The sequence below is a fragment of the Zeugodacus cucurbitae genome, chromosome 3 (genome assembly GCF_028554725.1).
Source record: "Zeugodacus cucurbitae isolate PBARC_wt_2022May chromosome 3, idZeuCucr1.2, whole genome shotgun sequence".
In the NCBI taxonomy this organism is placed as follows: Eukaryota; Metazoa; Arthropoda; class Insecta; order Diptera; family Tephritidae; genus Zeugodacus; species Zeugodacus cucurbitae.
The window spans coordinates 15,682,445-15,736,461 of NC_071668.1; the positions used below are offsets into that span (position 1 = coordinate 15,682,445).

Here is a 54,017-nt window from a genome sequence, read left to right on the forward strand (position 1 = left end):
CCATATACCTAATATTAGGGTTTCCAACTTTCAATGGACTTTATACCATATATATGACGAAGATATGGGTCAAATTGAGTCCTATATAATATTATTAAAATTAAATGAATAAATTGCGAGAGTTCGGTTACACTCGAACTTAGCCTTTCCTTACTTGTTTATATTTTTTTTTAACTCTATTTATTCCAACTCTGAAAGTGAGTACACGATCAACTCCTGATAGATAGGATGTCTGCTCTTTTTTCACTTACTGAGCTTTCAATACAATCAATTTGGTTTCCAAGTTATTTAAAATTAATTAAATCAATCAAGCAATTTCCAAAATTTTCCTACATTTTATTCATCTATATTAGCAAGTACATATCTCTTTACACCTTCAAACAGGTGACGTTCGTATGTATGTTGTGTGTGTATATATATAACATATTCACGCAGTTGTTTTTGGCAGTTTTAGGTCAAATTTATGCCCAAATCTACACTAAATGGGAAATTAGTGTGAAATTCATCAAACTACCAATTACTTTGGCATTTATTAATTGAGTTACACGCCAACTATGCATGTACGTATGTATTTGTATTTGTAGTTGAATGTGTAGTAAAAAGGATTAATTAACAGCGTGTCACTTTATTTACATATTAAACAACAAAATTTAGTTATGTCATACAAAAGTAAACAATATAGATACTACATAATGTAATAGAGGAGAGGGTCACCTGTAACTCAACCATTTTAAGGGAGTAATGTCAAGTAGCAAGTTCGATAAAGAATTATTTGATTGAATATGAAAAGGGTGCATAATCGAGTAGATAAAATATGTTTTACAATATTTACATATACTTAACATTTGTTGTATGAAAAAAATAACTTTGATTTCGTAAGACTTTTATATTTCGCTTTTTTAGGAACTCATTACTGCATTTAGTAATCTATTTGTCCAAATCGCGTTTCATTAAATATTCAATACTGTCCTACTAACGCTGCTGCATGTCCTTTTTTAACTCGGCCAATGACATTCCCTACGAAATGTATCGCAGTGAAAATTCGCTACGTTGCCTGCGAAAAGTCAAACGACTCCCACTCACTTACATGCATGGCATACAAATCGATCAATTTGCCATCCGCTGGGATTTACAATTTAATTATTTACAGTCAAACAATGTGGTGGGCGCGCGCCTTTATATCAACATTGTTGTTGTTGCCTTTTCACTAGCGCTATTTTTTTCATTTGCGCCGCCTTTTACTTGCTTTTTGTTTTGCTCAACCGTTTCGAGTCCAGTCCAGTCCATCGTTCAGCTCAGCTGTGTATCGTGAATCCGGTGAAATGATGCAATGTTGACAAACAACATTAAACGCGCTCCTTGCTAACTTTTTGTCCTTTTTCTGTTTTTTGTTTTCTTTTTTCGAGGGCGTTGTACTTTACATAGTAACGGGTGATTTTTTTGAGGTTAGGATTTTCATGCATTAGTATTTGACAGATCACGTGGGATTTCAGACATGGTGTCAAAGAGAAAGATGCTCAGTATGCTTTGACATTTCATCATGAATAGACTTACTAACGAGCAACGCTTGCAAATCATTGAATTTTATTACCAAAATCAGTGTTCGGTTCGAAATGTGAAATCCGCTTTTTTATCGACAAATTTTGTTCAGCGATGAGGCTCATTTCTGGTTGAATGGCTACGTAAATAAGCAAAATTGCCGCATTTGGGGTGAAGAGCAACCAGAAGCCGTTCAAGAACTGCCCATGCATCCCGAAAAATGCACTGTTTGGTGTGGTTTGTACGCTGGTGGAATCATTGGACCGTATTTTTTCAAAGATGCTGTTGGACGCAACGTTACGGTGAATGGCGATCGCTATCGTTCGATGCTAACAAACTTTTTGTTGCCAAAAATGGAAGAACTGAACTTGGTTGACATGTGGTTTCAACAAGATGGCGCTACATGCCACACAGCTCGCGATTCTATGGCCATTTTGAGGGAAAACTTCGGAGAACAATTCATCTCAAGAAATGGACCCGTAAGTTGGCCACCAAGATCATGCGATTTAACGCCTTTAGACTATTTTTTGTGGGGCTACGTCAAGTCTAAAGTCTACAGAAATAAGCCAGCAACTATTCCAGCTTTGGAAGACAACATTTCCGAAGAAATTCGGGCTATTCCGGCCGAAATGCTCGAAAAAGTTGCCCAAAATTGGACTTTCCGAATGGACCACCTAAGACGCAGCCGCGGTCAACATTTAAATGAAATTATCTTCAAAAAGTAAATGTCATGAACCAATCTAACGTTTCAAATAAAGAACCGATGAGATTTTGCAAATTTTATGCGTTTTTTTTTTTTTTAAAGTTATCAAGCTCTTAAAAAATCACCCTTTAGTTCGTCACAGGAACTAGGCAACATTAACAGCTGAAAACGTATTGAATTACTAGGAGCTAGCATTAAATGATTTGTTGGTATAAAACCGGAAAAGTTTATACTAAATATAGTAAACTAGACTTGAATATGCTGTAGAGGATAGAGGAGGTTGCCACTAATTGAGAGAACATTTATAAGAAGTCCTATCCCACACTGTGGATACTATATTTTCCTTGTTATTCATTATATATTTTGGCGTTCCAATATAAGTGCGATGTCAGAGTCCTAAAATAATAACACTTAATTTTTATCTCGTAACCACTTATTTGACTTATAAAACATCATAGGCCAGAAACCAACGAAATACTCGACTCGAGGTCCTCATGTACGATATATAGCGGCCTTGAAAACCTATTGTCCGATTTCGGCGATTTTTAGAAGGGCGATGCCACACTATAAATGCAGTATTTATGCAAAGTTCTGTTCCGATATCTTCACTAGTGCTTACTTTATATATTGTAAAGTAAACGATTCAGATTGTCTTCAAAGTTCTGGTATGTAGGAAGTAGGCGTGGTTGTGAAGCGATTTGGCCTATTTTCACAACATATCATTGGGAAGGTAGAAAGATATTATGAACCAAATTTCATTGAAATTGGTCGAGTAGTTTCGGAGATATGGTTTTTGACCCATAAGTGGGCGAAGCCACGCCCATTTAAAATTTTGTATACCATTTTGAGTGCACCTCTTCTGCGCCTTCTTTATAATAAAATTTAAGGTTTCTGTAGGTTTTGCTTACTGAATTAAAGCATTTGTAGTAGTTTTCAACATAACCTTTGTATGGGAGGTAGTCGTGGTTATAATCCGATTTCTTCCATTTTTGGAGGGTATAAGGTAGTACCTAAAAGAAACGACTCTAGAAAGTTTCCTTGATATAGCTTTAGTAGTTTGCGAGATATGTACAAAAACTTAGTAGGGGGAGTAGTAAAATTACATCCACATATGCCCCTTCATAGTGCGATCTTTCATACCAAAATTTACTTCCAAAGCTTTATTTATAGCTTAGTTATGGCACTTTATGTGTTTTCGGGTTTCGACATTTTGTGGCCGTGGTCCGTTTACGCCCATTTTCGAACTTAACCTTCTTATGGTGCCATGAAATACGTCTTCCAAGTTTCATCAAGATATCTCAATTTTTACTCAAGTTACACCTTGCACATTCTCACACACTTCAGCTTCATTCCGAGGTCTTTGGATCACCTCCATGCCGCCGAGCTCAGCCCTGGCAACAATTTCACTGCTCTTATTCCCTCAAGGGACGTTTGGGCGGGAAGGATTCGCTGGAGGCGAGGCGCGGTGAGCTTCTTCACGGATGGGTCGAAGTTGGCGGGGGAGTTTACTGTCGAGAGCTCCGCATCAACCTTAATTTAAGGCTTCCCGATTACTGCAGCGTTTTTCAAGCGGAAGTGGCTGCTATTAAAGCAGCGACGGATATACTGCTTCGAAGTGCCACAACCTTTAGGGAGGTGGTGATCCACTCGGATAGTAGAGCGGCGATACTAGCTCGCATCGTTGGCATCGTTGTACTTTTCAATTAGACTAATCTGGGTTCCTGGCCACTGCGGAATCGCGGGGAATTGTAAGGCTGATGAGCTTGCAAGGTCAGGGACGACGGACTCACTATTAGAAGCATGGAAGCATGTAGGAGCACCATTGTCCTACTGCGGTCTGCTATTGGACAGATGGGCTTCGGCTGAGCTGGGTAGGCGCTGGTCAGTTACCAACACATGCTTAGTTGCAAGATCCTTCTGGCCTAAAGTTAACCGCGGTAGGTCTACTGAACTTTTCGCCCAAAGTAAACCTCACCTCTCCTTAGTCGTAGGGGTTCTTACTGCCCATTGGGATCCACGCTGTAAGGTTAAAAATTTTACCGGATGCTAGCTGTAGAAGCTGCATGGAGGAGGATGGGATGGAATCGTCTAATCACTTTCTTCTGGAATGTCCCGCCTTTGCGAGATCAAGAAAGAGATTTCTTGGATCTCACTTTTTAGAACAGGCTCGCATCTAATTTGTGAAGCCTGGACAAAGGACTATATTTTAAAGTCTTCCCTTTGGGAAACAGCCTTACAACCTAACTTAACCTACACCTTGCACGGACGGACGGACATACGGCTGACAAACATCCATATTTGAACTTTTCTCGTCACCCTGACCATTTTGATATATATAACCCTATATCTAACTCGTTTAGTTTTAGGACTTACAACCAACAATTATGTGGACAAAACTATAATACTCTCGTAGAAACTTTGTTGCGAGGGTATAAAAATGTTATCTATATCCGCTACTCATTAAACATCGACCGTCTTTGTTTCTCTCGCCGAATTCTTATTAATATATGGCTTTCAAGTGACTTAAGATTTCAGTTGAAATCGCGTCAAAAAGATATAGTAGACGAGGCGTGTTCAAAAAATAATGCCAACTGTCGTAAAGTCCAAAAATAAAGAGAACCTTAAAGATCCGTTGTTTGACAAAATATACGAGAAATCGCTGAAAGAGCCAAAGGCTATCCCAAAAATCGAATTTGAGAAGTGTTCGACGATTGGAAGAAGCGCTGACATAACTTCAAAATATCAAATGGAGACTGTTTTCGACAACGACATTAATGTAGCCAAATGAATTAATATTTTTTCAAAAAAAGTTAATTCCCGTTATTTTTTAACCCTTTTCCCCCTTTATACCGTTACAATTTATTCAACCTCTGCAGCTATAGTTTAGATTTCTGTAGATGATAATCTTTTTTAATATAAAATCACTCGAGAACGCAAAAAATAAGTACTAAAATGGTTTTTTGCACTAAGAAAATTTGCATTCTATTAATCCTCGATTTGAAATCTGTGATGTAGATGTGTAGATTAGACTTTTGGTTAACCTTTCCCTACCATTTGAAATATGTGCTTCGAATCGATCAAAAGTCCAATAGCATTGATTTGAATAAATCGAGCTCTTTATTTCCGTATGAAAAGGGTCACTTCTGCGAAGAAACTTTAATAACAGGTACAAAGAAGACGGCTGTCTTAAAATTTTGGTACTATAGATTTGTAGTTGATTCATGGTTGAGCTTGCCCCTCTAGATGGATGGATTACTTCAACTTAGCATAGAAAGTTCATCATAAAATAAACGATTAACAAATTGTTTTCTTCATCACAAATATTATTTTTTTATTTCTGTATTTTTTATTACAACAATTGTAATATCATGGCTAATTAAATTTGTATATACTAACTAATGTTTCGCTGAGTTAAATGCTTTCGAAATTGTAACAAAAATATCATCAAAACTTTTGTGATTGATTACACACCTTCCACCATCTTCCCGTGCAGCTCCATAAGACCCTGTAGGAAAAAAATATTTAATGGAATTAATGTATTTATTTGTTTATATTAAAAATTTTATAATATAAAATAAACAATTATCCATATGTAAATATGACAGGGTAACAGGTGATGTCCTCCAAAACAGATAATAGATAATATTTCTCTTAAGAAATCCCTCTTGAACATTGATACCTCTCTGTGAGCAGAATTTGAAACGCGGTATAAAATTAGACAAGCTATTCTAGGTAGCATCGGATAAATTTGGCTTAACCTTTTCTATTAAAACTTTAATCGAAATTGTGGTAGATCTTAATATTTATATAAACTATACTGGGTTTAGGTATATATAATTGACTCTTAAAAGTAATTTTGACTTTTGTCAAACTCTTGTCGGATTGCCAACAAAGTCTCTTAAACGTAACTTTTACTTTGGTCAAATTCTTGTTTGATTGAGTATTTTGACTAAATACCAGTAGGTCTGGTTAGACACGATATAATGGAAATGTTTCCCCTTTAGCAGGGAATCTTCTATAAAGGAATTATCCATAAATAAACGCATCAAACTTTAGAGATCACACTGCTTTTTTCTATGTTATAGATGCTCCATTCTATGTTAGATATGCCAGGGTACTATAAAACTCCACACTACTGTTCACGAAAAATTATTACTTCTTGATGGAATATACCACTTCTATTTCCTTTTTTATCAGTTGTTCAAGCTTTATTTATTCCAGTAACACAAAATTAGTTCAATTTAAAGAAAATACATACACATTGGGACCGTAGTAATATGGACATTAGCTGGATCAATTCATTGCACGTTTAAATCAGCTTCCTCTCCAATCATTTTTTCATGTACATCTCTGAGTATACCCTGGTCGTTTGAAAATATACACGTATATATTTAAATATATTTTGAAAATTTAGAATATTCACAGTAGCAATCGGAACAAATAATTGTTAAGGATTAGTGGTATCTTGCGACTACTTGATTACTGTACAGAAAACTAGATTGTATTTTGAAGAGAAATCGTTCTCTCTCAAGAGAGATTGCTACGTTAGAAAGCATTTTATTAACCTCATACAACCAATTTACTAACTACCACTAATAAATGAAAATATTTATTTTTTTACCAGACACCGTTATTTGTAAGATAGAGAGAAAGCCAACACCAAATTAGTTTTCCCCATTTCAAGCATTTGTACAATATATGGAAATTGAACGCCTTAACTTAAACACCCCAGATACTTGAGATCAGCGCCGCTGAGTCATACTATACCACAGCCAAACCATACGGTTATATACCGAAAAATTATAAAATATTTACATGGCTTAATTATAAAAATATCGAATTTTCAATGTTTTACCTTGAAATATTTCACCGTTTTAACCCTCAACTCCAATGTGGCATCCTCATCACAAAGCATCAACGTGTTGGGATGTTGCTGGAAGGCACTTACGGTCCACATATGATTTACACCCTCCTCGATCGCCTTGTACAAGGCGAACGCTTTGTGTGCACCCGTAATTAATATCATCACTTCCTTTGCATCCATTACAGTACCCACACCCACAGTTAGCGCCTGTTTGGGCACCTTACTCATATCGTTATCAAAGAAGCGCGCATTCGCCTCCAGTGTGTCCTGTGCCAATGTTTTCACACGTGTACGTGAGACCAACGAACTACCAGGTTCATTAAAGGCTATATGTCCATCCGGTCCGATGCCACCAATGAAGAGCTCTACACCACCCGCGTCCCGGATCATTGACTCGAATTGTTGGCATTCGGCGAGTAAGTCCTTGGCGTTGCCATCCAAAATATGCGCATTCTTGGGATCGATATTGATGTGTTTGAAGAAGTTATTCCACATGAAGTAGTGATAGCTTTCGGGGTGATCACGTGGTATGCCTTTGAAAAGTATTACAAATTTTTATTACAAAAGCTCGAGTTATAAGGATTCGTTGAGCTGACCACATTTCCTTACCAACATATTCATCCATATTGAAAGTCTTCACAAATTCAAAAGACACCTTTCCGGCCTTATGGTATTCGATGAGTTTCTTATACATGCCAAGTGGTGTGCTACCGGTGGGTAGACCCAAAACGAAGTATCTGTAATGTGAGAAAAGACAAGCGAAGGTTTAGTTTCACACAACTCTTTATCTAGTGGAGCGCAAACTTAACTCGCAGAGAAGCACTCACTTCAACTTTAGGATCAATTTTAATACTAATATATGCAAATTCATTAGATAATTTCGAAGAGATACTCACTTATTTGGGCCAGGCTTAAAGTCATTAATGCGTTTCATCACATATTTGGCAGCCCAAACTCCAACTGAGTCCGCAGTATCCAAGATCACTAGTTTCATCTTAAGTTACAGAAAATACGAGAAAGATTCTTTAATAATATGATCAAATATTATGAATGCATTAGAAAGGGGTAATAAATTCAACGCTGTGGCAACACTGTCACTCAAAAATATAAATAAATATATTGTAAACAACAACAGAGAGCAGTTATTTCTTGTTCTCTTAAGTTGAGTATTTTTTACTCTCCAATGTTCATATCTCAATCAGAAGTCGCCATGGCTCGGCAGTTGTTTTGTTGAGCATAAAGAACGCTAAAAAGTGGGTGGATATTAATAAAAGTTCAAACAAAATGTTTCACCGAGCCTCTTCTCTCATTTGAGCTGTGTTTTAGTACTCTTTTCTTCTTTTTTTTTTAATTAATAGACTCAACGCAGGGCTTATTTTTTCTCCTGTAAAAAGCAACTTGTCGAGAATATCAGCTATTCGAAGACAATCCTGCGAAGGCAGTGCTTTTTAATACATAAATCTCGTATAGTTCATATCCCGAACTAAGAGAATGTTAGTAACTACCGGAGCTCTAAAGCTCGATACTTATTTTTGTTTTTTAAATCTCTTCTCGAATATTATCAGTATTCATCATATCTCATACAAACTACAGCCTAGCTACTGGGTATAAAAGTTACAGTAATATGACTCAATTCAATCAATCAATTGCGATTCTTGCAACCGCATTCGGGAATCCGGAGCGAGTAAAGATAAGAAAAGTGGTTTGTGGCCTGGAACTATCAATGTAGGAAGGGAAGGGACCTCTATAAAATGGGACTATATATGTAATTGGGTACTATAAATAGATGAACTTATCGCGGAGCTTGTTTTTGAGTATAGTTTGGAACGGAGCTACTAACAACGCTTTAGTGAACAGTAATGAAAATGAATATGTAAAGAAAAGCTAAGTTCGCGTGCAATCGTATAAAATGATACTCTTTCTATTTATTGATATAGTTTTATTAAGACAACACTCAAATTGGCCAACATATTCGACATAATGTATAATTGAATAATGAAAATCAGCATATATAGTATATGAGAGATGAGGTAAATCCTGAACCGATTTCACTCATTTTCACACTATATCCAAGACTGTACGCTCACTTAATTTTGCTAAGATATCTCACAAATTAACCGATATATGCGGTATAAAGCCCACCGGAATTTTGATAATCCGAACATAAGGTATATGGGAGCTAGGGGAAGTTTTGACCCGATTTTAATAATTTTTGGAACAGAGACACACTATTGGATGAAAAAATTTCATCTGAGAGATTTACCACTATTTTCGGTTTAAAATTATCTTTAGGCTCTGAGTTCATCATGTTCCATATCCGGGGCCTTGAAAAGTTATAGTCCGATTTCGACAATTTTTCCACAAGTGATAAAATCATATCAAAAAATATATTTGTGTAAAGTTAAGTAAAGGAATCAGACGGAATTCAAAATTGAGTTATATGGGAAGTAGACGTGCTTATGAACCGATTTCGCCCATTTTTTATCCGTGTTAGCAGGGTGTCAGGAAAATAATATTTACCGAATTTCATTGAAATCGGTCGAGTAGTTCCTGAAAGATGGTTTTTGACCCATAAGTGGGCGGCGCGAAACAACCGTTATGTGAACAAAACTATTATACTCTCTTAACAACTTTGTTGCGAGTGTATAAAAATGGCCTTTATTTTAGCGACATTTTATTAAATTTATTACAACTTTATTGATACGGCAACACTGATTGTAAGCATTCACTCTACAACAACATTGACCAAATGCAAAGCAAAATCTATACTTATATTCCTATTTGAGAGATTCGAGAGTCGGCGAAAACGCCAGCTACAAGTGGTTGGCGGTGGGAAGAAGAATGGTTCGGCAAATGATAAGCGCAGAGATACTTGTATGCATATACATATATACTCGTATGTACATATGTATTCAACTATATAAATGCATATTTGCAATGGCTCTTTTGTAAACAAAAAATTTTAAACATGCATTCATGCATATGCATCATCTGTTTTTATATCTACATACATATTTATATATTCATAGATATTTATATATGATTAATTCCATACGCATTGACGATGCTGCTGCGTTGAGAATAATAAATTTTAATCAAAAAGGAGTTAACAAACAAAGAAAACATGAATTTTTTCACTGTTATCAATACACTGGCCTCATTGATACACGATAATAAATTAAGTACTTGAATAAATTTATAAATTTATGTGCGTATTTGCAAGCACACACATACATACGTACATATGAGAATATGTACATACATATGTTTGTAATGCTTTGCAAGTCAAGAGCATCAAGGTAATTGACCTTTTTCGTTAGAGAATGTCACAGACAACACACAAATAGAGAACACCAGCTCGTGACGCGAAAACCGGAGATTGCATTTACACACATACATATAGATGTACATACATGCATACGTATAAACGTACTATGTAGTTATAAAAATTTTGTTAATTCCAGAATATTTTCAAAAATAATAATTTTTTATTTACTTCATAAACTTGTTATGATTGTTAGTACTTAGTAATACGCACTTTTTATATACTTATTTATTTATATGGCAGTTTGTGTTACTTGTAAGTAAAACACTTTTGGTTTTGATCTTCTACAAATTTTCAAACTAAATTCACACAAATTTTAATTGCAAACCCTGCGTTGTTATTTGAAATTAGTTGCAAAACAACTTTATTGTTTTAATTTGCACAAAAATTTGTTTTACAACCGCACTCGTTAACTACTGTTGTGCTCAGTGCGAACACAAATTGTACTCTAAAAGCCGATTGGAATCGACGCTTAACAATCTTACCGAATGCAATAAACATATTTACTTACATATGTACAAATGAATATACCACCGCAAAGCAACCGGCAAGTAAATTATATTTACTCGTATATATAGTTTGTATTTACATATGCACATAGGTGCCACTAGGGTGTTCATATATAGTACATTTATGACTTAGTCATTAATAATAAAAAATTATAAATACTTTGGTCGAACACTCATACAGCAATTGCGGAGTCTCTCGCTTAGTTCCTTTCACACTAAAAATTATCTTCTTGTTGTTCGCCAAATAATTTTGAGGAAAGCTGCCGACTTGACAGTCCTTGGCCGGATAAAAATCCGGGTCCATTCCGGTTACGTAGAACCGACTGTCGTGGGAGCAATCTCCATACTTACTAATCACATTTCCTTTTAGTACCCCATGAAAATATTTGATATCGGATAATAACCACGCCCACCTCCCATACAAAGGTTATGTTGAAAATTACTTAAAGTGCGTTAACTCATTAACGAAAAACACCAGAAACACTAAATTTTACCGAAGAAATGATAAGGAGAACAGCACTCAGATTAAAAAAAAAATGGAAAATGGGCGTGGCGTCGTCCAGTTATAGATCAAAAACGATATCTCAGGAACTACTAGACCGATTTTAATGAAATTCTGTATATAATATTTTCTTAACATTCTGATATCACCAGTAAAATGGGTTCTCAACGACGCCTATTTCCCATATAACTCGATTTTGAATTCCATCTGATTCCTTCACTTTGTAATGTGTACATTAGGAACCAAAACTTTACATAAATACTGTATTTGAGGTGTGGCATCACTAGTGGAAAAATTGTCGAAATCGGACTAAAACTTTTCAAGGCCCCGAATATCGAACATGAAGATGATTTTCGTTATTCCATTCGACTTTATGCCGAATATATGGGTCAAATTGTGTTATCTTAATAAATTTATCTCAATAAATTGCGGGAGTATAAAATGTTCGGTTACACCCGAATTTAACCCTCCCTTACTTGTTTTCATTTTAGTATTATCTGAATTATATCCAGAGCACAATAAATTGCTCTCTAACGACCTAAAGTATTAGAGAACCCTTTGCGCGAACCCTGCAAGTGAGCCTGTATTTAATCTAGTACACAATTTGTTTTGTGGTAGATCTGTCCCATGCCTGGATATATGTACATATGTATAACCAAGCGTGTTCTTCTTCACTATAAGTTTCATCCGCAATTTTCCTTTTATTTTATTTTTTTTTAATTTTATTAGCTATATCTATTATATATTTTTTTAATTTTTTTTTAATATTAAACATTTTTACTACTCCTTCTATTTAAGTCAAAAATCTTATTTTATTTAAAAAATGGTTTACTTAAAAAAATATATATTTTTTTTTTAATTTATTAATGAATTCTTCTAATATGTACTTTGTTCGACGAAAAAATCGACATCCCTAACTTAAGTTACAAAAACTTTATATACGAGTAGAACATGTGGTAAACAGAGGCTACATAAGCCTTTGTGTTATTATCGAAGAGCTCTACAAACCATCAGATGGACGATAAAACAATGACCACATTTCAGTGTACTTATAGCTTTGCGGTAATAGATCCGAATATACGTAAATACTAATACGACTTATCGCCATACTAATGTACAGAGAAACCTCTCCTAACGAAACCTCTATTAGACGGACACCTCCCTTGAGCGGAACATTTTTTGATACACCAAGTTTTAAGTTCAATTTTTAGAAGAAATGACCCGATCTTAGGCGGAGTCTTACTCGGACAAATCACTCGACGGTGATGTTTCGATTTCGGTTCATTGGGCAGTTAGAAATGTGTTATTGTACCGGACTGACTGTTGTTCAACTAATTTTCGGTAATTAATTCGGCCCTTGACTATTGCGGATTTCAAACTTTTTTTTATACTCTCGCAACAAAAGTTGCTACGAGAGTATTATAGTTTTGTTCACATAACGGCTGTTTGTAACACCTAAAACTAAAAGAGTTAGATATAGAGTCATATATACCAAAGTGATCAGGATGACGAGTAGATTTGAAATTCGGATGTCTGTCCGTCTGTGCAAGCTGTAACTTGAGTAAAAATTAAGATATCTTGACGAAACTTGGCACAAATATTCCTTGGCACCATAACGAGATCAAGTTCGAAAATGGGCAGAATCGAACCATTGCCACGCCCACAAAATGGCGAAAACCAAAAACACATAAAGTGTCATAACTAAGCCATAAATGAAGATATAAAAGTAAAATTTGGAATAAAGGATCGCACTAGGAGGGGGTTATTTGTATTTAACTCGCAAACTAATAAAGCTATATAAACCAAACTTTCTGCAGTCGGGTCTCTTACATACCCCACCACACACCATGAAAATAGTTGAAATCGGTTAATAACCACGCTCACCTCCCATACAAAGGTTAGGTTGAAAATTACTAAAAGTGGGTTAACTAACTAACGAAAAACGTCTGAAACACCAAATTTTGCAGAAGAAATAGCAGAAGGAAGCTGTACTCAGATTTTTTTTACAAAATGGAAAATGGGCGTGGCATCGCCCACTTATGGGTCAAAAACCATATCTCAGGAACTACTCGACCGATTCGAATGAAATTCGGTATATAATATTTTCTTGACACCCTGATAACACGGACAAAAAATGGGCGAAATTGGTTCACTACCACTACTACTTTCCTTATAGCTCAATTTTGAAATCCATCTTATTCCTTCACTTTATAATGTAAACATAAGGAACCAATGAAGATATCGGAATAAAACTTTACACAATTAGTGCATATCATCTCTGGCTTCACTTGTGAAAAAATTGTCGAAAACGGACCATAACTTTTCAAGGCCCCAGATATCGAACATGTTGAACCCAGCGCCTAAGGATAAATTTTAACCGAAAATATGGGTAAATCTCTCAGATATCTCAATTTAATTCAGAGGAAATTGTTTTCTTCTAATAGTCTGTCTCTGTTCCAAAAATTATTAAAATCGGGTCATAACATTTCCATATACCTCATTGTAGGTTTTTCAAAAATACGGTGAGCTTTATTCCGCATATATGTATTGGTTAAATTTCTTCAATAAATTGCGAGAGTATAAAATGTTCGGTTGCACCCGAACTTAGCCTTTCCTTACTTGTTTTGTTTTATGCCTTAGTAATATTCGCCAATTGACACTGCGCATGCGTCTCGTTTGTTGTAAAAACGTCTAAAATTTCTATGTTGCAAAATCCACCTTCTTTATAAATCAGCTGTTGTAATAAGCCTTCGTGCCTCCGTTTAGTTCGACTCAAATCTTCACTCTCAAAATTGTTGCAACCGACCCAATGTAAGAAAAGTCATGTTTTTTTAATTTTCTTTTTATTAAAATATTGATTGACAACTTTTTGTTTTTTTTTTATACGAACACAGGGAGAAACAGAAATTGTAATTGTTGTAAAAAATTTGTATAAATTTAAAATTGCAAATACAAATCGGAACGCATTTACAACATAAAATCATATCGAATGGCCATAAAGACAAATATAATATGTATTTAAATTGAATATAATTTAATTAAATTACATTGTTTAAATCTAAAACATAGTGACGTAATAATGTAAACCGTTTTACATGTATGTATGTGTTTATTGAACTTTTCGGAATATCCTAAAAGCGCGTGGTACTCTTTCAAAAAGAAAGTGCAAACCGTTTTTTTTTTCCTTTTTTACTTTTACTTTTTTATTGGTAATTTTCTTATTTTCATTTTTGTTTTGTTTTTCTTTTCTTTTGTTTTGTTAAAATGTTTGGTCGTTGTTTGAGCTTGAAGAAACACAAATTAAATATTCATTACTTATTTTCAATGAGAAAAAATACGTGTGATTTTGTGTGGAATTGTTGTTTACAATTTATAAAATAAAGTATGTATGTATTTACTGTGTACTGACTGTTTTAATTGTGAAAATTACGCGTCTTAAAAAAACTAAATCAGCCATAGTCGCTTGGGGAGTCACTAGCATATTGCAAGAAATTAATTATTTTATTTGTTATTTATTTATTTATTTTTATTTTTTTATATATTTTATATATTTATTTTTATTTTTTTATATATTTTATTTATTTATTTTTATTTTTTTATATATTTTATTTATTTATTTTTATTTTTTTATATATTTTATTTATTTATTTTTATTTTTTTATATATTTTATTTATTTATTTTTATTTTTTTTATATATTTTATTTATTTATTTTTATTTTTTTATATATTTTATTTATTTTTTATTTACTTATTTTATTTTATTTATTTATTTTTTATTTACTTATTTTATTTTATTTATTTATTTTTTATTTACTTATTTTATTTTATTTATTTATTTTTTTTTAATTGTTTATTTTATGTTTATTTTTTTAATTATTTATTTTATTTAATTATTTTTATTTATTTATTTATTTTTAATTATTTATTTATTTTTTTATTTTTATTTATTTTTTATTTTTATTTATTTTTTTATTTTTATTTATTTTTTATTTTTTTATTTTTATTTATTTTTTATTTTTTTATTTTTATTTATTTTTTATTTTTTTATTTTTATTTATTTTTTATTTTTTTATTTTTATTTATTTTTTATTTTTTTAGGTTTATTTATTTTTTATTTACTATTATTTTAATTAATTTATTTATTTTATTTTTTATTTATTTATATATTTTTTTATTTGTTTATATATTTATTTTTATTTTATTTATTTTTTTAAATCATTTATTTTTATTTATTTATTTATTTTTTTTTATTTTAATTATTTTTTTTTTTTATTTATTTAAAAAATAATTATTGCCATATTAGTCATGACAACACTTGCTTGCAAGTCAATGATGACTAATATGCATAGCGAAAAAATTGTAAAAACTTTCAATTTCACATGTGCTACACATATCGGACGCCATTAACTAGCTCTTTTTCTATATATTTTACTTGCATTTTTCTCTCTTCGTTCTTCGTTTCAACCTACAAATAACTTACAAATTTTCCAAAAATAAAATATGCACTTCTATTGTTTTTTGTTTTTTTCTCTTTGTTTGTTGTGAAATTTTCGAGTCTTTTTTTGTTTTGTTTCGTGTGTCTATTTTTATTTGTACCGCAAAGTGTTCCAAACTTCCAGAAACTGGAACCAATAAATTTGTACATTTTTAAAGCAAGAAAAAAATACTAAATTTCTACTGTTAGTAGTTATGGCTGAAAAGCGCGCATGTGCGCTTTCCATGTACTCTTTGATTGTTGACTTTATACGATTCAGTGCAAATTACTATGAGCGCTAATACACACACACACGCGCGCGCACATAAGCGAATTTTTGAATATAAAATTTTGTTTTTGTTTTTGCTTTCTCGTAAACTCAGTGCATGTCTTTATACAAGCTTTTTGGTTGTTGTAGTTTTTGTTTCATGCCTTTATTGCTTTCTTGTTAGCACAAAATTGTACCAAATTAATGCCACAATATTTAAATGTCATTTAAATATATGTATGTATGTATGTATGTATAAAAAAATTGTTATAATTAGCTCAATTAAACTAGGACCTATACTGGCGTTACTATAGCATAATGTAAAAAAAGAGAGAAAGAAATATATGTATGTATGTTCTTATGCGGGAAATTAAGTGGCAGTTATATTTGAAAATCCAAATATCCAAACATATGAATGGCGGCAAGCGGAGAAAAGTTTACAGCGACACGCGTGACGACTGCTTATGTACGACCAACACAGCATATGTAATATGCATGAAGTGTGTGTATGCGTATTAAAATTATATTTTACTGCAGGACTGACTTTTTTTGTTGGGTTAGACATTAAAGTGATTCTTGTTGTTATTGTTTTCATGAAATTCTCGGTCTGCGCGCGCTTGTGTAGCACTTACTTTCGAAATGGTTTGCATTTGCAATCATTTTAAAGTAGTTACAGTTAAAGAATATTAAAAATATATATATATATGTATGTATAAAGTAATCTTTTGTAGTAAATTTATATTAGTAGTTAATTTGTTCTGCACACACACCTACATTTTTACATTAAACGACACTTTTCATCTCCCTGCTGCGGATCACCTTGCTGATGATAGAGTTCCTCATTGCCAGCACCATCCACGGTTGATACACCCAAACGACTGCCATAGGAACGATGACGTGACGTATGCTTCACAATTGTGCGCTTTACACGTTCGGAGCCGGCCACTTCCTCACCCTCACCATTGAACAGTGATGTCTTCATATTATCGCCAACAAACCATTTTTGTGTTTTCATCACTATATTTGCTGGTGGTTCGTGTGTCGCACCAGCATCGGAAGACCAAACAGTTATCACTGCACCGGCATCAGCTTTGACGGTACGATGAAATTTGAATGCGGTTTCATTGCTACCCGCGGTACGTATCAGTTGCCAACCGCCGATTTGTACCTCCTTATTACCCTTATTGTGCAGTTTCACGTATTTGCCTTCCGCATCGACTTCGGCAATTTCAATATCGCCTTTGGCGCTGCCAGTCACAAAGTATTCCGATTGACTCAGATCCTCTGACTCATCGACGACGGTGCGTTTGCGTTTCAACGGAGCTGTGGAAGCGCCACGTGATGGTGTCTTGCGTATGGGCGTGGCACGTGTGCCGCGTAAACTTTGACTGAAAGAGCCGGAAGCGGTGGACGAATGTGGTGTGATGTTGAGACGTGACTCTTCGCCGCACAACAATTTGTCGTATGCTGCAATTTCCAAATCCAGTGAAACCTAAGAGAGAGCGAAAAAAAAAAACAATTAAAAAATAACCTCAAATATGAAATATTGTAATAGTAACATACCTTGATGTCCATCAAATCTTGGTACTCCTGCAACTGGTGCGCCATTTCATCGCGCAAACGTTGTAATTCCGCCTCCAAATTTGATATGTCCGCATTGTGACGTGCACGTTCCCGATCCAACAATTGCTCCAGCTCGCGTATACGTGCAGTTAGCGCTGTATTGGTCGACTCCAATTCGCCAATGCGTGAGTTGAGCGCATCGATGCGTGTACGTGTTGTGCGCAATTCTTCGATAGCATTTGCCGCAGCATTCGAGTTGCGATTCGCTGCCGATTGTAGATTCTTCATTTTTTGTTCATACAACAATTCGATCTCTTCGCGATTGGCGCGCATTTGACCTTCATATTGCTCGCGTAATTCTTGTAGCGATTGTTGTAATTTGGCTTCATATTGTTCGACTAAGCGTCCGTCAATTTCACTTATTTCCACCTGACGACGACTGCGTGTCTCATTAATTTCTTGTATGTGTATCTGGTCTTTGAATGTTAACTCTTCGCGTAGGCTTTGTACATTATTCTCTAGGTCGACGCGTGCTAATGTCTCCTCTTCCAAGAGTTTGCGTGCTTCCTCTAATTGCTTGCGTAAACGTTCAAGCTCTTTGATAGCCTCATTCAATTCGTCGACAGCCTTTTTGCGATCCGCATTAGCAGCATTATACTTGTTGCTCAAATCAGCAGCGCGTGACTCATACATGCGGGCATTGCCTAAAATTCACAACAATAATAAAAGGAAAATTAAATATCGACATACAATTAGTAATGCATACGTAAAACACATAACATTGTAAATTATATATGCAAAATACATATTTCTTGATAGTTAATATTTAAACAAAAAACCCCATACTGATAAGCATAAATCAGTGTGCTACTATAACTATTTTATCTAAAGTACACTCATGACTTGCACATACCTTCGGCAAAAGTACAATCTTTTGTTTTCTTGTCTAATTTAGCCTTCAGTTCCTCATTCTCATCCCACAAACGCTTAGTATCAATTTCCAGTTTAGCCTTTTCGCGTGCAGTTTCATCCAGCAAACGTCGCGCATCGCTCAATTCGTTTTCATACATGGATTTGATACTTGTAGCCTCGCGGGTGACAGTGTCACGCGTCGTTTGCACCTCAATGGAGAGGCGTGCATTTTCATTCTCCAAATTGCGTACACGATCAATGTAACAGGCCAAACGATCATTAAGATTCTGCAACTCAGCCTTTTCATGTAGACGCGAATGTCGCGTCGGACTTAAAGGGCTGGCAGAACGATTAGCACCAGCAATTATTGGCGTTGATGTGCCACCCGGCTGCGGTTGGGGCGTGGCTGTTCCGGCGCGTTTTGATTTCGTAGCCATCGTTTACAATTTTCGATCTACAATATAAAATTTGATTATCAATATAGGCAAGCACAAATGTATAAATAGTAACACACAAGTGTGCGCATTAATCTAATTGTACACCAAATGTTTGCCGGTAATATATATGGGCATGTAAATTTGCAATTAAGAGTTGCCAATTTATCGAAATAAACGACCCGCCGTGCGATAATGTGCATAGGTGCAGATATATAATTTTATTCCTATGCTATGCATTTATTTTAATTTTAAAACAGATAAATCTATTATTTGCAATTCAGAATTTTTAACTTTTTACCTTCAGAATTTTAATTGACTATCTTAATTAATTAATTTGATACTTTAACGCGCCAAAATATGATACAAACAAATCTTACATAAATCATTATTTTCGAAATTTTTATTTTTAGTTTACGTGTATGTAAACAAATTGGCTAGCGCTTTCTTTTATTTAACGAAAATACAAAAAATTTCACAAGATTGCGTTAAGTCTGGCAGCGCATGGAGAACGTGACCCCTTAAAAAAAACTTACGCGCCGATTTTCTATTCTCGTCACGGCGACTGTACTAAATCCCCCTGGCCTAACTTATGCGGACGTCTATCACACTAATCTAAGTGACCTTTCTTCAAATCTAATTTCGGATTGCAGGGCCCAGCACAAAAACGTTTTAGTACTTTTGTATTTATTTATATTCAAAAATCTACAAGAAATATTTTCAATATTCAGCCAAGCGCACCGCCATTGCTATACTTTCTCCACGCAATCAACGCATTCTTTAGCAAATGCATTTATTAAACTGATCTTATTTATATGATAATTAAACGCACACCACTTAAATTTTATGTACACAGTTTCAATGCAACTTCTGCAATACGCACCAAATATTAAATATAAGTTAATTTATTGTTTTATTAAAAAAAATTAACAACGTTCACCAGCAAACGCACTTTTTAATAGTCACAAATTTACACTTCGTTGGTGGAGGTTATACAGAATTATGCTGAACTGTCAGCTACGTTAAAAGTGGCGTTTCGTTAAGTCAGTGCTGCCAAGTGCGCACAATTGTCGTTTGGTCTATTGGACTTTATCACGCCCTCTTTCTATTTTCATTACACTTTTGTGTTAACACCTTTCGTAAATATTATTTTTTTGTTCCGCTTTTGACAATATTTTTTTTCGATAATTTTCACCAACAAAGCACATGTATTTTTTACATAGCATATTTATAATTGCCTACAAAAACTGCAAGTAAACAAGCCGCCAAAAATGTATATTTTGACAACGATTTCTAGCATCGTATTTTTGACATTCTTATATTGCGAATTTTTGGCGGACTTTGTGCAACTAACGCAGTGTAAATGGCCTACACTTGCATCGGGAAGTTTAAAAAATGGGCACGGTTTAAAGGCGATGATAATTGCAGACACACATCTAATTGGTCCCATACGTGGGCACTGGCTAGACAGGTTATATAGGGAATGGCATATGTATCGTAGTTTTCAGGTAAATTGTCTCAAAAACAACGGCACAATTAAAAGTCAATAATTTACCTCATTAAATTAACAAATCAAAGGCCTCTATGCATCTCTTCGCACCTGATGTGGTTTTTGTATTGGGTGATCTCTTCGATGAAGGTGATTTTGTTAATAGTCGCGATTTCGAACAATATGTTGCACGTTTCCATCGTATTTTTAAGACCCCAAGTAATGTGCCTATTATTAGTGCTGTGGGCAATCATGACATCGGATTCCACTATAAGTAAGTGTTAAAAAGTTTATGTAAATGCACATAATCGCATATAAATTTATATTTCAGAATGGATAGCAGCTACATCAAACGTTTTGCCACACACTTTAATAACACAGGTGTAGAAATGTATACAATCAAAGGAAATCATTTCGTTATGATTAATTCCATGGCAATGCAAAATGATGGCTGTAGTTTTTGTAATGCGGCACGCCATGATTTGAACCGAATTTCTGGTACATTTCTGTTTATCCCATTCAATTATAACATAAATATGTAATATATTCCCTAAATATTGCAGAAAAATTAAAATGTCTCAAAAACGGCGTTAAATGTGATAATAAAGAAATTCTACAAAAACACAAAATCTACAATCGCCCTATTTTAATGCAACATTTTCCCACTTATCGCAAATCGGATGCCGTTTGTAGAGAACATGATGCACCAAACATTGAAAACTTTCGCGAAAATTGGGAAGTGCTCTCAAAACAATCAACAGATTTAATAGGTGAGTTCGCTGTTGTTATACAATTATTAGTATATCTATAAATATCATAACATGTATTTCAGGCAAACTACTAACACCGCGCGTTGCTTTCGCTGGTCATAGTCATCATTATTGCTTGAATATCAACCGTTTTGGCATAGAAGAATATACAGTAGCTTCTTACAGTTGGCGTAATAAAGTGGAACCGAGCTTTTTACTGGTACGAATATATGAAATAAGGAAATTAAAATTATTTTCAATTATTGTATCACTTTATTATTTATTTCTTCATACTCTCAAAGGCTACTTTTAGCGGCTCGTCCTACGCTGTTGCAAAATGCAATATGTTAGCGCAAATGCATGTCTACAATACATATACAGTTATTTCGACAATATTACTAGCAACTAGTATTTTACTAATTTATCGCAAGTTCAGGAGTATGAAAAGTAAAAAGGCTTGAAAAATTAATTAAACAATAAGGTAATGAATTGGCAATTGTTTTGTGCATACCCTGCAGGAAAAAAATGTTAGTTTGAGATTGATTTGTGCGCGTGATATTTTGTGTGAGAATTCAACGTTGCTTTTTATTAATTTAAAATTTGAATTTAGAGGAATAGTTGGTGCGGACACTCCACCTTATGAAATCATAATTTTTTATTACTGAATTTTAATTATTTTATGTATAATCTTAATGCTTAAATTTCTGCTTTCTCTGCGGGGTATGATCACGGGAATCTTTACTATAGATAAATAAGTAGATAAATTAAATTTAATATTTATATAATATTAAATATTATATTTAATATGTAGATAAATTTATATTATATTATAGATAATATATATATATATATATATATATATATATATATAGATAAATTTATATTATATTATAGATAATATATATATATATATATATATATATATATAGATAAATTTAATAGTTAAATTTTTTAAATGAAGCATAATAAAGAAATATGTTAATAAATAATTCTAAGGGGTTCTATGATGTTGGCGACTGAATTATTATTTTTTGTTTTTTGCATTTCTGGCACCTTTCCGATGATTAAGGTCGTGGGCTGTACAATCACTAACCTAGTGAACTCCAAAGAGGTACCGGCGACGAATGGTACATTACGTAACAAAAAATAAATAAATAAAAAACAACAATTCCGAAAGCAATAAAAATTAAATTTAAGTTAAAAAAGAACAATCAATTATCATTATTACCTTATTATTATTATTATTTTTATTTTTTATTCAAACCAAACAATATTAATTTGTGATAAAATATTTATATTTTTATTTATTTATTATATTATTGTATTTGTTATAACATTTTATTTATTACGTTGTAAAGCAGATACCAAGCGTTATCACAGACGTTCATAATTGGCACGTAAGTGTACATATCTTGTTACTGATTATGATAATTTTTCATATTAGACTATAATATGTATACAAATATTAGTATTTAACGATTTATAAACTGATTGAAACAAATTACGTACATGTTTAGGAAGAAGACAGCACATTTTATGTATATAATGTTTTTTTTTTCATTTGGTATGTATGTATATTTATTGTCCGATTACAACAAAGTATTTTGTTGTTTTTATTTAGAAATCTATTAAATGCGTTATATTTCATATTATTGAGTTCTGTCTAAATATAACAATTACGAAAAAAAACGAATTAATATCCCAGCATACATTGAGGTCTGAAAAGCAATTATACAACTAGCTTTTAGTATATAATAACTTCATTAATATAACTACGATTTCAATGTAATTAATTTATTTTCATTTTTAAAATAAGTTTGTATAAACCATATTTATTATAATATTTATAACAAACATTAACCCGTTACCAGTGTATGTAGTCATTTATAACTAAGTTATATACATGCCATTAACTAATATTATTTTGTGCACAATTTTAAAGCAATTTATTTAATATTTGAAAATTAAATTAAATTGTTTTTTTTTAGTTTAAAATATTAAAAAAAAAATTTTAATATTCTTTCATGACAAGTTTAACGCGTTGTTGTTGTTGTGGATATATAGACTTATTTGGCTCACAGCAACAAAGACGTACTTCGTGTTGGCAATTCTTTTTATATATTTTAGGGCTCTTAAAATTATTCGATTAACCTGAAAACCGATTATTCGAATATCCGGTTTTTAACCGCTCGTACGAATATTAACCGGTTAGTATTATTCGATTATTCGCAATGTTACGACTATTCGAATAGTCGTTCTACTGCGGTTATTCGAATAGTTATACTGTCACTATTCGAATAAATGAAAATTGTTTGAAATACAAGCAACCTTTGAGTTTTGTTTGTTTTTACTTGTGAAAATGTCAATTGTGCGGATTTTTCCTGTGTTTCACATTTTTCAATAAAAATTTAATGAACTTACACTATTCGAATAGTCGACGACGAACGGTTAACCGGATAGTCGGAAATGAGCGGTTAATCGAATAGTCGATGGCTGACGACTATCCGAATAGGGCAAACCGAATATTATTTTTCGAATAATGCCCTATTCGGTTAATTCGGTTAGTCGATTAGTCGAATACCAAGAGCTCTAATATATTTTTGCCTTTTGTTTACCTTTCTCAAATTTCTACTTGCTTGCACAAAAAATTTAAACAATTATACCTGTAAATTTGTTACTGTTATACACTGACTCATTCTACACAAGTGGAATTACATACATACATACATATGCATAATGAAATTCATAATTGGAATTTTTACTACACATTTAATATCTAATTATAATTATATATACATATACATATAAACTGTTTACCTACCCTAATACATACATACACATTAACAACTACAAATACAGTTAACTACAAAATGCAACAATTTTTTTTACTTTACAGCACACACGATTTATGAAATGATTTTTTTTTTGTTATTTTCAACCAAACTGCTTATTATCTGCCTCTCTTGTATTATACTGAGCAAATACCGCATTTACTCTCACTAAACTATTAGTTACTTTTGTATTTGTTCTATAAAAAAAATGTCTAAATAACTACTAATTTGTATCCCTGTAACTTAATATCTGCCCACATCGCTTGTACTCTCTCCACCGTTAGCCAAGAGGTGAGTGAATGTTTGAGCGGTGCTGTCTCGCGTGAAATCCGGGTTTGCATTGCGCGGTGGGAAGCACTCTTTCGGTAGAAATCTGTAAGGAGAGGGGAATAATAAATTTAAGAATTAATCCAGAAATTAGATATTAGCATTTTCGAACATAGTTCTTAAACAAAACAAGCCTGATAAGAAAAAAAAAACATAGAATAAACTGATTACTTATAATGAAGGTTCTGGCACTGAAATAAGAGATCTCAATGGATTAACCCTTCCAATTTCCCCCCCAAATCTGCTTGAACAGGCAAGCTTAAATTAATTGTCATCGAAGTCATCTAAAGGGAGGCTCAGGAAACGAGCTGACAGGGCCGCACCAAAGAGAAGGGGATGTTAGATGAGTGGGGTTTAATGGCCATACAAAGAGGTGGTTAGTGTCATGTGAGAGCTCTACATGACGAACAAAGTCCTCGAACTCTTAGGATGTCATTCACTGGGAGAGACTCTAAGCAGGTGTTGAAGGCTCCACTGTAAATGTCGTTTAAAAATGTTCGAGTCCGAAGTTTGGACGGTCTTCGGCTCAAGCTATTGTTAAACCAACTTACCTATGAATCACCGGCGATATTAACTCTGCATCCAACTTCTTCAACACCGTCGGGCCGGTGAGGAAAGACACAGTGGTGCCAACTAGTAACGTCGACAAAACGCCAATCACAGTTATCCAATGAAAAGATAAACGATATAAAGGAAAAACGTCCGCTTCTTGACTATAATCCGGCACTGGTATTGTGTAGTTAGCTAAACATTCCGATACGGAAACATTCAGCTTATGTGGACTCAAACGACCGGCACCAATAGCGGCCTGTGAGCCAAATGACACCCAACCGGACATGAGCGCACCGGCAGCAGCACCAGCTAAAGCACCTTTCGTATTACTCCATGGCACCAACATGCCCAACGTGAAGATGCCAAAAGTGGTGCCACACGCAATGGCCGTAACCGAGGTGGCAACACTCAAAATGCCACTCAACTTTTCCAGCACAAAAATCAATGCCATCGCAACTATGCCCAGCAAAACGATAACACTTTTCACCAAAATATTTGTGGCACGTTCGCTGAGTTGCACCTTAAAACTGCCACGCACAATATCCTGTAGGAATACCAAGGCGGTTGCATTCAGTACGACTGAGAGTGAGCTTAACGCTGCGCCAAAAACGCCGGCAATAAAGAGACCCGGTATGCCTTGTAGATGGCCAACAGTTTGCATGACATAGATGGGTAGTAGCTGATCGTCGTTCTGTGGAGAGAAAAACGGAACGAAACTACTGTTTTGTTAGTATGTATGTTTGTACTTCGTTGATGTACTGTGATTTACCGATATGAGTTCAGCATTTAACGGATCACAATTTCTATAGAAATCAAAAACTAATAAACCGGCAAAACAGCAAACTGATAAGAAGAGCACGATACCCAATGTAAAGATCACAATCGAGTGTTGACTTTTCTTCAATGTCGGCAAAGACATGTAACGTTGCACCATTGTCTGGTTCACACTGTTAAAGGCAGTCCAGTAGAAGAAACCGCCAATCAATACAGCCCATAATGATTGTCGCTCATACAAGGAAGGGTTTATGCTGTAAAAGATAAATGCAATAAATTGAAGATTTACATTTAAAAAAATGCTTATATTATCTATAAAACTATCAGGGATGAAATATATGGGAAACACGCTTCGGAACTTAATAAATAACACTATAAGACAAAATCAATTTTTTTCTGGGTATTGAACCAAACTATGTATTTTTTTTTTGCCTCCAAAATCGAAATATTTGACTTCGAATTTCGAAAAAAGTTTTTTTTTTAAATAGCATTAATTTGATTAATTTAAGGATCAAGTTACTAAAAATTCCCCGAAATGGATGTAGTCTACATTTTCCTCTTAATTTAATTGTGTATAAACCTTTTCTAGTCAAAGATTTTGATTTGAAGTCTAACTTCGAAAATCGGATTATACAGTTTTTTTTTTACTTATGACTCAATCTACTAGTTAAAAAATAGTTTGGTTCAGTACCCAGCCGAGTCTAATATAGTGTACAATACCGAAATCCTAGAAAAAAAAATTTCGAAATTTTAAATTTATTTATATTTCGAATGGTTTCGAAGTTTTGGTTCGAAAATAGATAACACGAAAAATAAGAAAAAGTCTATGAAAGTAAATCATTCGTAATTCATTAGTATAATATTCGACCGATTCCCAATTTTTTGTCGATGCCGATGTTGAAGCCGATTAATCTGTTGGATTCAATTCGGTACTTCCCGCTCTTAGTGCTTCCAAAAATTGTCTTCAAAGCAGTTTGAACAATAAAAAAAGAAATGATTTTTACTTACTTAAAGAAAATGAGGCGTCCACCTTCGGAGGCATGTTCAAATACTGTACCAGGCCCCCCTGCAGCTATTGTACCCAATATAACCACAACCACCAGCGCCACAAACATTACCAATGTTTGCCAGGCATCTGTATGGACTACGGCTTTTATGCCGCCCTAAATGACAAAAATATTTTAAGATATTATATACAAAGGTTATAAAACTTACTATAAAAAATATAGAATAAAAAAAAATATTAAAAAATAAAAATATAATATAAAAATATTTCTAACCTATTTTATTTTTCTTTTAAGGCTGAAAAGTTCTAAAAATTGTATATGACATATTTTGTAAAAATCTTACGAACTTTATTTTTTATTAAATAATATTTAATACTTTATTAAATAATATTATATGATTTTTTTTTTCAGATTTGACATAAGTGAATGAAATCAAAAATTAAAAAAAATAGTCAATTTATTAATAAAGTGAATTAAATGATATTATATGACAAGAAACGGGATAATCAAAAAAAAATACTGGTAAGTCAATAATATTTTTTACAATATTTTTACTATAGTTCTTAAAAATTTAAATTTGAAATTATTAAAAACAAAATTTTAATAATCGTCGTTAAAATGTGGCAACTATTAAGCTACGGCAGTTAGCTGTCAACTTTGTTGCAAAATTTCAACAATTACTGCTTGTCATAAATTTATTTTTTCGTATTTTTTATTTTCATTTCGTAATTTTCGCTTATATTGATCCCCAACTTATAATGACTATCAGTAAAACAATTATAGGTTTATTATATAAAATTGTAGTACTCACAATCAATGTATAGATCACGCAAACTACACAAATGATCCCACTTATAACGTATATATTGACGCCTGTAACTGTAAAAACAAAATTATAAAACAACAAATTAATTAACGAATATTGTGTTTGCTAAAAAAACACACATTAAGGGAAAATAGTACAAAAATGCATATTTTAAAAAGTATGAAAGTATAAAAAAAAACTAATTCGCCATTTTTATTTACCTTGATTAAACGCTATTGCCGGCACATACAATATAATTGGCAAGAAAAATATCTGTGAAGTAGAAAATTATTAGCTACCATTTGTTATCAATTAAATAGAAATAGAAAAACAACTGTTTTCATTAATCAAGAAGTGATCATTTACAGTACATTTACATACAAAACTATCATGATCCCTTTTCTTTTGTGCCGATATCTACTCACCTCATCCATCACAAACATAAATGAAGCAATACTTCGCACACTGGAACTGAAACGCATTTCCAGATACTGTAATGAAGAAAAAGATATTTTTGTTCAATAAGTAAATTAAGGTGAATATACTGCTTTTATATTCTATCTGCTTCTGGGATCTTTTAGGGATCAATGTCACCTTAAATTTCATAAAGAATGTTGGAAAGTTCTATATGAAAAGCTTATCTCATGTTCAGTATACATAAGATGACAATAGGTATCTGCTCAATTATGGGCAAAAAAATCAAAATTTTCGAACTCATATCTTAAAAAAAGTCCATCAAACATTCAGAAAAATCCTAATGCTTCAGGGTTTGATACTATGATTTTCCATAATTAGGGTATAACCTATGGGTGATTTAGTAAAGAAGATCCACAGAAAATATAGACTTTTACGGCATTCCACAATCTAACGACTAGATCTTTCACCAGTATTTAGTCCAGTCCCCTCAGAAATCGAAAATCTCATCATCATCTTCAACCATCACAGTTTTTATAGTCTCGCAACAAAGTTTCTACGAGAGTATTATAGTTTTATCCACATAACGGTTGGTTGTAAGTCCTAAAACTAAACGAGTTACATATAGAGTTATATATATCAAAATGATCAGGGTGACGAGAAAAGTTCAAATCCGGATGTCTGTCTGTCCGTCCGTCTGTCCGTCCGTCCGTGCAAGCTGTAACTTCAGTAAATATTGAGATATCTTGATGAAACTTGGAAGATGTATTTCTTGGCACCATAAGAAGGTTGAGTTCGAAAATGGGCGTAATCGGACCACTGCCACGCCCACAAAATGGCGAAAACTGAAAACAATTAAAGTTGTATGAAGGATCGCACTAGGAAGGGGCATATGTGGATGTAATTTTTTTGGGGAAGTGGGCGTGGCCCCTCACCCTACTAAGGTTTTTGTACATATCTCGCAAACTACTAAATTTATATCAAGGAAACTTTCTAGAGTCGTTTCTTTTAGGTACTACCTATTACAGTCCAAAAATGGAGGAAATCGGATTGTATCCACGCCCACCTCCCATACAAGGGTTATGTTGAAAACTACTAAAAGTGGGTTAACTCAATAACGAAAAACGCCAGAAACACTAAATTTCACATAAGAAATGGCAGATGGAAGCTGCACTCAGATTATTTTACAAAATGGAAAATGGGCGTGGCATCGCCCACTTATGGGTTAAAAATCATATCTCAGGAACTACTCGACCGATTTCAATGAAACTTGGTTTGTAATAGTTTCTTTACATCCCTATGATATGTTGTGAAAATAGGCCAAATCCAACCACGCCTACTTCCTATATACCAGAACTTTGAAGACAATTTGAATCGTTTATTTTACAATATATAAAGTAAGCACTAGTAAAGATATCGATGCAGAACTTTGCACAAATACTACGTTTATATTGTGGCAGCCCCATTCTAAAAATCACCGAAATCGGACCATAGGTTGTCAAGGCCCCATATATCGAACATGAGGACCTCGGTACTTCTAACCTAATATTAGGGTTTCCAACTTTCAATGGACTTTATACAATATATATGACGAATATGTGGGTCAAATTGTGTATTATATAAAATTAATAAAGTTAAATAAACAAATTGCGAGAGTATAAAATGTTCGGTTACACCCGAACTTAGCCCTTCCTTACTTGTGTATTCTCTTTTCGGCGATAAAACTACAAGGTTGTGTTTTTTGGTGAAAATTTTTTGAAAGTTTCTATAATTTGTATGACAACATTGAAGTTTAGAAGATCTTTAGTATAAAACCAAAAATTGTTTTTATCAGTATTGTGCAAAATGTCTGTTCAACTATTTGTGTTAAATTATGTTTAATCATTTGATAATAATACACACCTCTTATGAGAATTATATATGTATATAAATAAATGAATAAATATTAGTACCTATCTGCATATATAAATTTGTAAATATATGTAGGTTATCTAAAACATTTTAAAGAATAGATGCAAGATTAACTCAAGTGACACATTCAAATAAGGGGGCCAAAGTCCACGCGTCACGTTATTATTAAGAAAATCATTTTTTATGAACAAAAGATAACAATAACACTTCAACTAATAGAGAGCTGAATGACATAAAAACAGTTATTGTCTTGTTGTAGCTGCAAGTTCCTTTCATTTGTTTTCTTTTATTTTTATTTTTAATTCAATTTCATTTATGAACAATTAATTCAAGGTTATTCATGAGCAGAGAAAAATATTGAAGGAGTTCGTTCCCTTACTAAGGCTTATAGGCATTAATAGGGGAAATCACTGTCTTCATTAGTCTTAAACCCTTAAATTTTAAAATTTTCTGCAGTTTTTCTTTCGAGTTATCAAGTGTAGTATTGCTTTCAGCATCTAATATTTTCAATTAAAAAATCTTCAGAGTAGCTTGTATCACTATAAAAACCCTCGGGAGATCTAGTTTAATTTTGCGAAGCTTCCATTCGCTCTATATAGATAAAACTAAGTTCAATCTCTCTCTTTACTAAGTTGTTATTATCTTTTATTGTTGCCCGTTTTCAGAACAATGTAATAATGCTATAAACTTTAATTTTTATATGAAAAGTATAGCTTTGACACTATAAAGACTGTTATATATATTTTTTTTTTATTATTGCAACACATCTCTTTTATAGCTCTTATGATATAAGGATTATAAAATTGATAACACTTGAAGAATCTGCTATGAAATATAATCCATATTCAAATTAAGTATTTTAGATATAAAAAAACTAAAGATAAATTTAAAAATTTTAGGTTATGTTGCTTTATGAAATTAATCATAGTTAGATATAAAAACCACGAGAGTTATTGTTTGAATTAGACATAACCTTTAGCCTTGTATGGTTATTCTTAGGACTATTTATTTTAGCTTTAATTTTAAAACTTTTAAAAACATTTCATACATACCTCATATGATGATCCAACATTTAAAGTCGAAAAAACGGGCAAATAAACTTTTGACACAACGAATGCCATTAAAATAACCGGTATAATAATTAACCAATATTGTGTACCGAAGTTGTAGATTTCTGACGGTACGCCCAGCATAGTTACGCCTGAAATGTAGCTGAAAATTCAAGTGGATAAAAAGAAGAAAGAGAAAAAGTTTATATTTAATCTTAATATAGTTTTCATTTATTCCTTTTTTACTGCAATAAATCAAATCACGTGCCATAAGCCATACTAACCTAGCAACAAGACTCATTGCTACCGGGAATACTTTCAGTCGTCTAGAGCCCAACAAGTATTCACTCATGGCTTTGGAACCAAAATCCGGTTCTTTGTTTTTGTTCATCTCTAAATTACTAATTGGTTTAACTGGTTTTATTTTCTTTCTAAAAGAGATAAACAAAAGCATTTTGTTTAGAATTGTATATTCTACTACACACGTTGTATCTTTATATACCTTATATATCCGAAATAGATACCCGTACCCGTGGATAGCAACAACATCGCCACAAAAACACAGTAATCGGCGATAGAAAAGTGAAATTGCGAATATTCCGCATATTTGAGTGTCTGGAAGTGAAAAAATAAAAGAAAAATTTTGAGATATTTTCATAAAATTTTATTGCTACGATGAGGAGCTTCATCTCTTTTAGTGCTCAGTTCATTTATCTTTGTGGTTATAAATTTATTTTTATTGTATTTTTATTTTATTCGTACGAGTGACGAAACCCGATTTCACAATGAATGCATTCGTACTGGTTTTGAAATGTCCTTCGGGTGGACGAAATTATGTTATTGAATAACTTGTAAAACTAGGTTGTTGATTTTGTTGGATCGCCAAAAATTATTCCCCAAATATTAATATAATTTTGAGGAATGTTGCCGAGTTGACAGTCCTTGGCCGGATATAAATCCAATAACGTAGACCCAACTACCGTGGTGAAGAGTGAAAAACTACGTCGTTAGTTTCAATTTCTCTAGATTTTATATAGATTCTAAGGTTTAATAAAGTGATATATAGAAAAAAGTGGATGCTCAAAAAATCTATTTATAAGGATCTCATTATATTTATGTACATACATATATGGATATTATATAGAAAAGTGCACATAAAGCATTTGATGAGAAAATATTTATTATAATTTATAAATCCATAGGCTCAACCTGCTCTGGATTAGTTAAAAACGTCTTAGACTAATAAGACAAAAACGTCTTTTGCTCTAACCCACACCAAGTGAACTTGCGTTTTTGTCTCGTCTGGTTCGGTGTGGGTTGTCACGTATGAAGCCATGGGCTGTTGTCGTATCAGACAAGAAAAGACGTCTTGACTTATACCGTGTGGGTTGAGCCTTACGCATTAGTAACGGTGGATAGTTAGAGACGACAAATTAAAACGACTTGTTTTACGATATCTATAACGACGTTTACAAGATTAGTGATACAATACTAACTCCCTGTTCTAATTCAATGCAGTACGAGGTGATGGAAATTGAAGAGCCTTTCTGAATAAAGAGTAAGTAAGAAGATGTTTCAAGTTGTTGTATTTATGGATACACATAGATCCTACACTATAAAAAACATATGATTGAAGATGTAAATTCAGTTGAAAAGCAGTTGTGGGGTATATCATAAAACCGATTACCCGAATAAAATATCTTGCAGATATGAGTTCTTCTAAGTTTTAATACTCTCACAACAAAGTTGTGTAGTAGTGTTGAAATCCGTATGTCTCTCTGTCCGTCCGTCTGTTCGTGCCAGCACTAACTTGAGTAAAAATATCTTGATGAAACTTTGTACACGTGTTCCTTGGCACCATGAGAAGGTTGGAAGGAGAAAACCGAAAACATATAAAGTGTCATAACTAAGTCCTAAATAAAGTTATGAAAGTAGTATTTAGTACAGAGGATCACACTAGGCAAGGGCATATTTGGATGTAAGTTGGTATGGTTCAAAAAAGCTATTTAAACCAAACTTCTGCAGAAAATTACTAAAAGTGCTTTAACTCACTAACGAAAAACGTCAGAAACACTAACGTTTACAAAAGAAATTGCAGAAAAATGCTGAAGTCATATGTTTTTATAAATATGGAAAATGGGCGTAGGCCCACTTATGGGTCAAAACCATTTTTCAGACATTACTCGACCACTTCAATTTGGTACATAATATTTTCTTGACATCCTGATGACACGGATGGAATATGGGCGAAATCGGCCTACTTCCCATATAACTCAATTTAGAATTCCATTTGATTCGTTCACTTTTACATATATATATTAAGAACCAATGAAGATGGCGGAATAAAACTTTTCACAAATCCTGTATTTGAGTTGTGACATCACTTGTAGGAAAATTGTCGAGATCGGACTATAACTTTTCAATGCCCCTGACATCGAACATGAAGAACTCTGTGCTTAAAGGTAATTTTTCAGCGAAAATATCGGCAAATCTACGATATTTTAATGTAATTCAGAGGTCATCTTTTTTGAACTCTAATAATGTGTATCTGTACCAAAAATAGTTAATATTCCCCTAACTCCCATATATCTATATATAGGTTTTCCAAATAAACGGTGACCCTTATTCCGCATATATCGTATAATAAGTCGTATATCTTAGCAAAATTAAGTGAACGTATAGTCTTGGAAATAGTGTACCTTGCTGATGAAAGTGAGTGGAATCGGCTCAGGAATTACCTCAGCCCTCATATACTATATATGATGATTTTCGTTATTCTATTGGACTTTATGCCGATTGAATATATGCCTTAATAAAACTATATCAATAAATTGCGAGAGTATAAAATGTTCGGTTCACCCGAACTTTGCCTTTCCTTACTTGATTATTTTACAGTTTATAAAATATGAATTAACTATAGAACATTTCTTGTCATTCCTGTGCTTATTTCTTATCTGAAAGTTGTTAAAAATTTGGCACAAATATTCCTTTCAAATGAAACATTCACATTCTATCTTGACATGCTTATTATATACCTACATACATGTGCATATACACCCAGACGTCTCGCCTAGCTGCTAAGCAATAATAATGAACTTTATAATGCCTGTTTTAGGCCTTATCATAATTTGCAAAAACAACTGTTTTACGCTCCGCTTAGAATGAATTGTATACACATGTTGGGCATACACATACATATGTATATATGTATACATAAGTACTTATCACGAGGTGTGATGCCATGCACCAGGTACACGATATTTACACTCGACGTGTTCATTACCCGAACCTGTACCGTTAAAGTCATAAATCTAATCAAGATTTAGAAACCACCCGTGAAGCTAATTGAAGTCAATAATTAAATATAACCCTTAATATACACACACATATATACTGTAACTGACATACATATAATATATGATACGATACACGCATTTAACACTTGTACTTTTGCACAAGTGAAGTCTTAAATGTTACATACATACATATGTGACGATTCTTCTCTAAGACAGCCTACAAGTCTAACTACATACAAGTACTATGTTTCAATTGACATCGCGTGCCGCTTAATGGACTTTGAGCCGCCTATTGAAAAGCGTTCAATGCATGATAATTTATTTTTTATTAAACACTAATTGTTTACGACTCTGATAATTTTGCTTTAGTTTCAAATACATATATACAGTTTTTTACAGTTTCATAGGTATTATAATTTCATTTCGTAAATATATATAATATATCGTATTATCATAATTTCGTATGCATTACTATGTTCGTTAGTCATATACATATATTGTGGACTTCCCCTCATTCATTATCCGTTCCGCTAGTTCACAAGTTGCGATTGTGATCCGGAGGCTTCAGAACCTTTATTGGACATGTAAAGGTCACTCAGTAGTAATACATAATGAGTTTAGATTATCAATTGATTTTTGGAAAATATTAATTGCAGGCAGTCCTGACCAAACTTCTCATGCCACCCATCAATAATTTTCTTCCTAATCCAGAACAAAAAGTCAGATTGGCTTTCTGAAAATGTTTACTTTCAGTTCCCAAACATGAACTTTGCTTAAATATAAACCTCTTCACACTATATTTATTTAATGATTTTTTTTTATTTGAGAGAGGAATTCAATTCATTGAACCAGCGTAAAAAAACGGATAATGCCCCCTTCAAACAGCTTGTGTAATATGTGTGCGAATATGCATGACTTTTATTGTAGGTTATAATTTATTTCTTTGATAAAATTTATGGAGTTGAAGAATCTGAAACCCACAGCTATAGAGTTAGGGGTAATGATATAATAAGGAGGGCGTAAACCGTGACGCCTTTATGATAAAAAGCAAATTCGTTTTGTTCTATGCTGTTCATAAAAAATCTGCGTCAGTCTGCCAAAGCTACGAATCAGCTAAGTTATTTATTAGCACTTATTCTACCAGATTGGTGAATTTTGCAAACCGTAAAGTAATATGTAATATTTCGTACTTTCTAACTGAAAAGTAGCAGTTTAGTTCGAATATTAGCTTTCTCGATTAACCAATCAATAGTTTATCCTCATTACACTGGGTTCAAAGATATGACTCTTGAAAAAGATTTCAAAGGCTTACAGCAAGGAAACCGTAAAAATCATTAGAAGCACATGTGTTGCTCTCATAACAGTCCTATTTATGTAGTTTGGATAAAAAAGATGAGGTCAAACGCTCACTACTTCTTGTTTTAAAAAGATATTCAAAATCACGATAAACCATACATTATAATCTTTTAACTTTAGTGAGCAGATGCAATTAAACTGAAAAAAAAAAAAAAAATCATTAATATCGAAACTAAGGCTATTGAATAGTATGAATACCTTGTGACCCTGTCTAATATCCAACATTTACCTCAGAAAATTAAAAGAAATTATATAAAATGAAATGTAGGAACAGAGACATATCTCAGAAGTTTATTTTAGTATTTCGAAGAGTATTACGAATTTTCGAACCTATAAATTCACCACACCTAACACTAATCGAAAGATTTGCGAATTGTGTTTTGAATGTGTCTATCTTCTTGTTCTTGCTTACACGTTTTACTTCAGTAAAAGTTGAGATATATCCCTGAAGTTTGATATACCCAGAAATCTGACTTATAGATTAATTGGAGAGATAGAGAGAGCATGGGCTGCCATCTCTAATACGATGTGGGGTACATATTGGCGATTCCGAGCGAAAACTATACCCCGATATTTCACCTGTGGTAAAAACGTCCACTTTCTAGTTTAATTTCATAATTCACAAATTATTATTAATTTGATAGCTGACAATACAAAACTGAATCATTAATAAAGTTATCATAATACAAAATGCCACGTGATAACTGATTTAATAACTGTCCATACCTAATCCTAGCTTACGGGAATTGTAATTTTTTTGAAAAATATCTATTCATTCGTCTACATTAATGTTATTCCTTTAAAATAGTCCCCATTCGATAGCTTCAGCGGTTCTTCCAATCGACGAAACACTTCTAAATTTCGTTTGTTGGTATTGACTTTGGCTCTTTCAGCGATTTCTCTTATGCTTGTTAAACGACGGCCTTTTAGGGTCCTTTTTATTGAAAAAAAAAAAATAGGAAAAAGTCACAAGGAGGTATATGGAGTCTGAAGCATCGTTACAGTATTGTTTTTGGTCAAAAATTCAGGAACAAGCAACAAAGTGTGAGTTTGTGTGTTTTAACAAAAGAAAATCGTCAAGCTGTTAAAATACGTATAATCTTAGCGGCTGCTACAGACTATGTAAGCAATGAATACAGTTAAAAGTTGTCTCCAAACCCATGAAATTTGAAATTTTACAATTCCCATTATTTTTTAAACACAACTATATTGGATTTTAAGTAAGATAGCTTAATGAAACTAAGTGCGCACGATTCATAACTTCGCCAATAGCAAGATTTACTACATGCACAACAATCTTAAAATAAAATTTTACAGTCACTTTGACTTTATACATTGTATAAATTGAGAGTGTAATGTTAAACGTTTTAATAGTCGTATACTTTGGAACCTGTACAATTATTTTGTTAACTGAAACACACAAATATACATATGTATATACATTTTTTCCAACATTTTAAACATACAAGTTAATTGAAAAGTATTGTTGTTGATCTAGACACAATATTATAATTTAAACAAGTAAGGAAGGGCTAAGTTCGGGTGTAACCGAACATTTTATACTCTCGCAATTTATTAATATATTTTTATTAAGATAACACACAATTTGAAAATCCTATGGCCCGATTTTACCATTTCTGGTACAATGACACACTATTTTCTCTGAATTAAATTAAAATATCTGAGAGATTTACCGAAATTTTCGGTGAAAAATTACCATGGGGCACTGAATTCTTCATATTCGACATTCGAGGCCTTCAAAAATTATAGTCCGATTTCGACAAATTCCAATTTTCACAAGTGACGCCACAGATCATATACAGTATTTGTGTAAAGTTTTATTTCGCTATCCTCATTGGTTCCTTATGTATATATTATAAAGTGAAGGAATAAGATGGAGTTCAAAATTGAGTTACATGGGAAGTTGTCGTGGTTTTGAACCGATTTTATCCATGTTCCACACGTGTCATCAGGGTGTCAAGAAAATGTTATATACCGAATTTTATTCGAATCGGTCGAGTAGTTCCTGAGATATAGTTTTGGACCCACAAGTGGGCGATGCCACGCCTATTTTAAATTTTGTAAAAAAAATCTGAGTGCAGCTTCCTTCTGCAATTTCTTCTATAAAATTTAGTGTTTCTGACGTTTTTCGTTAGTGAGATAATCTACTTTTATTTATTTTCAACCTAACCTTTGTATGGGAGGTGGGCGTGGTTATTATCCGATTTTTTTAATTTTTGGACTGTATAAGGTAGTACCTATAAAAAACGACTGCAGAAAGTTTGGTTTATATAGGTTTGGTTTGCGAGATATATACAAAAAAACCTATTTGGGGGCGAGGCCACGCCCACTTCCCCAAAAAAATTACATCCAAATATGCCCCTTCATGGTGCGATCCTTCATACCAAATTTTATTTCCATAGCTTTATTTATGGCTTAGTTATGGCACTTTATGTGTTTTCGGTTTTCGCCAATTTGTGGGCGTTGCCAAGAAATAAGTGTGCCAAGTTTCATCAATATATCTTAATTTTTACTCAACTTACAGCTTGCACAGACGGACGGACGGACAGACAGACAGACATTCGGATTTGAACTCCACTCTTCACCCTGATCACTTTGGTATATATAACCCTATATCTAACTCGTTTAGTTTTGGGTGTTACAAACAACCGTTATGTGAACAAAACTATAATACTCTCTTTAGCAAGTTTGTTGCGAGAGTATAAAAAAAATTCTGTACGTATTGCATTTGTACATTTTGAAACAATCAAAATTTTATTAGTAAGTCCAAAAATTAAGTATTGCAATGCATTATTTGCCTCTTCACATTGATAACGTTTTTTTTGTGTTATTTTAATTATTTATTTTTATTTTTAAGTATTTCTTTTGTTTTCTTTGCTTTTTGCTTTGCTTTTTACCTTGTCTGGCATACTGATGTGATAACGTTGAACCGCGGAACTTTGTTTTGTTTATTTACAAAGTAGAGAGTGTTTGTGTGTTGGGGGGGGGGGGGGGGGATATTAAGTCGGAAGCACCGCTGCTTTGTGAACACTTAGTTGCACACTAAAACGCTAGCCAAAAGCTATTAAACTCATGCAATTATTTGCATACGATGCATGTACATATGTATGTATGTACGTTTGAATGTATCTAGACAAATTATTCAACGTGTTACGTCGGGTGTCACCAGCACCAAGTTTATAAATAATTCTCAAAATAAACCAGTTTTATATAATCACTTCAAAACTTTCTTCCGTTTTGCTGTTTCAATATTCAACGAGTCAGGTTTTTCTAAAGCTATTAATTGCAACAAATATAAAAAATGCCGACAGTGACGTTGCACACATACAACATACATATACGTGTGTATGTATGTTTGTTTTATATTTTGTTTTGAGTAAATTAGCTAACAAACGCTCTTCACCGACAACAACAACAACAGCAAAGATTCACATTTGTACATATGTATGTCATGCGCATATAGATTTGCTTATGATTTTTATTATTTGTGTATTTTTTTTGTTTTTGTTTTTGTTTTTTTCTTTTTTTGATTTGTTGCAATTCTTAACACTTTGCTTCCGAAAAAATTTCCATTAATACGAATGCCACGAAGAAACAGCAAAATTAAGTAAATTTCGTTTGTCAAGTCAAAAGCCAAGTCGATTGCCGAAGGCGGAACTGTTGTGTCGATGGTTGGAGCAGCGCGAGTTTACTGAAGGTTTGGTAGCACAGACTACAGACTACAGCTAGACAACGACAACGACAACGACAACGACAACGACAACGACGACGTGGAAAGTAAAATGACTGTGAGACGATTTTTGTTGACTTCACGTAAGGTAATTATAGCGTAAATCTATCATTACGTCGATTGCAAAAGGCAACGGTGCTTGCGCTCGTATCAATTAAAGAACCACGCACATCAACAAATCAAAATGTACTAAGGCACACATTGTGGGCCGAAGCCGGCCAAATAGTCACAGAGAAACGTGGAGAGCGTGTGAGCACAAATTGTGTGGAAATGCTTAGCGATTTTTGAGTTGGCAGTTTTTCAACTTTGGACCGTGTACCAAGTATTGAGCGCGATACATGCATATATGTATGTTACACCAACAATAACATACATACGTACACACACACATATATATGTGATTATATTGTAAAATTTCATATTTTATTCGCTTATAACGGGTGATTTTTTTGAGGTTAGGATTTTCATGCATTAGTATTTGACAGATCACGTGGGATTTCAGACATGGTGTCAAAGAGAAAGATGCTCAGTATGCTTTGACATTTCATCATGAATAGACTTACTAACGAGCAACGCTTGCAAATCATTGAATTTTATTACCAAAATCAGTGTTCGGTTCGAAATGTGAAATCCGCTTTTTTATCGACAAATTTTGTTCAGCGATGAGGCTCATTTCTGGTTGAATGGCTACGTAAATAAGCAAAATTGCCGCATTTGGGGTGAAGAGCAACCAGAAGCCGTTCAAGAACTGCCCATGCATCCCGAAAAATGCACTGTTTGGTGTGGTTTGTACGCTGGTGGAATCATTGGACCGTATTTTTTCAAAGATGCTGTTGGACGCAACGTTACGGTGAATGGCGATCGCTATCGTTCGATGCTAACAAACTTTTTGTTGCCAAAAATGGAAGAACTGAACTTGGTTGACATGTGGTTTCAACAAGATGGCGCTACATGCCACACAGCTCGCGATTCTATGGCCATTTTGAGGGAAAACTTCGGAGAACAATTTATCTCAAGAAATGGACCCGTAAGTTGGCCACCAAGATCATGCGATTTAACGCCTTTAGACTATTTTTTGTGGGGCTACGTCAAGTCTAAAGTCTACAGAAATAAGCCAGCAACTATTCCAGCTTTGGAAGACAACATTTCCGAAGAAATTCGGGCTATTCCGGCCGAAATGCTCGAAAAAGTTGCCCAAAATTGGACTTTCCGAATGGACCACCTAAGACGCAGCCGCGGTCAACATTTAAATGAAATTATCTTCAAAAAGTAAATGTCATGAACCAATCTAACGTTTCAAATAAAGAACCGATGAGATTTTGCAAATTTTATGCGTTTTTTTTTTAAAAAGTTATCAAGCTCTTAAAAAATCACCCTTTATTTTAAATACGTCATTTTTTGTTTAGTGCGCGCTGAGTATTGTGTAAATGTGCTCAAAGATGAATATTTCATTTACAAAAGTTTTAATTAGCCACCACTGTGTCACATTGCCGTTTTGCACTTTACAAAATGATACACATTAATTTGTAAAGCTAAAAATAAGGCAATGTTTAGAAATAGAACATATAAATTAATATACTATATATTTATACTCTCGCAACAAAGTTGCTAAGAGACTATTATGGTTTTGTTCACAAAACGGTTGTTTGTAACACCCAAAACTAAACGAGTTAGATATAGGATTATATATACCAAATTGATCGGGGCGACGAGGCGAGTCAAAATGTGAATGTCTATCTGTCCGTCCGTCCGTCTGTGCAAGCTGTAACTTGAGTAAAAATTAAGATATCTTGATGAAACTTGGCACACTTATTTCTTGGCATCATAGGAAGGTGAAGATGGGAAAAATCGGACCACTGCCACACCCACAAAACGGCGAAAACCGAAAACACATAAAATGCCATAACTAAGCCATAAATAAAGCTATAGAAATAAAAGAGAATAAGAAGTGGGCGTGGCCCCACCCTCAAATAGATTTTTTGTACATATCTCGCAAACCAATAGAGAATAAATAAACGAAACTTTCTGCAGTCGTTTTTTAGCCACTTCCTAATACAGTCCAAAAATGGAGGAAATCGGATTGTATCCACGCCCACCTCCCATACAAAGGTTATGTTGAAAAATACTAAAAGTGGGTTAACTCAATAACGAAAAACGCCAGAAACACTAAATTTCACATAAGAAATGGCAGATGGAAGTTGCACTCAGATTATTTTACAAAATGGAATATGGGCGTGGCATCGCCCACTTATGGGTCAAAAACCATATCTCCGAAACTACTCGACCAATTTCAATGAAATTTGGTTCATAATATCTTTCTACCTTCCCAATGATATGTTGTGAAAATAGTCTAAATCGGTTCACAACCCCGCCTACTTCCCATATACCAGAACTTTGAAGACGATCTGAATCGTTTACTTTACAATATGTAAAGTAAGCACTAGTGAAGATATCGGTGCAGAACTTTGCACAAATACTACGTTTATATTGTGGCAGCCCCATTCTAAAAATCGCCAAAATCGGACGATAGGTTTTTAAGGCCCCATATATCGAACACGAGGACCTCGGTGCTTCTAACCTAATATTAGAGTTTCCAACTTTCAATGGACTTTATACAATATATATGACGAATATGTGGGTCAAATTGTGTATTATATAATATTAATAAAGTTAAATAAATAAATTGCGAGAGTATAAAATGCTCGGTTACACCCGAACTTAGCCCTTCCTTACTTGTTTTTTTTTCAATTTTGGATTTCAATTTTATATGATCATATTATTTTTATTATTTTTGAGTTTGTAATTTTAGTTGGACTGTTAAATTAATTAAAATTTACTGATTTGTAAATTTTTTTTTTGTTTTATTAATTATACATTTTGCTATGTATTCATATAGTTCAAAATCACTTACTATTTTTTTTTATTTTCCATGATATTTTTATACCAATGTATATATGTATATATATACATTTTTGGCATTTTTATACTTAGTAAAACCTTTTAGTTGAGGTTTATATGTGGAATATTCTTATGGATAGTAGTCAATCGAAACCGAAATCGGCTTACAACCACACCTACTTTCCTTGTACAAAAACTTTGAAGTCCATCTGATTCGTTCACTTTCCAATATAAGTATAAATTAGGAACCAGTGCAGATACCAAAACAAAATTTTGTACTAATACTACATTTTTAGTGTGAAGACGTCCGTCTAGGGATCGCCGAAATCGGACTATAAATTTTCAAGATATCGAGCACTCCGACCTCAGTGCTTGTGGCAAATTTTTTTATCAAAAATATCGGTAGCTCTCTCAGATATTCTAGGAAAATTCAAAGAAAATGTGTTTCTTATAAAAGTGTGCCTCTGTGCCGAAAATGGGAAAAATCAGGTCAATACTTCGTCTAGCCCATATATATGTACCTCATATATGGATTTTCAAACTTCTGATCGACTTTATGGCGGTTAATGCGTGAGATATTTTAGCAAAATGAAGTGAATGTAGTCTTAGATGTAATATAGCTTGGTGGCAAAAATATAGAAATTGGTTCAGGAATTCTAGTAGACTTTATGCCGAATATATGGGTCAAATTGTGTGTTATCATGTTAAATAAGCAAATTGCGAGAATATAAAATGCACCCGAACTTAGCCCTTTCTGACTTGTTTTTCAATTTGGATCAGAAAGTCTTTTAGAAATAAATGATTCTCACTATAAATCATTTACACTCAAATTCTATCGTGGTATGTTTGCTACTAATCTGCTATATTTTGTTCCAAAAATTGACATTCTGCTACTTTCGAAGTTCTGTTTTGGTTGATAATAAATATTCCTTACAAATATTTTTGCTCAAATTAATTAAAAATCAGCGTGCTTAGGCAATAGTAAAGTTCTGTCCACTTAAGGGGCTATACTAGTGTGACACTTTAAAAAAATCGAGTTTTTTTTGCTTATCCGATGGTTTATACTTTCAAAAATATCCAGTGAAAGCGGTAAGATCATATCTTGAATAGTTTTTGAATGACAACGTTCCAAAGAGCCATCGCTCGCACATATAAGTCGCTTTAGTCGAAACTTTAAATGCGTTTTTCTCGAAACTAAATTTTTCAAAATTGCTGACATTATAACTCAACGAGAAATGGACCGATCGACTTCAAATGTAAACTGAGTATTCTGGAATATATTTACTATACAATGACCGATCTTTTTGATTGGTTAAAAATTGTCAATTTGGCATTAAAAGACGACTTTTTTTCAGAACTACGCCATTTTGTTAAATTTTGACATTTTTCAAAAATCGTAGGAAATATATTCAGCTTTAATAACTTTTTTGAATTTTTTTTATTTCAACTACTTATTCGGCAGGAATCATGTCAGCAGTTGGGGAACTTCTCTTTGGCACCTCCGAAGACACCACTCCGTTATTTTTCAATAATTTTGTCTTAAAATATAGTTGAAAATATACCCTATTATGTCCAAAAAACTTCGAAACATTAAATCCAGTACTTTCTTGTAAAAAAATTAACGAAAATATGCTAATTTTTTATAGGTTACATTGGTATAGCCCCTTAATACAAAATATTTACTGAACACACCCAAGGTAAGGTTTTGGCGACACCTATCGGCATTTTTTTATATACTTAAAACACACCTCAGCGGAAATGTGGTAGCTAATCAACTGAAGTCGGAAGTGTATAATAGTATACATTTAGCAAAATCGGAAGTCTATGTTCATTGATTACATGTAGACAATTAGAAAAAATCGTTGAGTGAATTTCACAGAATTTACATTTACATTATATTTTTTTTACTACATTTCTATTAATTTTCATTTTTAAACCAACATACGATTTCGATAAAAGAAAAAACACATTTCACATTTTACATATTTTATTTAATCTTTAGATTTTAGTATTTTTTCGGAGCACTCGGCTGTTTCAACCTAGTCAAAAGATGAGTTGATGTTCGCGCAGAATTCGCACGTGATAGATAAGGACTTGCATTAGGCGTAGCATTGAAACATTCCTTCGGTAAAAATCTGTGTCGAGAAAAAGGAAAATAACTTAAAATTAATCTAGAAATATTTCAACATAAATCTTCTTTATGAAAATGGCAGAAGTTGTCTGAACATGTTTAAACTAATTTACGATAAATTGAAATTCCACGATTTAATACATTTACTATTTACTATTTTGATTGTACATATCAAGTTGACTGAATGACCTCTACACTCTACAATTTTTTGCATTTAAAAATCTAAATCTAAAAAAATATCCACAGAACTTGGAATGTAGAGAATCAGTATAAAGAAATGAAGTTAGTTCCCGAAACTCCAATATCAAAAATTCTTCTAATTGAAAGACTCCTACATTGTCAGTTCTATTAAAAACTCCAGTTTCATCTAGTAACCAAAACAGAAAGAAATGTAAAGAAATCACTCTTACCTATGCATTACTGGTGATATTTCATCTGCGTTCAATGTTTTCAAATCCTTTGGTCCGCAGAGAAAAGATGTCACTGTGCCAACCAGCAATGTTGTCACAACGCCAATCACAGTTATCCAATGATAAGATAAACGATATAATGGTAATACCTCCGATTCATCAATATAATCGGGTGCTGGTAATGTAGAATTAACTGGGCATTCCGCTACGGAAACTTCTAAAGCATGCGAGCTAAGTTGACCGTTAGCTCTAGCTGCTTGTGCGCCAAAAGATGCCCAACCGGACATAATAGCGCCCGCAATGGCACCAGTTAAAGCGCCTTTCGTAGTGGTCCACGGTACCAACATGCCGAGTGTGAATATAGCAAATACGGTACCGTTGCCAACGGCAACTAACGAACTCACAATACTCAAAATGCCACTTAACTGTTCGAGTATATAAATGAATGCAACAGAAAGTATACCCTCGATAATGATTGTGAATTTAACAACTACTGTTGAAGCGCGTTCGCCGAGTTTCAATTTAAAACTGCCACGCAAAATATCCTCGAGCACCACCAAACTTATGCTATTGAATACAACCGACATGGAACTTAACGCCGCGCCAAAGATAGCGGCAATGACAATACCCGGTATACCATGTAGATGGCCAAGAGTTTGCATTACGTAGAACGGTAGTAATTGATCGTTGTTCTGGAGGTACATTCAATTAATTACTTAGTATATAGTAGACACCAGAAACAAAAAGTAGAATAGAATATTTACCGAGACGAATCCAGCTTTTAGCGGATCACAATTGCGATAGTAGTCAAATATCAATAAACCCGCAAAACAGCAAAACGAGAGGAATATTATAGCACATATCGTAAAGATGATCATCGCTTGCTGTGCACTCTTCAATGTCGGTAAGGACACGTAACGTTGAACCATTGTCTGATTTACGCCACAAACGCCGGCCCAATAGAAAAAGCCACCAATCAATACAGCCCATAATGACTGTCTTTCATATAATGATGGGTTTATACTTGTAAAAACCATGGAAAAAAAAGTAAGATTAGAAAGGGGAAATACAAAATATCCTATTTTAAACTTACTTGGCGAAAATAATGCGCCCACCTTCGGCAGCATGCTGAAATACTGGTCCAGGTCCACCTGCATATATCGTTCCAATTATGACAACAACTATTAGTCCAATAAACATAATAAATGTTTGCCATATATCAGTGTGGACAACGGCCTTAATACCACCCTAAAATGAAGCATGTAAATTCTAATTCTAAGCATATTCGTTTAGACTAAATGTACATATAGTTTTGAGAGAATATGTTTTTTTTTGTGTATGTACATATGTATAATATATTACCAATATTGTGTAGATCACTACAATCACACTCACGACGCTGCTTATGATGTACACATTAATACCAGTGACTAAGAAGAAATAAAAAATAAAAACATATAAATTCATAAACTTTTTTTGAATGTCTGTATAATAAACATATTAACCGATATATAGGGAATAAAGCCCACCGTATTTTTGAAAAACCTATAATTAGGTATATGAAAGCTAGGGGAAGTTATGACCCGATTTTAATAATTTTTAGAACAGAGGCACACTATTTGAAGAAAAATAACCCTCTGAATTACATTAAACTATCGGAGAGATTTAACGATATTTTCGATGAAAAATACTCTTAGGCACTGAGTTCTTCGTGTTCGATATCTGGGACCTCAAAAAGTTATACAGTGGTACCTCGACATACGAGTGTCCCAACGTATGAGTTTTTCGAGATACGAGCCGACGAGCAAGTGATTTTTTGCTTTTAGTTACGAGCGAAATTCGAAATAAGAGTCCGGTTCGGTTCGGTTCGGTATAAAACGTGGAAAAAAACACCCAGAAAAAGTTGCAACAGGTCGTGCATAGGGATGCAAACGATGTTTTCGTCAAAAAACATCAATGTTAGCTATCGATGTCTCGAATCTAAAAACATCGATGCATCGATGTCACTTTCAACGATGTTTCATGTCAATGTTTTATATAAAAATTTGACTTCACACATTCACACTTTTTCGGATATTAACTCGAAATCCTCTATTTGGATACGCTTTATTACATTGGAATTCGATTTTTGTAAAATACTGATGTAAAATAATGATGCTATGGCAAAAAAACAAAATACTTTTTTTTTGCTTCATAACAAATTCAAATAATCGCGCTGATACAACGGAATCTTCGGATGAGTGTGAAAGAGAATACTCGTTTGATATTCGGAACCAGAATAAACATTTGGTCCACCAAAAGGTGAAATGTAAGCTGTCAAATATATCTACAATTACAGGTACGGAGGGTTGGTTGGAAAGTGTATCTCGGCTGTTACCCCTACCAATCAGAAGCCAATAGAGTTTGGGTTGACATGAATACTGTGTTTCCGGAGTTGTATAAATAGGCTTATTAATATTTGCACATTATGGCCATTTCAGTGCCGAGTAAACGACCGTTTTCTAAACTATCACAACAGAAGTAAAATCGAAAAGAAATGGCAGTGAAAAAACTGTCCATGTCGTTGTTTTGAAATTCTGTTATTTATTGAGAAAAAACTTTAACAGACATACATATAATGCTAAGTGAAATAAAATGTATCAACTTAAGACGTACTACATTTTATTTATTTATGCTTCTGCTTCTGTATCCCTTAGCTTTTCACACTAAATTTAAAATAAGTTAAAAAAGTTCAAAAATACATCGATGTCTCGATGTATCGATGTTTTAATGGCCGATGTTTTTGATTTCGAGGTGTTTTGAAGAAACATCGATACATCGTACCATCAATGTTTCATTTCACGATGTTTGCATCCCTAGTCGTGCATCTGACCTTTTTAATGACACTTACCTAACTCATTTCCGGAACATTCTGAGAGGGAGGAAGAAACAAACCTCCTTGGACATGTTTTTTTCTAAACGATCTACAGGTGAAAGCGAGAAAAATGTAGCGAAAAAGGCAAAGGCCATTGAGGATTTCTAATTTATTTCTTTACATTCTCTTTTTTGTTTTTGTGATACGCGTAATTCAAGATACGAGCAAGGTTGCGGAACGAATTAAACTCGTATGTCGAGGTACCACTGTATTTCGATTTCAAACATTTGTCCACAAGTGATGTCACAACTCAAATACAGTATTTATGTAAAGTATTTTTCCTCCATTACCATCGGTTTCTAATGTATATGTTATAAAGTTAAGGAATCAGATGGTTTTCAAAATTGATGTACGTTGAGTGGAGGCCACGCCCACTTTCACAAAAAATTTTTACTATCATACCCTCTTAGCAACTTTGTTGGGAGAGTATAAATATAACATTTCCATATCAGCTTACCTTGATTAAATGCTAAGGCAGGCACATATAAAACTATTGGCGCGTACATTAACTGTAGAAAAAAGCATAATTAGTGATTTGAAGTTACTTCATTAACTAAACCATATGTATCTTTTTCACAAACCGTCTCCAAAATAAACAACAAGGAGGCAATAGTCCGTATGCGTGAGCCGAAACGTATTTCCAAATACTGAAAATAAAAACAAAATATTGTCATAATTATTTCGAAAACATTTTGTTTTGTTCAAGTACATGGAAAAATTCAAAAATACTTGCTGAAAAATCTCGTATAAGGCACGATTCTAAACTAGCTTCAAATGTATTGTATAAGCACTTTAAATGTAAATTAGTTAAGAACCTTACTCAACAGTCCCAGAAATTGCCTGATACAATTTTAATAGGGTAAAAACAAAAAGGAATTAGATAAAACACACTTATCAGAGTGTTGTGCAAAAATCTTTTGACCTATAAAAAATGTAAAATAGCTTTATTGCAGTCATAATGATTTTTTTTTATTATTTTTTTATTATATTTGACTTGATTTGCCTAACAGTCGTATCATTTTCATTATTTACGCTTAAGATGCAAATATATATGGGTAGTATATATATTCAGTTTTAAGTAACACTACATTTCAAAAATTTTTCTATGATAGATGAACGTGTGAACAAGACTGACTTTTAGTGCCTACATATATATCCAATATATATATTTTATATCCAATATATAGCAGGCCGAACTAACAATGCGATTGATTAGACCGATTAGGGTAAATAAATCGTATGTTAGAGAATAGTTAGAGAGCGCTCAAAAAGAGATTTAACTATTGATATTATGCAAATACTAAGTTCGATTGAAATCAGACATTATATTCATAAATTTAAATGATATTTTCATATAACTAAAGATTATTAAATTTTCTACCTCTCCACTCACTTCTGCAACTATTAATACATTTTTTTTAAATCTATGATAATATAGAATAAAAAAATACTCACCTCATAAGAAGTAGTAACTTTTAGTGCCAAAAAAACTGGTATATAAAATTTTGACACCGCAATTGCCATAAAACAGATCGCTACAATAATTAACCAATACTGGGTGCCATAATTGTAGATTTCCGATGGTGTGCCCAGCATCGTTGCGCCGGAAATGTAGCTTAGGAAAAAATCATAACATATTTGTATTTATATTATATTATTAAGAAAATATATAAATTCTTATGCTAACCTGGCAACCAGACTCATTGCTACTGGAAATATTTTCATTTGTCTGGATCCTAACATATACTCATTCATTCCTTCAGAACTGTAGCCCGGTGAGTTCTGGTCTTTTGGATCCTCTTCACTGCTTGGTTTAACGGGCTTCTTCCTAAATAAAGAACTTTATATTTTGTTCATTGTTATTTGTAATACATAAATTTACTTTATGTAACCAAAATAGATTCCGATTGCCGTAGAGAACAGCAACAGTGCTCCGAAAACACAATAGTCGGGAATTGAGAAATGAAATTGTGAATTTTCCTTATAGTTGGATGTCTATAATTAGAAAAATAAATGTTTGTTTATATTAAAATTAATAAAAAAGCATAATAATGAAACACATTTCTTTTAATAGGAATGAATATCGAAATAACTATCAATATTCAATTTAATTTACTTTTAATTTAAATTTAGTATTTGCATATTTAATTCTTATTCGTTTGTCTTACCGTATTCTCCATTGTGAAGTATTAATGATATGCGACGTCGCGTCTTTCAAGTTTATCGTATTTGCTCTGTATTTAAAAAGATTTTGGCAATATCAACAAACCACCGATATACCACTGAAATGTTCCTACACTTAGCCAATGACAGCAAACTATTGAAATTTCACGAAGAATATGTGTTTATTTATTAGTTCTCTAACAAAGCACCAGTTTTTATAAAAATTTTGCCATTAATTAATAAAAAAAAACGTGTTGTGGAGAAACGTATTTGCATATATGCAAATATTTTATTTGATTTCAAGAAACTATTAACATACGATTTTGGTGACACAAACTAAATTTTTAATCTTTCCGAAGACGACCCATAATATTTTCACAAACATCACTATTTTGTAGAAAATCGTTAAACGTTAATAACTAGTCATATGTTTTTTTATTATTTTAGAAGCTAACATTGTTAAAACAAAACTTTACAAAATAGAGCACATGACCTTGTACAATATTAATATTCAAATTTGAATTTATAATATGTAGTACGATGTCAACAGTTATCCTTTCAAGGTTTTCTACCACATTTCCCGCAGAGAATTTTTCAGTTTTTTATTTGTCACTGTAAAGTATTGAGTTGTGTGCCAGCAGAAGCATGCCACTTAAAAATTAATTTTTTATCGTTATTTATATTCATACATTAACCGAAATCAACAGATACTTCCACATAGCAAATCAAGCAAACACTTCCACACAAGTCAGAAACTAAAAATATACTGAGCTCATGGTAGAAAGGAGACTACTAAGATACCCTGAAGTGGTTAGTGCGATATCATATCGCATATAAACTAGTTATTATGGAGAAAAGTTAACACGTGCTGTTAACAACAACCATTCTTGCCATCAAAAATTTAAGCAAGATAAGCTTAAAATGATCATTCTCTCACTAAAGCGTCAAATCAGCAGTGCCAGTTAAAATAAATTCTCTTTTTTTATCACTTCCGTAGGTGCGAGAGCTTAAATCTTAGACATACATATGGGCATATCCCAGAAACTGTCTGGGAATACCAACCAAAAATATTTGAACTTAATCCAACCTAATTTTTTTTAATGGAGCATTAGAATAGATATCCAATTTTATAAATTTATAAAAAAAAAAATTATTTCGATGATGATTAATACAAAAATTATTACCAAATCCTACCCTACCTCAGGTCTTTTCAGGTGTTATACAAAAAAAGTGAAATTTTTTAAGTGTTCATCATTAGTATTAACATAGATGGTCCAATCGAAAGCCATATTGTTATTCACTCAATTCTCCTTAAAATTTGTAAAAAAAAAATTCGTTTACTTTTCTGGAAACATTAAAAATTTGGTATGAAATGCCAGGTAAATGCGTTGTAGCGTGTGTAACGGAAAATTAGGGTTTTTTATATTGTGAATAGAAAAATTTTTTTTTACAAATCATCTATAATTTTAATTTAAATAAATATCCTACTTTTAAGAAAAAAAAAATTTTCATTCTACAATTAAAAACCAAAAAATTACAGCATATTCATTTCTGTGGCGTGCGTAACGATTTGAGTTCTCACAAAAATTACAATAGAAACTAGAAATAGAAATTTTTAAGAAAAGTGTGTTGTGACGAAACCAATGAAGTTTGTATGAGGAATGAATGTAACAAGTGCATTAAAGACATTACAGACGCTTTCGTCCCTTTGATTTACATTAATCAACTCGAAGAGCTTACTGAATGGAAGCATTGGAGAATCGTTGATAAACGCATCATCATTAGTTATACGAAAGGACCAATAACTGATTTGATTAATGAATTGGAATCTCAGTTACCTTCCTTTAAACTGCATACTTACGTTAAAAGGACTCAACTCTCAACAAAAATACTTTCAAGACCGAAAAATATCTATTAAACAAGATGAAGCTGTTCTGCAAGTCGATTTTGCGGGAAACTATAGGCTCCTCAATCAAAATGAAATTCAGTCTGCACATTTTAGTTACTCCCAAGTTACCATTTTTACTTGTGTTGCCTGGTTGCACAATTGCACAAGATCATTTGCTATTATGAGCGATCAAATGTCACACAAAACGCTATTTCGAAGTTACATATTTTTATTTTCTGATGGCTGTGCAAGTCAATTTAAAAACAAGTTCATTTTGAGTATTATACCGTTTTTTAAAGAAAAATTAGATTTGACCAACTTTGAGTGGAATTTTTTTGCAACTGCTCACGGAAAGGGTGCAGTAGACGGAATTGGAGCTGTCATAAAGAGAAAAATTTGGCAAATGGTGAAAGCTCAAAATATTGTTCTTAATAACGCCCATGATTCTTTTAAATTGGCAAAAATTAATATAAATGCTATTTCTATTTTATATGTAAGCAGTACATATATAAAAAATACAACTGCATTTCTTTCGGAGAGATGGGCTAACGTTAATAGCATTACCGGAATAAAAAGCAACTAAAAACAAGTAAGGAAAGGCTAAGTTCGGGTGCAACCGAACATTTTATACTCTCGCAATTTATTCAAGAAATTTAACCAATACATATATGCGGAATAAAGCTCACCGTATTTTTGAAAAACCTACAATGAGGTATATGGAAATGTTATGACCCGATTTTAATAATTTTTGGAACAGATACACACTATTAGAAGAAAACAATTTCCTCTTAATTAAATTGAGATATCTGAGAGATTTACCCATATTTTCGGCTAAAATGTATCCTTAGGCGCTGAGTTCAACATGTTCGATATCTGGGGCTTTGAAAAGTTATGGTACGATTTCGACAATTTTTTCACAAGTGAAGCCAGAGATGATATGCACTAATTGTGTAAAGTTTTATTCCGTTATCTTCATTGGTTCCTTATGTTTACATTATAAAGTGAAGGAATAAGATGGAATTAAAAATTGTGTTATAAGGAAAGTAGTAGTGGTTGTGAACCGATTTCGCCCATTTTTTGTCCGTGTTATCAGGGTGTCAAGAAAATATTATATACCGAATTTCATTCGAATCGGTCGAGTAGTTCCTGAGATATGGTTTTTGACCCATAAGTGGGCGATGCCACGCCCATTTTCCATTTTGTAAAAAAATCTGAGTACAGCTGCCTTCTGCTATTTCTTCTGCAAAATTTAGTGTTTCTGACGTTTTTCGTTAGTTAGTTAACCCACTTTTAGTAATTTTCAACCTAACTTTTGTATGGGAGGTGGGCGTGGTTATTATCCGATTTCAACTATTTTCATGGTGTGTGGTGGGGTATGTAAGAAAACCGACTGCAGAAAGTTTGGTTTATATATTTGGTTTATATGGTTTCTTAATTTGCGAGTTAAATACAAATAACCGATATGTGGACGGGGCCACGCCCACTTCCCCAAAAAAATTACATCCAAATATGCCCCCGCCATTTTGTGGGCGTGGCAATGGTCCGATTCCGCCCATTTTCGAACTTGATCTTAATCTTAATCTAAATTTTTACTCAAGTTACAGCTTTCACAGACGGACGGACGGACAGACATCCGGATTTCAAATCTACTCGTCACCCTGATCACTTTGGTATATATGACTCTATATCTAACTCTTTTAGTTTTAGGTGTTACAAACAACCGTTATGTGAACAAAACTATAATACTCTCGTGGCAACTTTTTGTTGATTTTGGAACGGTTTTCATTTTCAAGATAATTGCAAAACACCAAGGCATTCGCACGGGACAAAAAATGGAAGTCGTTTTTGGGAACAACGATTCAAACGGCGATTTCAGCGAATTGTGAGGCAATATTCAAATGTTTTTGATTATAAAATGTTGCGCATTGATGGCCTTTAAAGATGGTATGAATTTCATCCAAAAATAATTTATAGTTTTTTTTTTTTAATTAATTATTAACCACATTCGCATGGGACATGTCGCACGGGACATTTTTTTCCATCATAATATTTATGTTGTTTATTTTGTTATAATACGGAATTATTTAACAACAAGGACAGTAAAAATCGTTTAAAAAAGTAGTTACTGTATTAATTCTTAAATATTATCAAACGAGAAACACAACAAAAATGTTCTAGTATAGTATGAAATGATAATAAAATTATGAA

General features: G+C 33.2%; 5 protein-coding genes across 13 annotated transcripts; 1 reads left to right on the forward strand and 4 right to left on the reverse strand.

Annotated features, from left to right (window-relative positions):
* Window positions 1–5,544: 5,544 nt before the first annotated feature.
* Window positions 5,545–10,891, reverse strand: Gnpda1_0 (glucosamine-6-phosphate isomerase). 4 transcript variants are annotated; one of them, XM_011193915.3, is made up of 6 exons: window positions 10,645–10,891; window positions 8,003–8,100; window positions 7,716–7,843; window positions 7,098–7,639; window positions 6,501–6,603; window positions 5,545–5,747 (listed from the first exon to the last, which is right to left on the reverse strand). In XM_011193915.3, the coding sequence occupies exons 2-5, from the start codon at window positions 8,098–8,100 to the stop codon at window positions 6,541–6,543; spliced, it is 831 nt and encodes a 276-aa protein (XP_011192217.1). In that variant the 5' UTR covers window positions 10,645–10,891; the 3' UTR covers window positions 5,545–5,747; window positions 6,501–6,540. The 4 variants fall into 4 exon arrangements, with proteins under 4 accessions (XP_011192217.1, XP_011192218.1, XP_054084324.1 ...); XM_011193916.3 differs by having other exon boundaries at window positions 8,003–8,109; XM_054228349.1 differs by lacking the exon at window positions 6,501–6,603.
* A 3,417-nt stretch (window positions 10,892–14,308) lies between these two features.
* On the reverse strand, window positions 14,309–20,177 carry LOC105218374 (lamin Dm0). Of its 3 annotated transcripts, none has more exons than XM_011193921.3 (4): window positions 20,047–20,177; window positions 18,662–19,114; window positions 17,749–18,452; window positions 14,309–17,677 (listed from the first exon to the last, which is right to left on the reverse strand). In XM_011193921.3, the coding sequence occupies exons 2-4, from the start codon at window positions 19,095–19,097 to the stop codon at window positions 16,964–16,966; spliced, it is 1,854 nt and encodes a 617-aa protein (XP_011192223.1). In that variant the 5' UTR covers window positions 19,098–19,114; window positions 20,047–20,177; the 3' UTR covers window positions 14,309–16,963. The 3 variants fall into 3 exon arrangements, with proteins under 3 accessions (XP_011192223.1, XP_011192222.1, XP_054084320.1); XM_011193920.3 differs by having other exon boundaries at window positions 19,978–20,122; XM_054228345.1 differs by lacking the exon at window positions 20,047–20,177 and adding an exon at window positions 19,175–19,197.
* A 36-nt stretch (window positions 20,178–20,213) lies between these two features.
* LOC105218375 (metallophosphoesterase 1 homolog) lies at window positions 20,214–27,358 on the forward strand. 2 transcript variants are annotated; one of them, XM_054228348.1, is made up of 7 exons: window positions 20,214–20,602; window positions 20,673–20,857; window positions 20,915–21,081; window positions 21,147–21,353; window positions 21,416–21,552; window positions 21,635–21,813; window positions 27,235–27,358. In XM_054228348.1, the coding sequence occupies exons 1-6, from the start codon at window positions 20,366–20,368 to the stop codon at window positions 21,791–21,793; spliced, it is 1,092 nt and encodes a 363-aa protein (XP_054084323.1). In that variant the 5' UTR covers window positions 20,214–20,365; the 3' UTR covers window positions 21,794–21,813; window positions 27,235–27,358. The 2 variants fall into 2 exon arrangements, with proteins under 2 accessions (XP_054084323.1, XP_054084322.1); XM_054228347.1 differs by lacking the exon at window positions 27,235–27,358 and adding an exon at window positions 22,402–23,843.
* Slc5a12_0 (sodium-coupled monocarboxylate transporter 2) lies at window positions 24,245–39,595 on the reverse strand. Its single transcript, XM_054228346.1, has 11 exons — window positions 38,573–39,595; window positions 31,505–31,617; window positions 31,287–31,433; window positions 31,006–31,165; window positions 28,054–28,119; window positions 27,850–27,901; window positions 27,635–27,702; window positions 26,825–26,979; window positions 25,812–26,070; window positions 25,042–25,733; window positions 24,245–24,536 (listed from the first exon to the last, which is right to left on the reverse strand). The coding sequence occupies exons 1-11, from the start codon at window positions 38,582–38,584 to the stop codon at window positions 24,407–24,409; spliced, it is 1,854 nt and encodes a 617-aa protein (XP_054084321.1). The 5' UTR covers window positions 38,585–39,595; the 3' UTR covers window positions 24,245–24,406.
* A 4,671-nt stretch (window positions 39,596–44,266) lies between these two features.
* Window positions 44,267–50,716, reverse strand: Slc5a12_4 (sodium-coupled monocarboxylate transporter 2). 3 transcript variants are annotated; one of them, XM_054227802.1, is made up of 12 exons: window positions 50,611–50,716; window positions 49,927–50,075; window positions 49,641–49,753; window positions 49,446–49,586; window positions 49,214–49,373; window positions 48,340–48,405; window positions 48,216–48,267; window positions 46,207–46,274; window positions 45,938–46,092; window positions 45,609–45,867; window positions 44,845–45,536; window positions 44,268–44,438 (listed from the first exon to the last, which is right to left on the reverse strand). In XM_054227802.1, exons 2-12 carry the CDS (start codon window positions 49,936–49,938, stop codon window positions 44,309–44,311), a joined length of 1,848 nt encoding a protein of 615 aa, XP_054083777.1. In that variant the 5' UTR covers window positions 49,939–50,075; window positions 50,611–50,716; the 3' UTR covers window positions 44,268–44,308. The 3 variants fall into 3 exon arrangements, with proteins under 3 accessions (XP_054083775.1, XP_054083777.1, XP_054083776.1); XM_054227801.1 differs by having other exon boundaries at window positions 49,927–50,572; window positions 50,639–50,676; XM_054227800.1 differs by lacking the exon at window positions 49,927–50,075 and having other exon boundaries at window positions 44,267–44,438; window positions 50,611–50,682.
* Window positions 50,717–54,017: the final 3,301 nt, after the last annotated feature.

What these genes read in the sequence shown, in the direction of transcription:
- Gnpda1_0 (XM_011193915.3), bottom strand. Translation starts at nt 8,100, where the DNA reads ATGAAACTAGTGATCTTGGATACTGCGGACTCAGTTGGAGTTTGGGCT. An exon ending in TTTAAGCCTGGCCCAAATAA is followed by an intron (nt 7,844 to 8,002) that starts GTGAGTATCTCT and finishes CTCACATTACAG; the next exon opens with ATACTTCGTTTTGGGTCTAC. An exon ending in CAATATGGATGAATATGTTG is followed by an intron (nt 7,640 to 7,715) that starts GTAAGGAAATGT and finishes TACTTTTCAAAG; the next exon opens with GCATACCACGTGATCACCCC.
- LOC105218375 (XM_054228348.1), top strand. Translation starts at nt 20,366, where the DNA reads ATGTATATTTTGACAACGATTTCTAGCATCGTATTTTTGACATTCTTA. An exon ending in ACAATCAACAGATTTAATAG is followed by an intron (nt 21,354 to 21,415) that starts GTGAGTTCGCTG and finishes CATGTATTTCAG; the next exon opens with GCAAACTACTAACACCGCGC. An exon ending in TGGAACCGAGCTTTTTACTG is followed by an intron (nt 21,553 to 21,634) that starts GTACGAATATAT and finishes ATACTCTCAAAG; the next exon opens with GCTACTTTTAGCGGCTCGTC.
- Slc5a12_4 (XM_054227800.1), bottom strand. Translation starts at nt 50,640, where the DNA reads ATGTGGAAGTATCTGTTGATTTCGGTTAAT. An exon ending in TGTTGTTTATTTTGGAGACG is followed by an intron (nt 48,268 to 48,339) that starts GTTTGTGAAAAA and finishes TTTTTTCTACAG; the next exon opens with TTAATGTACGCGCCAATAGT. An exon ending in TAGTGATCTACACAATATTG is followed by an intron (nt 46,093 to 46,206) that starts GTAATATATTAT and finishes GCTTCATTTTAG; the next exon opens with GGTGGTATTAAGGCCGTTGT.
- Slc5a12_0 (XM_054228346.1), bottom strand. An exon ending in GCGTGATCTATACATTGATT is followed by an intron (nt 26,980 to 27,634) that starts GTGAGTACTACA and finishes TTTGTCATTTAG; the next exon opens with GGCGGCATAAAAGCCGTAGT. An exon ending in GGACGCCTCATTTTCTTTAA is followed by an intron (nt 26,071 to 26,824) that starts GTAAGTAAAAAT and finishes TATCTTTTACAG; the next exon opens with CATAAACCCTTCCTTGTATG.
- LOC105218374 (XM_011193921.3), bottom strand. Translation starts at nt 19,097, where the DNA reads ATGGCTACGAAATCAAAACGCGCCGGAACAGCCACGCCCCAACCGCAG. An exon ending in AGATTGTACTTTTGCCGAAG is followed by an intron (nt 18,453 to 18,661) that starts GTATGTGCAAGT and finishes TGTGAATTTTAG; the next exon opens with GCAATGCCCGCATGTATGAG. An exon ending in AAGATTTGATGGACATCAAG is followed by an intron (nt 17,678 to 17,748) that starts GTATGTTACTAT and finishes GCTCTCTCTTAG; the next exon opens with GTTTCACTGGATTTGGAAAT.